This window comes from Dendrobates tinctorius, unplaced genomic scaffold (assembly GCF_039654945.1).
Source record: "Dendrobates tinctorius isolate UK_male_01 unplaced genomic scaffold, ASM3965494v1 ptg000059l, whole genome shotgun sequence".
NCBI lineage: Eukaryota > Metazoa > Chordata > Amphibia > Anura > Dendrobatidae > Dendrobates > Dendrobates tinctorius.
In genome coordinates this window covers 10,032,120-10,104,208 of record NW_027361727.1, presented here as the reverse complement: position 1 = coordinate 10,104,208, position 72,089 = coordinate 10,032,120, and the positions used below count along the sequence as shown (strand labels likewise).

At 44.5% G+C, this 72,089-nt stretch overlaps 1 long non-coding RNA gene across 2 annotated transcripts; it reads right to left on the bottom strand.

The window, feature by feature from the left end:
• Window positions 1–14,243: 14,243 nt before the first annotated feature.
• Window positions 14,244–52,044, bottom strand: LOC141092329 (uncharacterized). 2 transcript variants are annotated; one of them, XR_012232768.1, is made up of 4 exons: window positions 49,426–52,044; window positions 15,523–15,547; window positions 14,769–14,837; window positions 14,244–14,554 (listed from the first exon to the last, which is right to left on the bottom strand). It is a non-coding gene; the product is annotated as an uncharacterized lncRNA (long non-coding RNA). The 2 variants fall into 2 exon arrangements; XR_012232769.1 differs by lacking the exon at window positions 49,426–52,044 and adding an exon at window positions 23,709–23,865.
• Between the last annotated feature and the right edge of the window lie 20,045 nt (window positions 52,045–72,089).

Genomic DNA, 72,089 nt, shown 5'->3' with positions numbered 1-72,089 from the left:
AACACAAAAGAGAATGAAGCAAAAAACAAAACATTGATCATTTCACACAAAACTCCAAAAATGGGCCAGACAAAAGTATTGGCACCCTCAGCCTAATACTTGGTTGCACAACCTTTAGCCGAAATAACTGCGACCAACCGCTTCCGGTAACCATCAATGAGTTTCTTACAATGCTCTGCTGGAATTTTAGACCATTCTTCTTTGGCAAACTGCTCCAGGTCCCTGATATTAGAAGGGTGCCTTCTCCAAACTGCCATTTTTAGATCTCTCCACAGGTGTTCTATGGGTTCAGGTCTGGACTCATTGCTGGCCACCTTAGGCTGGTTTCACATTAGCGCTTTTTAAGCGCACGCACGGCCGGGGGTAGCTCCGTCCCCGAGTCGGCTCTCTGCCCGGCGTGCCCGCCCCTTGCTTGTAGCGCCGCCTCCTAGCGCACAGCGGCGCCTGCGATCGGCGCACCCTATCTTTAGCATAGGGTGCGCAGATCGTGCGCAGGCAGTGCGCTAGTTGCGCTTTGACCTGCGCTGCGCACTTTTGACGGTGCGCCGAGCACGCCGAAATCCGAAAAGTTTGATTTTGGCGCGCACGGCGCACCGTCAAAAGTGCGCAGCGCAGGTCAAAGCGCAACTAGCGCACGGCCTGCGCACGATCTGCGCACCCTATGCTAAAGATAGGGTGCGCCGATCGCAGGCGCCGCTGTGCGCTAGGAGGCGGCGCTACAAGCAAGGGGCGGGCACGCCGGGCAGAGAGCCGGCTCGGGGGCGGAGCTACCCCCAGCCGTGCGTGCGCTTAAAAAGCGCTAATGTGAAACCAGCCTTAGAAGTCTCCAGTGCTTTCTCTCAAACCATTTTCTAGCGCTTTTTGAAGTGTGTTTTGGGTCATTATCCTGCTGGAAGACCCATGACCTCTGAGGGAGACCCAGCTTTCTCACACTGGGCCCTACATTATGCTGCAAAATTTGTTGGTAGTCTTCAGACTTCATAATGCCATGCACACGGTCAAGCAGTCCACTGCCAGAGGCAGCAAAGCAACCACAAAACATCAGGGAGCCTCCACCATGTTTGACTGTAGGGACCGTGTTTTTTTTCTTTGAATGCCTCTTTTTTTCTCCTGTAAAATCTATGTTGATGCCTTTGCCCAAAAAGCTCTACTTTTGTCTCATCTGACCAGAGAACATTCTTCCAAAACGTTTTAGGCTTTTTCAGGTAAGTTTTGGCAAACTCCAGCCTGGCTTTTTTATGTCTCGGGGTAAGAAGTGGGGTCTTCCTGGGTCTCCTACCATACAGTCCCTTTTCATTCAGACGCTGACGGATAGTACGGGTTGACACTGTTGTACCCTCGGACTGCAGGGCAGCTTGAACTTGTTTGGATGTTAGTCGAGGTTCTTTATCCGACATCCGCACAATCTTGCGTTGAAATCTCTTGTCAATTTTTCTTTTCCGTCCACATCTAGGGAGGTTAGCCACAGTGCCATGGGCTTTAAACTTCTTGATGACACTGCGCACAGTAGACACAGGAACATTCATGTCTTTGGAGATGGACTTGTAGCCTTGAGATTGCTCATGCTTCCTCACAATTTGGTTTCTCAAGTCCTCAGACAGTTCTTTGGTCTTCTTTCTTTTCTCCATGCTCAATGTGGTACACACAAGGACACAGGACAGAGGTTGAGTCGACTTTAATCCATGTCAACTGGCTGCAAGTGTGATTTACTTATTGCCAACACCTGTTAGGTGCCACAGGTAAGTTACAGGTGCTGTTAATTACACAAATTAGAGAAGCATCAAATGATTTTTCGAACAGTGCCAATACTTTTGTCCACCCTCTTTTTTATGTTTGGTGTGGAATTATATCCAAATTGGCTTTAGGACAATTCTTTTTGTGTTTTTTCATTTAAGACAAATTAAATGATGATAATAATACCAAAGAATTTGTGTTTGCAATCATTTTCAGGAAGAAACTGAGTATTATCTGACAAAATTGCAGGGGTGTCAGTACTTTTGGCCACAACTGTATTTGTGAATCGGTCGTTTCTTTGAAACAGTCGTTCAAGCAATTTCCTACAGATTAAAAAAAAAGCAATCAAATTACCCATCTTCTTACAAAGAAATGACATCTTAGGCTGGTTTCACACTTGCGTTTTTTTGCGCTGTGTTTTAGCGCTAAAAAAACGCATGCATTTTTTCCCTATATTTTGCATGGGATGCGCTTATGTGCGCATACACATGCGTTTATATGCGTTTTTACGCACATGCGTTTTTTTGTGGTGTGCGCTCGGGCGCACAAAATGCATCCTGTTGCATTTTTTGGGCGTCCGACTTGCCTCAAAAAAACGCATGCGCGCGCAATGCGTTTTTTTACAGCAATACACCCATTATAAGTCTATGGGTGCACATATGTGCGCATTGGCATGCTCATGTATGCGTTTTTTTGTGCATGCGTTTTTTTGTTGACCATTAGTTAGACAATGGAATTTAGGGGTTTGGGTTAGAGTTAGGGTTAGTTAAGGGGGTTTAGGGTTAGGGTTTGGGTTAGGGTTAGTATGGTTTGGTTAAGGGTTAGGGTTTAGGGTTAGTTAGGGTTTAGGGTTACGGTTTGGGTAGGGTTTGGTTAAGGGTTAGGGTTAGTATGGTTTGGTTAAGGGTCAGGGTTAGGGTTAGGGTTAGTGTATGGTTTGGTTAAGGGTTAGGGTCAGGGTTAGGGTTTTGGTTAGTAAAGTCATGGTTTGGGTTAGTGTGAGGTGCCAACTAATGTTGGAAGGAAAAAACGCAAACGTGGTAAAAACGCACTAAAAACGCATACAAACGCATAAAAATGCTGCGTTTTTTTCATGCATGCTCATAAAAATGCTTGAAAAAAACGTAGCATTTGTATGCGTTTTTTCTATGTGTTTTTTTGCGGGAAAAATGCGCTGCAAAACAAAGCAAGTGTGAAAGTAGCCTAAGCTCTATGTTCTCACTTTCAGCTGCTGTGCTGTATATTTCATATTAATATTTAGCAATTAATATTAATATTTAATGATAATGCATTGTTATCAGCCTTTTCAAACCAGTTAAAAATTGCATCTCTTTTTCTGTCACTGGTTATTATTTTCTCCGTATTGAAGTGTTTGGGATTTTCTCTATGAGCTAAATTCTATGGCTACAGCTAGTGAGGCTTGCAGTTATACGTAGCATAAGCCAACTGGTTTCAGTAGCCTCTAAACTTAGTATTCATAAAAATACAAAAAAGTAAAATATGTATATCTTATAGCGGCGCAAGTGTGTATATATATATATATATATATATATATATATATATATATATATATATATATATATATATATATATATATATGTGCTGGATCAGCTGCAAGTACAAGGGCTCCCACCACAAAGAGAGAAAACAGATAATGAAATGTATATAAAACGTATATAAAATGTACTCGCGCCATGATTCAGACATATGAACACAAATGCTGATCAATGAAAAATACCTTTAGTGGTGTGGTAGGCTTTCATACGAGGTGTCAGTACATGAGTCAGACGCAATCTCAATATGGCGAACTAAATTAGAGGGATAAAGTAATTAAAAACTACTGCTAGAAAATGGGGTATTCAATAATAAAGTATATATTATAAATAAGGAATGACACAATATAGTCACTGACAATGTGCCTTTATAACTGTGCAAATGGGCAAGTGAGCAGGATAATAGCCCAGGAGTGCAACAAGGTGCTAGGTGCGTTCAGTTATTATTGCCTGAAGAAAGTGCAGGGAATTTAAATCCAAGAACCACGCTAGGATGTCAAAATAATATGAGATATAAAGGGGGCTGCAAATCTGCAGAGCTATGCAGCTAAACATGTGATACTAGCGCCAAGGTGCTAATAGTGCCAGGTGCAACTGGAGGAATAGGTGAGCGGTTGCTGGCAAATAGTTTAGCGAGTCCGATACCTGCAATTAAAAGTGTGGAGTGAAAAAGGTCCGTTGGTTAGAATATTTAGTACCAGTACTTAGCTTGAGTCTTTTAGATGCTTTTCCAGTAATAGATCCTAGAGCGCCACCCCGGCCGGTGGCGGGCGCTCGCTGAGCTGGACGCTGGAGAGCGGGTACCCGCGATGAACGCTGGCAGGACCTGCGTGACGTATTCGGGTCACATGACTCACGCGGTCACGTGGTGCCCAGAGATCAGCTACGGTGTGCAACAGGAGCCAAAAAACCTACGCGTTTCGGAATTCTGCGGATTCCTTCGTCAGGGATGGCTCCTCTTGCGTTAGATGGCTTTAAATACCATTGGCTCATTAAGTAATAATTCAAAGATCAATCAAAAGCGAACAGTTCGACTTCATTATTCAATCCTTTTGGTTTCAGTGTATCTAATTCAAATATCCATCGTGTCTCCTCTCTTGACTTCTGTCTTATAAAGTCTCCTTTTCGCCAATCTTTTTTGACTATTTTAATTCCCATTATTTTCACACCTTTTGTGGATCCTTTATGGAATAGTTTAAAATGCCTGGATAGAGGGTGATTATCCACATTATTCCTTATATTTCGAAGGTGTTCCCCAATTCTTTTGCAAAGGGGGCATATGGTTCGTCCCACATATAGTTTGTGGCACGGGCATTCTATAGTATAAATTACCCCTGCTGTGCTACAGGTTTTAAAATTCTTAATCTGAAATTGTGTTCCACTTGAGGAAGTCACTGATTTCTGTTTAGTAAGATGTAGTGTCTTACACATTTTACATCTCTGGCAAGGATAAAAGACTATCATTTGAGTTTTGAAAGGGCCAGCAGAAGTTAGTATGCACAGGGTTCCGCACCGTAGGGGCAATAATATGGCCCAAATTTCTTGCTTTCCTAAAAATGAATCTTGGACATTCAGTTATTTTATCACCAATTACCTTATCCTCCTTCAGGAGTTCCCAGTGTTTCCTGACTATTTTCTTTAGGAGGTGGGTATTAGAATTGTACTGTGTGATAATGGGGATAGATATAGGATTTGAAGTCTCAGATTGGTGTTCTTCATTTAATTTGTTAGTACAGAGGAGTTCCTCTCTGGGGATATTATTAACATTATCTTTAATTGTTAGTAAAAATTCACGTTCATAGCCTTTACTTAAAAATTTATTAACGAGTGTGTCAGCTTCTTCATCATAGTGGGACGGATTTGAGCAATTGCGGTGTAATCTCATAAATTGGCTTTGTGGGATGTTTAGTAGCCATCTAAGTAGATGGCAGCTACTCATAGAGATATAGCTGTTGGAGTCCGTTGGCTTCATATAAGTGCGTGGATGAATCTTCTCCTGGCTAATAAATATATCTAAATCTAAAAAATGAATTCTTTCTTTACTGGTGGTAGCATTGAACTTCAGATAAAAATCATTTTTATTTATATCATTTAAAAATTGATTAAAAGATTCTTCCCCCCCCTTTCCCTATAAAGATTACATCATCTATAAAACGAAGCCATAGGGCCAGATCCGCGCGCAGCACACCCCCTCAAAGATGTGGAGGGCCTCCAACCTACCCACATATAGGTTAGCGTAACTGGGCGCGAATCTGGTCCCCATGGCTGTACCCCACTGCTGGGTGTGGTAGTTCTTCTCATGTTAAAAGAATTGTGCGTTAAAATAAAAATGGCACATTCCTTAATAAAATCTATCATAGCTGGGGAAAAGGTTTGCGATTGATTTAAAAAATAGCTAAGAGCTGCAGCGCCCTTGTCATGTTGAATGACTGTGTATAAGGATGTGATATCCAATGTTCCTAGAATAAAGCTATTATCCCATTGTAGTTTATTTAAAACCTGTAAAATATGTTTGCTGTCCTGCAAGTAGGCCGGTAGATTGGGTACTATTTTTTCAAGATGACAGTCAACAAAATGAGATAAATTTGAAGTTAAATTTCCAATGCCTGAGATAATAGGGCGGCCTGGTGGGTTTTCTAGATCTTTATGGATCTTTGGTAAATGATAGAATATTGCAGTTCTAGGATGCGGTGTATCAATATATTTGAATTCTTGCTTACTTATTAGTCCATTATTCAATCCTTTAGTAATCAAATTCTTCAACTCAACTATATATCTATCCATAGGGTCACTATTCAACTTCTTATATCTTACTGAATCACTTAGGATCCGTTGTGACTCTCTTTCATAATGAGAGTAGTCTTTTGTGAGTTCATTTTCCCCTTCACCGTTGATGTCTGATGAACTCCCTCTGCTGGTGAAGAGTGGTAGTGAAATTGATTGGGTTGGGAAGAACCTGTCATCTGAACAGGTGGAGCCTGATTGGACACCCGGAATCACTGAGTGGATATAAGGCAGCCGACGCCCTGCAGGGGTGCTGGTGATCCTTTCTGCCCTGAGCTCTTGCAAACCAGTTCAGTTCCTGTCTTCTGAAAGCTAAGTTTTTGCTCTCTTATTTTTCCATGAGATTGTGTCTGTTTACTTAGTGTTTGTGTTCTGCCTGCCCTTGTGGGACAGGCTGAGCTCCATTTTTGTCTCTGACAAGTTGATCTTTTGCTCAGTCTTCAGAATATACCTGAGTGCTGATATAGTGTTTTTGAAGTCTAGTGACTTCAGGGCCTTTTTCTATCAGACGTGTTGGAATTTTTGCGGATTGCAGCCAGCATCTTTTCTGTCCTTTCCTATTTAGTTAGTTGGGCCCCATCGTTTGCTCAACCTGTCTTTCTGTCTGTGTTTGTGTTTTCATCTGCTTTTCACCGACAATACATGTTGGGGGCTGTCTATTGCTTTGGGGTCTGCTCTGGGGCAGTTTAGATTTCCCCTTTCTTCCTTAGGCTTATTTAGTTCTCTGGCTGTGAACGAGGGGTCTAGGGCACCGTAGGAACCCCCACGGCTACTGTTAGTTGTGGTGAATAGGATCAGGGGTCTGCAATCCGATAGCTACCAACCTCTCCGGTTTTCTGGACTTAGCTTGTATTTTTGTTTTTTCCTCCTTCGGTGACTCATTCATAACAGTAGTCCATAATCACTATGCCCTCGCCTTTGTCTGCTGGACGGATCACGATGTCTTTTTTCTGTTGTAATTCTCTGATTGCATTTTGCTCTTTCTTGGTGAGGTTGTATTTTAGTTGGTAGCATTTTTTGTCACTAGTTATATTTAAGTCAGAAATCACGTTCTTTTGGAAAGATTCAAATGCCTCTGAGTACTCATTTATTGGGTTGAATTTTGATTTAGCTCTTAGATTGGTAGAATTAGGTAATACCTCTTTATTTTGCTGTATTATTTTTCTTCAGGCAATAATAACTGAACGGCACATAGCACCTTGTTGCACTCCTGGGCTATTATCCTGCTCACTTGCCCATTTGCAAAGTTATAAAGGCACATTGTCAGTGGCTATATCGTGTTATTCCTTATTTATAGTATATGTTTTATTATTGAATACCCCATTTTCTAGCAGTAGTTTTTAATTACTTTATCCCTCTAATTTAATTCGCCATATTGAGATTGCGTCTGACTCATGAACTGACACCTCGTATGAAAGCCTACCACACCACTAAAGGTATTTTTCATTGATCAGTATTTGTGTTCATATGTCTGAATCATGGCGCGAGTACATTTTATATACGTTTTATATACATTTCATTATTCATAAAACTAGAAATCAAGACTTAAATATGTGTAGGGTCCTTTCATAGTTAATCAGGGTTGTCAATTTTTATTTTTATTTTTTCAGGACAGCTTATCAAAATTCACGGACAGACAATATTTTTTACTTACACATTGGAAAACGATAATAAATCATTAGGATTACAAATGATACATGCCTAGTGCCCATAATTCTGAAATGAAGACATTAGCTGCATTCACTGTAAACTCCAAAATAATGATAATTACAGTCAAAAAATATTGTATACGTTTCTTCAGCCTCAAAAAAATTACGGATGCTTCATTTTTTTGTATGATCAGGGGAAAAATTGCCCTGTTTATACAGACTGTCCAGAAATTTCTGGACAGTTGGTAACCTGGTACTTAATATGTGAGAGGGGTATCAAAACTATTGGTAGAACCCTAATATTAACTCTTGTAAATTTCACTCCGTTACTTGAGCAGGTGGAGTAATACTCATGGGCTGATGTACCTGTCACAGGTGTGTCAGAAGCTGCAGACAGTCGCACTGCATCTAGCTGCAGAAGACCTCTGCGTTTAGCTTTGCAGACACCTTCTTAACCCTTCTGACTCTTTGACCCAGTGGCAACCTTTCTCCAACTTTAACTGACACACCTAGACAGGGTGTTTATAGACTCCCAGCCTGCTGCTAGGAGTTTCCGGTGATATTTCCAATTATTGCTGTTGAGTAGAGATGAGCGACTTTGCCTTTTTTCGGGTCGAGTCGGGTTTCATGAAACCCGACTTTCTAAAAAGTCGGGTCGAACGAAATCGGCCGACTATAGGGATAAGTCGGGGTCCGACTGAAACATGAAACCCAATGCAAGTCAATGGGGAAGCAAAGTCGGCAGGGAGTGGAGGACAGTAAACACACCTACAGCGCCCATTTCAATGCCAACGACATCAATTCTTATTACTTAAGCTTGGCAACCTTAATTTACTTTATAATAATAGTCTACGCATTGAAAACTGGAAGTTATTTGGCTAAAGTTGTGGGGGGGGTAGGGCTGGCACCAGGCTTTCGTGTGCCCTGGGCCAAAGAGTGTCAGTACGCCCTTTTAACACATACCACAATTCATAATGCTCCGATACGGCATAGAAATATAGGTATAGTACAATGAAAAATACTTCACTGCTTACATGACTGATATCTAGTTTAAATTCTACAATAGCTCAAAAAACGGACAGTATATTACTCCATACAGTATTATGGTCACCACCTAGTGCGCCATACAGAATGAGTCCCATATATTTGTCTATACAGATTAATGGGTCACATATAATGTTCCATACAGTATATGATGAGCTCCACATAATGCTACAGTATATGTTGGTCTCCATGGATGATGCTCCAGTGTGTTATGGGCCCAAATAATGCTCCATACATAATGGGCCCTATTTCTAATGCTCCAGTGTATAATGGGCCCCGTAAATGCTGCTACAGTGTCTGATGTCCCCCATTTGGAATGCTCCAGTATATGTTGGTCCCCATGGACGATGCTCCAGTGTGTTATGGGCCCAAATTATGCTCCATATATAATGGGCCCCATTTCTAATCATCCAGTGTATTATGGGCCCCGTAAATGCTGCTCCAGTGTCTGATGTCCCCCATTTGGAATGCTCCAGTATATGATGGGTCAAATGGATGATGCTCCAGTGTATGATGGGCCCCATATATCATTCTCCAGTGTACATTGCTCCCCAAAAAATGCTCCCAACATTTTAAAAAATTAAATACCTCTCCTCGCTGGGCACTGCTCTACTCTGGACTCCTGAGCATTGCCATTTTAAAGCTCTCTGCACTTGCACTGTTTGGGTAGAGGGCATACAGACGTGATGTTATCGCGCTCTGTAACCTGAATGTCACTGTCAGGAAAGGCGGAAGACGTCACGGCGGTGGAGCAGGGAGAGGTAAGTGTGATGGTGTGATATGTTATGTGGATGTCATTTTTTGTATATTCCTATTTTTAACAATTCCAGTTATTTTCATAGTGTTTTTCTTATTACATTGTAAGCCTACAGCCTCACTGTATCTGTCTCTTGATGACCCCCTGTAGTGCATTAATCCCTAAGGCCTTTTGTTCTCCTCTGGGAGGTAACTTGTTTGACTACCCCTGGACAAGGAAGGTGGTGGGGGGAAGAACGGCAGCTGGACAAGTCAGTTCCGGTAGAGACAAGATGGTGAAAATGCTGCATTTCAGAGCGAAGAACCCATTTTTATCCTCTGGTGCTAGAGTGTTTTGGAATCAACGTTTTCCTGGACATTTTATCCTGATACTGGACTGCATTCTTATTCTGGACTATCTTATCCTTTGTGTGGTGGACTGAATATGGACCTTTTCGTATTTTTGCCTGAATAAAGGTCTTGGAATTGTTCACTCTTCGCTTGCTCTGTTAATTGTGTGATACCAGAGAAGGACCCCGTGACAGCAAGTATTGCAAGTGCTGTGGCCCTGAGCAAGCAGGGGGGACCCACTCATGGGCGCCGGTACTGGCACAGGGCCCCTCATAGTACGCCAGTGTGTCTGACGGCGAGTGGGCCCCCCGCCGTCAGAGACACTTTATTGTACTATGAGAGGCCCTGTGCCAGTCCCGTCGCCCAAGGGTGGGGCCACACACCTGTTCAGGGCAACAGCACTTGCCCGGGTGCGGCAGGTGTTGACCCTGGGCCTGGGGTTGGGGGGGCAGCCCATTTCAGGTGGTTTAAAAAATGGCATATGTTGATGTGTAGGCTGGACTTTCAGCTGCTGCAAATGGAGGAATTGGAGAAGTCAGAGGAAGTGGAGGACAAAAGCGAGCCTTTTTTCTGGCAACCTACCGTATATACTCGAGTATAAGCCGACCCGAGTATAAGCCAACCCCCCTAATTTTGCCACAAAAAACTGGGAAAACTTATTGACTCGGGTATAAGCCGAGGGTGCACAGTGAGTGGCCTCAGTTATCTGCAGTGTGTGGCCCCAGTTATGATGCACAGTGAGTGGCCCCAGTTATGATGCACAGTGAGTGGCCCCAGTTATGCACAGTGAGTGGCCCCAGCTTTGCTGCACAGTAAGTGGCCCCAGCTTTTCTGCACAGTGAGTGGCCCCAGCTTTGCTGCACAGTGAGTGGCCCCAGCTTTTCTGCACAGTGAGTGGCCCCAGCTTTTCTGCACAGTGAGTGGCCCCAGCTTTTCTGCACAGTGAGTGGCCCCAGCTTTTCTGCACAGTGAGTGGCCCCAGCTTTGCTGCACAGTGAGTGGCCCCAGATTTTCTGCACAGTGAGTGGCCCCAGCTTTTCTGCACAGTGAGTGGCCCCAGCTTTTCTGCACAGTGAGTGGCCCCAGCTTTGCTGCACAGTGAGTGGCCCCAGATTTTCTGCACAGTGAGTGGCCCCAGCTTTGCTGCACAGTGAGTGGCCCCAGCTTTGCTGCACAGTGAGTGGCCCCAGCTTTTCTGCACAGTGAGTGGCCCCAGTTTTCTGCACAGTGAGTGGCCCCAGCTTTGCTGCACAGTGAGTGGCCCCAGCTTTGCTGCACAGTGAGTGGCCCCAGCTTTTCTGCACAGTGAGTGGCCCCAGCTTTTCTGCACAGTGAGTGGCCCCAGCTTTTCTGCACAGTGAGTGGCCCCAGCTTTTCTGCACAGTGAGTGGCCCCAGCTTTGCTGCACAGTGAGTGGCCCCAGCTTTGCTGCACAGTGAGTGGCCCCAGCTTTGCTGCACAGTGAGTGGCCCCAGCTTTTCTGCACAGTGAGTGGCTCCAGTTATCTGCACAGTGAGTGGCCCCATCATGTTGCTGCTGCCGCTGCCTCCCTTACAAAAAAAAACAAAAACCTGCATACTCACCTCAGTCGCTGCCCCCTGCTCATCAGCGTTGCGCTCTGCAGTGACTGTGCAGGCATAGAGCGCGATAGCGCCCTCTGACCTGAATGTCACTGCAGAGGACGCAAGACAGCAGAGCGCAGGGACAGGTGAATATGCCCCCCCCCGTTCATACTCACCGGGTCCTGGCGCTTGTCTCTGCAGCTCCCCTGCTTGTTCCATGTTGTCGGCGCTGCTCTCTTCCTGGTTCAGCGGTCACGTGGTACCCGCTCATTAAATATACGTGGGTACCATTTGACAGCTGAAGCAGGAAGAGAGCAGCGCCGACAACATGGAACAAGCAGGGGAGCTGCAGAGAAGGGTGAGTATGATCTGACACCCCCGCTCCCCCTCCCCTGCCGATCCCCCCCGGTTTATGACTCGTGTATAAGCCGAGAGGGGGACTTTCAGCCCAAAAAAATGGGCTGAAAATCTCGGCTTATACACGAGTATATACGGTATGTGTTATCAGGGGAGAGTGGGACAAAATCTTTTGAAACCCATGCATAGTTCATTTTAATGAAGGTTAGATCATCAACATTTTGGGTCGACAGGCGGGTCCTTTTTTCTGTCAGGATTGATCCAGCAGCACTGAAGACTCTTTCAGATAACACACTGCCAGCAGGGCAAGCGAGCTCCTGTAAGGCATATTGTGCCAATTCAGGCCATGTGTTCAGTTTTGAGGCCCAATAATCAAAAGGGAATGACCTGTGAGGGAGAACCTCGATATGGGAGGCAAAGTAATTTGTAACCATAGTTGACAACTGCTGTCTCCTGTCACTTGCAATCGATTCTGTATTAGCTGTCGTGTTCACGGGACTTGAGAAATCAGACCACAACATGGTCAGGAAACCCCTGTCTCCAACACCAGTTCAGCTGTGTGTACCACGAACACCTCTACCATTTTGCCCACTACGGCTTGTGGGAGCTGTGCTGGGAATGCCTCAAACAATCTGTTTACCAGAGTTGCTTGTTTGTTAGCCAATATTAGCTCTAGGTTCTCCTGTGGCATAATGTTGTGTAATTTGCCTTTATAGCGTGGATCGAGGATGCTGGCCAACCAGTAGTCGTCATCCCTCATCATTTTGGCAATGTGGGGGTCCCTTTTTAGGATCCGCAAGGCATAGTCACACATGTGGGCCAATGTTCCAGGTGTCAATGCTGCACTGCCAGTGGTGGGTGGAGGAGCACTTTCTGGCAAATCCACATCCCTCCAGTCACGCACAAACCCTGTACCTGACCTTGGCACGCCCACATGTTCTCTTGCCCCTGAGAAGCATCCTCCTCCCCAAAATAATCATCCCCCTCATCCTCCTCCTCATCTTCCTCTTCTTCCTCCACCTCATCCACGCCAGTTCCCTCACTAGACAATGGCTGACTATCATCAAGGCTTCCCTCCTCCTCCTGTTGCTCCTCAGCTGCAGACGGCTGATCCTTGATGTGCGTCCAAGTTTGCATGAGCAGAAGCATAAGTGGTATGCTCATGCTTATGATGGTGTCGTCTGCGCTTACCAACCGTGTGCATTCCTCAAAACACTGAAGGACTTTACAGAGGTCTTTCAGCTTTAACCACTGCACACCCGACAATTCCATGTCTGCCCTCAAACTGCCTGCCCGTGTATCCTCCCACAAATGCATAACAGCCTGCCTCTGTTCACACAGCCTCTCAACCATGTGCATGGAGGAATTCCATCTTTTAACAACGTCTATGAATAGGCGGCGCTTGGGGAGGTTGAGTGATCGCTGCAGCTTTAGCATACGACTGGAGTGGACGTTTGAACGATGGATGTGCGAGCACAGTCTTTGCACCTTATGGAGCAGGGCTGTTAACTCCGAATAATTATTTAGGAAGCACTGCACCACCAGGTTCAAGGTGTGAGCCAGGTAAGGTAAGTGTGTGAGTTTTGAAAGGGCTATGGCTGCCACAAAATTCCACCCATTATCACTGACTACCTTGCCTGGCTCAAGATGTAGACTGCCCAGCCATGACTCAGTTTGTCGATGCAAGTAGTCGGCCAGTACCTCCGCGGTGTGTCTACTGTCGCCCAAAGACATCATTTTTAAAACAGCCTGCTGCCGCTTACCACTAGCTGTTCGATAGTGGGACACCTCATGTGCAACACTGACAGATGTGGATGGAGTGCTCGTGCGACTGCGCTCTGTCGACAAGCTTTCGCTTCTGGAGGAGGAGGAGGGTCGAATGCCTACAGCCAACTGTTTCCTATACCGTGGGCTAGGCAGCACTGTTCCACCACCGCTGTCCCCTGTGGAGCCTGCATCCACCACATTAACCCAGTGTGCAGTGATGGACACGTAATGCCCCTGGCCATGCATACTGGTCCATGCATCTGTTGTGAGGTGCACCTTTCCACTCACTGATTGTTTTAGTGCATGGACAATGCGGTCTTTCACATGCCGGTGGAGGGCAGGGATGGCTTTTCGAGAAAAGAAGTGCCGACTGGATAGGTCATAGCGTGGGACAGCGTAGGCCATGAGCTCTCGGAAAGCTTTGCTTTCTACCAAACGGAAGGGCATCATCTCTAATGAGATCAGTTTGGCAATGTAGGTGTTCAAAGCCAGTGTACGCAGATGAGAGGATGAGTACTTTCTTGTCCTACTCAGAGTGTCTGGTAGGGTGAGCTGGACTTGAGAGCTGCATATGGGGGAACTAGCATAGGACATGACGGACTGAGAAGGGGTTGGTGATGGTGAGGGTGGTGATGGCCTAGATTCAGTGTTTCCTCGCAAAAATATTGTGATTGCCTGACTGGTTTGGCCTAGCGACAACACCTCAACATTTCTTGATGGTGGTGTGCTTAGCGGTGGCATTATAGTGGGGGAAGCAATGGAGCGTTGCTGGATAACTTTAGTCGGAGCAGGTGCAGATGTGCTACCTGAGCTTTTGTAGTCCGTCCACGCTTGCATGTTCATGTTGGTTAAATAATAATCTAATTCACCGCACACTCAGAGGGGTTTTATGCAAACAAGTGCTCATTTTATTATATACAAAACATGTGGGAGCCAAACAAGAATATATAGCACGAAGTAGAAGCGATATAATTAATACGACGTTTCGGCTCAGTCCGAGCCTTTATCACTTTTATCGCTGTAAATGAAAAGAAATACATCAGAAAATATAAGAATAAAGAGAGAGAAAATTACAATACCATACAAAATCCAAAATAATCTCAATAACAGTAGTAAAAAATATAAACAAGATATATACAAATATACATTATGATAGTACATGGAAAACATACAAGAGAAGAGGGCTCAGTAAACTAGCACCATCTTAGGTAGAATAGGAGAAAAGGGATTACCTGAATTGAAATTCGGATCTTTGAATAAAGAGGAATAGAACTCCCAAGAGAATAGCCCAAGAAAGATGGCTGAAAGGAATTGTCAAAATCATGGTTAGTAGATTCATATGTGTAAACACCCTACTGTCTCTAGAAGGTCATACAACAGGCCATCTGCATAAGGGGAATATAATATGTTGCTATAATACAAATGTGCTTAATGTAAGCACTGCGCATGTCTAAGGACTGTACCCTTGAGCTGTATGTACACAGCGGTTGCCCTGGTGATAGGCAAATGAGCGACTCTTTAGTTTTTCAGAAAAAAGCGGGGTAATGCTATCATTATGTGCAGGGTTTAGACTAGGTGGATATAATATTAATCAAGATGCGGTAATAAGTAAAAAATGCATGAGTGTAATTAATGAGGCATCTGGACACATAATGAATCCTATGAAAAAAGGAAAAAACAAAAAATAAAAAAATAATGATAATAAAATAATAATAAAATAAAAAATAAAAATAAAAAATAAGAAATAAAGGATGGTAAATGAACGAAAAGTAAGCAAAACACTATAAGCTCATATAAGATTCCTTATGCATGTATTTGTATAGACACATATACATACTGTGTGTGTGTATATATATATATATATATATATATATATATATATATAAAAAAATACATACATATATATATATGGTGGGTAGATGGAGCTCTAAAGGGAGTATAAATAACTCAATTTAAGACAGAGTCCAGTGGGCGGAGCAAACTCACCTAAGGTTATAGTGTACTAATGAGTCTGGAAAATAACAGAAAAAAGGTTATTAGTCATTATATAAGCCAGTCTATTTCTCTATTCAGCCGTTTGGGGGCTAAAGTGTCCAGCTTATGTATCCAGTATGTTTCCCTCTCTCTTAATAATTTAACATGATCACCACCCCTCCTTGGACGGGGCACATGCTCAATCACCTGATATTTCAACTGTGCAACTGAATGTCGGTATTGAGTGAAGTGTTCAGGCAAGGGTAACCAGTTTTTTTGACATCTAATCGTTGACTTATGGCTGGCAATACGGTCTTTAACATGTTGGGTTGTTTCTCCTACATAGAGGAGGCCACATGGGCATTTCACCAAGTAAACCACGAAGTTCGAATCACACGTATAGTAGCCACGTATCGGGAAAGACTTGCCTGTCCTTGGATGAGTGATATTGTCTGACCTGATCACATTCGAACAGGCTGCACAGTTAAGGCAGGGAAATGTGCCACAGCGGCGAGGGGCGAGTAACCTCTGGGTAGTAGTAGAAACTTTACTGCCTATGTCAGCCCTTACCACCTTGACATTGGTGGGACGTTTTGTACAAATTAATATCGGGGCCTCAAAGGAACTGATGTCCGGGTAAGCCTTAAAAAGGAGAGGCCAGTGTTTCTTGATGATAGAGTATACTTTAGGCATCAGTGGGTGAAAGGTGTCAACAAATGGAATCCTTTCTCTAGGGTATGTTGTGGGTGGAGGGGATGGAGGAGTTAGTACCCGTTGTTTTTCAACCTCAAGCAATTTTGATGGATACTGTCTGTCCTTAAATTTCTTAGCCATTGTATCAAGTCTCTCATTGTGGACGTCCTGATCTGATACAATACGTGCTACCCTGTTGAACTGTGAACATGGTAGACTGTTCTTAGTGGCCCTTGGGTGACAACTCAAGTAATGTAAAAGACTGTTGCTATCAGTAGGTTTACAATATAGGTCCGTTGAGAGAGTACCCTCGCTATCCTGTAAAACTCTTGTATCTAAAAAAGGAACTGATTCCATACTGAAATGTAGCGTGAATTGTAGTTCTGGATAAATGGAGTTGAGATATAGATAGAAATCCTACAATGATGATGTCGTTCCTGTCCAGACGAAGAAGATATCATCGATATAGCGGTGATATTCTGTAGCATATTGTAAGAAAAGAGTATTGCAGAAAACATGATTAACCCCTTCACCCCCAAGGGTGGTTTGCACGTTCATGACCGGGCCAATTTTTACAATTCTGACCACTGTACCTTTATGAGGTCATAACTCTGGAACGCTTCTATGGATCCCGGTGATTCTGACATTGTTTTCTCGTGACATATTGTACTTCATGTTAGTGGTAAAATTTCATTCAAATAACTTGCGTTTATTTGTGAAAAAAACGGAAATTTGGCAAAAATTTTGAAAATTTCGCAATTTTCCAACTTTGAATTTTTATGCCCTTAAATCACAGAGATACGGCACAAAAAAAACTTGATAACTAACATTTCCCACATGTTTACTTTACATCAGCACAATTTTGGAACCAAAATTTTTTTTTGTTAGGAAGTTATAAGGGTTAAAAGTTGACCAGCGATTTCTCATTTTTACAACACCATTTTATTTTTAGGACCACATCACATTTGAAGCCACTTTGAGGGGTCTATATGACAGAAAATACCCAAAAGTGACACCATTCTAAAAACTGCACCCCTTAAGGTGCTCAAAACCACATTCAAGAAGTTTATTATCCCTTTAGGTGCGTCACAGGAATTTTTTTGAATATTTAAAAAAAAATGAACATCTAACTTTTTTTCACAAAAAAAATACTTCAGGTTCAATTTTTTTTTATTTTACCAAGGGTAACAGGAGAAATTGGACTGCAAAAGTTATTGTGCAATTTGTCCTGAGTATGCTGATACCTGATTTGTGGGGGGGAACGACTGTTTCGGCGCATGGCAGAGCTCAGAATGGAAGGAGCGCCGTTTGACTTTTTCAATGCAAAATTGGCTGGAATTCAGATCGGACGCCATGTCACGTTTGGAGAGTCCCTGATGTACCTAAACAGTGGAAACCCCCTACAAGTGACCCCATTTTGGAAACTAGACCCCCCAAGGAACTTATCTAGATATGTGGTGAGAACTTTGAACCCACATGGGCTTTACAGAAGTTTATAACGTACAGCGGTACAATTAAAAAAATCATATTTTTTCCACAAAAATGATCTTTTCACCCCAATTTTTATTTTCCCAAGGGTAACAGGACCCTAAAAGTTATTGTGCAATTTGTCCTGAGTATGCTGATACCCCATATGTGGGGGTAAACCACTATTTGGGCGCATGGCAGAGCTCGGAAGGGAAGCAGCGCCATTTGATGTTTTTGGCTGGAATTGAGATCGGACATCATGTCGCGATTGGAAAACCCCTGATGTACCAAAACAGTGGAAACCCCCCACAAATGATGCCATTTTGGAAACTAGACCCCCTAAGGAACTTATCTAGATGTGTGGTGAGAACTTTGAACCCCCAAGGGCTTCACAGAAGTTTATAACATAAAGCCGTACAATTAAAAAATCATATTTTTTCCACAAAAATGATCTTTTCACCCTCAATTCTTATTTTTCCAAGGGTAACAGCACCCTAAAAGTTATTGTGCAATTTGTCCTGAGTACGCTGATACCCCATATGTGGGGGTAAACCACTATTTGGGCGCATGGCAGAGCTCGGAAGGGAAGCAGCGCCATTTGACGTTTTTGGCTGGAATTGAGATCGGACACCATGTCGCGATTGGAAAACCCCTGATGTACCTAAACAGTGGAAACCCCCCACAAATGACACCATTTTGGAAACTAGACCCCCCAAGGAACTTATCTAGATGTGTGGTGAGCACTTTGAACCCCCCAGTGCTTCACAGAAGTTTATAACGCCCGGGCGTGAAAATAAAAAATTCGTATTTTTTCCACAAACATGATCTTTTAGTCACCATTTTTTTTATTTTCCCAAGGGTAACAGGAGAAATTGGACCCCAAAAGTTGTTGTCCAATTTGTCCTGAGTATGCTGATACCCCATATGTGGGAGAAAACTACTGTATGGGCACACGTCGGGGATCGGAAGGGAAGTAGTGACGTTTTGGAATGCAGACATTGATGGAATGGTCTGCGGGTGTCATGTTGCCTTTGGAGAGCCCCTAATGTACCTAAACAGTGGAAACCCCCCACAAATGACCCCATTTTGAAAACTAGACCCCCTAAGGAACTTATCTAGATGTGAGGTGAGCACTTTGAACCCCCAAGGGCTTCACAGAAGTTTATAATGCCAGGGCATGAAAATAAAAAGAATGTATTTTTTCCACAAACATGATCAATTATTCCCCAATTTTTTTATTTTCCCAAGGGTAACAGGAGAAATTGAACCCCAAAAGTTGTTGTCCAATTTGTCCTGAGTAAGCTGACACCCCATATGTGGGAGAAAACTACTGTATGGACACACGTCAGGGCTCGGAAGGGAAGTAGTGACGTTTTGGAATGCAGACATTGATGGAATGGTCTGCAGGTGTCATGTTGCCTTTGGAGAGCCCCTAATGTACCTAAACAGTGGAAACCCCCCACAAATGACCCCATTTTGAAAACTAGACCCCCTAAGGAACTTATCTAGATGTGAGGTGAGCACTTTGAACCCCCAAGGGCTTCACAGAAGTTTATAATGCCCGGGCATGAAAATAAAAAAATCGTATTTTTTCCACAAACATGATCAATTACTCCCCAATTTTTTCATTTTCCCAAGGGTAACAGGAGAAATTGGACCGCAAAAGTTGTTGTCCAATTTGTCATGAGTACGCTGACACCCCATATGTGGCAGAAAACTACTGTATGGACACACGTCGGGGCTCGGAAGGGAAGCAGTGCCATTTTGGAATGCAGACTTTGATGGAATGGTCTGCGGGTGTCATGTGCGTTTGGAGAGCCCCTGATGTACCTAAACTATTGAAACTCCCCACAAGTGACCCCATTTTGGACACTAGACCCCCCCATGGAACTTATCTAGATGTGTTGGTGAGCACTTTGAACCCCCAAGTGCTTCACAGAAGTTTATAACGCTCGGACGTGAAAATAAAAAAAATCATTTTTTTCCACAAAAATGATATTTTTGCCCCCAATTTTTTATTTTCCTAAGGGTAACAGGAGAAATTGGACCCCAAAAATTGTTTTGCAATTTGTCCTGAGTAGGCTGATACCCTACATGTGGGGGTAAAACACTGTTTGGGCGCATGGCAGAGCTTGGAAGGGAAGGAGCACCATATGACTTTTTCAACTCAGAATTGGCTGGAATTGAGATCAGACGCAATGTTGCATTTGGAGAGCCCCTGATGTGCCCAAACAGTGGAAACCCCCAATTCTAACTCCAACCCGAACCCCAACACACCCCTAACCCTAATCTCAGCCCTAACCCTAACCCTAGCCCTAACCCTAGCCCTAACCCTAACCCTAACCCTAATGGAAAAATGGAAATAAATACATTTTTTTAATTTGATTATTTTTCCCTAACTAAGGGGGTGATAACGGGGGGTTTGATTTACTATTTATGGCGGTTTTTATGTTTGGCGGCTGTCGCACGCTAAAAGACGCTTTTTATTGTAAAAATAATTTTTGCATCACCACATATTGAGAGCTATAATTTTTCCGTATTTTGACCCACCGAGTCATGTGAGGTCTTATTTTTTGCGGGACGAGTTGACGTTTTTATTGGTACCATTTTCGGGCACGTGACATTTTTTGATCGCTTTTTATTCCAATTTTTGGGACGCAGAATGAACAAAAACCAGCGTTTCATGAATTTCTTTTGGGGGAGTGCGTTTACACCGTTACGCATGCGGTAAAATTGATAAAGCGGTTTTATTCTTCGGGTCAGTACGGTTACAGCGATACCTCATTTAGGTCGTTTTTTTATGTTTTGTCGGTTTTATGCAATGAAAACTATTTTATATAAAAAATAATTATTTTTGCATCGCTTTATTCTGCGAGCTATAACTTTTTATTTTTTCGCTGATGATGCTGTGTGGTGGCTCGTTTTTTGCGGGACAAGATGACGTTTTCAGCGGTACCATGGATATTTATATGCGTCTTTTTGATCGCGCGTTATTACACTTTTTGTTTGGCGGTATGATAATAAATCATTATTTTTTGCTTCGTTTTTTATTTTTTAAGGGGTTCGCTAAAGGGGTTAACTAATGGGACAGTTTTATAGGGCGGGTCGTTACGGACGCGGCGATACCCAATATGTGTACTTTTATTGTTTTGGGTTTTTTTTATTTTCAAAAAATGAATTTATTGGGGAATTTTTTTTTTTTTTTACTAATTTATTTGGCGATTTTTTTTAAAATTATTTTTACACTTTTTTTTAATTTTTTTTTTACTTTATTACATAGTTCCAGGTGGGACATCACTGTCCTGTGACAGATCGCTGATCTGTCACATCACAGATCACTGTGACAGATCAGCAATCTGTCACAGGCATTGAAGAAGACTTCCTCTTGCCTGCGCTTTGCAGGCACTGAGGAAGCCAGCTTCCTGCAGGCCCCCGAAGGCCCCCGTTGCCATCTTGGATTCGGGGGCCTGGAGGAAAGGAGTCCCCCGCAGCAGCGCTGCATATTGCGCTGCCGTGGGGGGCTCAGGGAAGTAAGGAGGGAGCCCCCTCCCTTCCAATGCTTCCCTTTAACTCCCGGTACACCGCGATCATGTTTGATCGCGGTGTGCAAGGGGTTAACGTGTCGGGGGCAGTCCTTGACCGCCCCTGACACATTGTGCCGGGTGTCAGCTGTGATAATCAGCTGACACCCGGCCGCGATCAGCGGCGCTCACCACGTGGGCGCCGCTGATCGCAGTAGACGTACTATCCCGTCCATGGGCATAGGGGCCCGGGTCCCATGGATGGGATAGTACGTCGGATGTCAGGAAGGGGTTAATCCCAAAATGGTTCATATAAGCGTTAGCATAAGCCGGCGCTATGTTCGCGCCCATTGCAGTCCCGCACCTCTGTATATAGTAGGTGTCCTCATATAAGAAGTAGTTTTCATGTAATACTAGTTTAAGTAGGTCTATACAAAACTGTATGGAATCTGTGGACAAGTCTGAGGAATTAAGTAAAAATCTTGCGGCTTCAATTCCTTTATCATGGGTGATCGAGGTGTATAGGCTATTGACATCAAGGGTGGTAAGGATACTACCCGGGGGTATTTTGCCCAATTTTTGAATGATTTTCAAAAAATGTCCCGTGTCTAAGAGGAAAGACCTTGTCTGTTTGACTAGAGGTGTGAATATTTTCTCAAGAAAAATGGATAGTGGAGATAGAACCGAATCCGTACATGCAACAATCGGTCTGCCTGGTGGATTTTGTAAAGACTTATGTATCTTAGGTAGTACATAAAAAACTGGTGTAATTGGATGAGGGTTTATTCATGTTTGTTAAATGTCTAAGCATGCAACTGGTATTCAAATTTCTTAGATTTTTCCCTCTGCTAAAGGTCCTTCGGCACTTCTTACAGATAACCTTTGCGTCATCAGTAGGATTTTGTTCAAAAAAGTGCCACACTGCACGCTTCCTACTATGGTACAAATTTTCAAGGCTTGCACGCTGTGCTAATTTGATCATCTGGCCAAGCTGTCCTGCAACTCTTTTTTAGTTTTCTTGCCAAGTTTTTTGACAGCTACGGGCCTGCCGGATAACTGATGCTGCGATGACGATGCCTGCTGCGGATCCTTCTCCTGTTCTGACTTATTGTCCCCAGCACCCTCTTCCCCCAATGGATGCCAATCCGGGTCAACAACTGGGTCATCCATGACCTCGTCTTCAATGTCATCTGCACCTTCCTCTGTACCTTCCTCTGTGTCACCGTGTAAGGTGGTATAGTATGCAGGAAGGGGCACCTAAGTTTCATCAGGGTTTGATTCGGGCTCAGTAGACTGCAAGGGCAATGTAGTACTGTGGGTGAATGTACCAGCAGATTCATCTAGCAGTGGTTGTGCATCAGTGCACTCCATGTCAGATTCATCTTGGACTGGGGAATTCAGGATTTGACTTGATAACCCAGGAATGGTATGTGAAAAGAGCTCCATGGAGTAATCTGAAATGTGTGCTGCAACTTTTTTCACTTTAGGTGTGGGTGAAGGACACAACGAAAGGTGTTGTTCCTGACCAGAGGCCTGCACTGATGACTCTGTGCTTGCAGTTTTTGTAACTTCAGAAGAGGAGGCAATAGAGCTGGAGGCTGTTTCGGCAATGTAAGCCAAAACCCAGGGCTGCCACTAGGAATTTCGGGGCCCCATACTGGCAAAATTTTCGGGGCCCCCTTTAGACTCCGCCCAGGCTCCACCCCAGCCCCGCCTCCACTCCTCAAACTGTCCACAGTCCCACCGCTGTCTTGGAAAAACTCCACTTCTCACCAATCACACATTAACAGCTCCCATCACCGGATCACAAATATAGCCAGCAGCTCTTGTTTTGGCCAAAAGATTTTTTAAGCCGCCATCACAACACTGTAGACTCTTTTGGCCGAGCCCTACTCTACTGTAACTTATTAAATATTTGTTAAAATATGCAATACAATTTAGATACAGTATATTTTTATTTATTTTTCAAATTTTAAAATGACCAATAATATCACATACAAGGGACAAATACCATCGCATCATGACCAGACCACATATTACCACCACATAGTGACCTATAATACCACATACAAGGAACAAATACCGCCACCCCATTACCAGACCACTTATTACTACCATAGTGACCGAATAATATCACATACATGGAACAAATACCACCGCACCATGACCAGACCATATTACCACCACAAAGTGACCAAATAATAGCACATACAAGGGACAAATACCACAACACCATGTCCAGACCACATATTAAGACCATGTAGTGACTGAATACTACAATGCTGATCAGTAATAAAAAAACACAATACCATCACCATAAGTGCCATTATACACAGGAGATCTGTACTTAGTATGCAGTGTCTGTGTACAGATAAGACAGTGATCAATGACATTATACACAGGAGCTCTGTATATAATGTACAGATAATACAGTGATCACTGGTGACATTATACACAGGACCTCTGTATATAGTATACAGTATATAGTGTCAGTGTATAGGTAGCACACTATCTCACCAGTGATGTATCAAGGTGAAGTCCTTCATCTTTGCTTTTCATCTTTCATCCAGCACAGACCGCCATCACGTCTTCCAGCCAGGACTCGTCTCTGCAGGAAATAACACAGTTATCTAGAGCTCCGCTTGCAGAACACATTATTTTTTCCCAACTTCTACATTACATCACATGAAGAAAAAAAGGCGACATAGTGTCACTCTACACAGTAACAGGACCATCCCCCCATTTTAAACAGTATACTCAAAAAATAAAATAAAGACATTACTGCAGTAATAATATCCCTTAATTAACCCCTATGGTAATAATATTCCCCATCCTGGCTCCCGTGTGTCTCATTCCTGGCTTCAGCCATATGTTCCTCCCATCCCACCCTCATGAGTATCCATTATGCCCCATATGATTTCCCCATCTGTCTCCATTGTATCCATCCTGCCCCATGATCCTGCACCCTTCCTGTGACTTACTGCCACATTCTGCCCCCTCCAGTGTCTTACTGCCACATTCTGCCCCAGTGCCTCACATTCTGCCACCTCCTGTCTCACTGTCACATTCTGCCCTGTGTCCATTCTGCCCCCTCCTGTGTCTCCCTGTCACATTCTGCCCCCATCATGTCTTGCATTCTGCCCCCATCATGTCTTGCATTCTGCCCCATCATGTCTTGCATTCTGCCCCCATCATGTCCAGCATTCTGCCCCCATCATGTCCAGCATTCTGCCCCCATCATATCCAGCATTCTGCCCCATCATGTCCAGCAATCTGCCCCCATCATGTCCAGCAATCTGCCCCCATCATGTCCAGCAATCTGCCCCATCATGTCCAGCGTTCTGCCCCATTATGTCCAGCAATCTGCCCCATCATATCCAGCAATCTGCCCCATCATGTCCCGCAATCTGCCCCATCATGTCCCGCAATCTGCCCCATCATGTCCAGCATTCTGCCCCCTCATGTCCAGCATTCTGCCCCATCATGTCCAGCATTCTGCCCCATCATGTCCAGCATTCTGCCCCAGTCTCCAGCATTCTGCCCCATGTCCAGCATTCTGCCCCTTTCCAACATTCTGCCCCAGTCTCCAGCATTCTGCCCCATGTCCAGCATTCTGCCCCAGTCCAGCATTCTCCCTCATCTCTAGCATTCTGCCCCCGGGTCGTCGCTGTCAAAAAAAACCAACAAGTTCTAATATTTACATTGCCGCGCTCCAGCGACTGCGACGCTCACGCTCCCTCCACGCTGCAGCGTGCTCTGCCGGCAACTGACACTGACGTCAGACGCTGGCGAGGTGCGCGCGACGGCTGACGTCAGCTGCCAGCCTCCGATTGGCTGGCGGCTGCAGTGGCTGTTAACTATTGATGTGCGGGCCGCCGGGCCCGCATGTCAATAGCGTTTAACTGCCGCAGCGCCGAGGGCCCAGTTTAGCTGCCGGTAGGGGCCCGGTGAGCAGATGAGACCAGGCCCAATGCGGGCCTCCTCTGCCCACCGGGCCCCATACGCCAGTCAGGGCAGTAATGCCCTGATGGTGGCCCTGCCAAAACCTGTTCCTGATGCTCCGGCTTTAAAAGCGGTTTACGTACTCCCAGAAAAGGGAACCTTAAAGGCCTTCTCGTGCCAGACAATGACGCAGGCTCAACACCTCCTGCCTTAGCTGCTATTGTGCTTTTGCCAGAATCAGCCGATGCACCACCACCATGAGTACCAGCTGCGCCCCCCCTGCCCAAGTCCGCAGCCTCTTCCACTATACTTCCTCATATTTGGGAAAATGTACTAAAAATACCAGAAGAGAGATGGTATTGTATGAGGAGCGTACAGCTGTGTAAGGTGTATTAAAAAAATTAAATCTCTGTATATATTTTGTTAGTCACAGACGCTCTACCAGTATGTATTTGACCATAATCCAACAAGCAGATATATGGTACTGTATCAGAAGTGTACAGCTATATACGTTTTTAGTGAAACTAACAATCTCCGTATATGTATTTACGGAGTGTCACACACACATGCTGACTCTGTATAGATGTGACTGCAATGCGAACAGCAGATATACAATACTGTTTGAGAATCAGACAGCTCAATACGGTGTATGGAGAAATGGAAATGTCTGTATATGTATTTACGGAGTGTCACACACACACGCTGACTCTGTATAGATGTGACCGTAATGTGAACGGCAGATATACAATACTGTTTGAGAATTGGACAGCTCTATACGGTGTATGTATGGAAAATTGTAAATCTTCGTCTATTTTTATACGGAATGACACACGCTGTCTCTGTATAGATTTGACTGTAATCAAACAGCAGATATACAATACTGTTTGAAAAGCGGACAGCTCTATACGGTGTATGTCTGGAAAAATGGAAAATCTCCTCTTTTTTTTCCAGAGTCACACACACGCTGTCTCTGTATAGATTTGACCGTAATCAAACAGAAAATATACGATACTGTTTGAAAAGCGGACAGCTCTATACAGTGTAGGTCTGGAAAAATGGAAAATCTCCTCTTGTTTTTTCCAGAGTCACACACAGCTTGTATTTGTCCGTGATACCAGCTGGTACACGGTAGTATGTGAGGAGCATACACCGCTATACGGTGTGTGAAAAAATGAATGCTCGGTAACTGAGCAGAGCAAAATAATAAAAGTTGGAGTGCCTTGAAAAAAGCAGTTTGAACAGCAGTGTGCACACAGCAATGCAGCTATCAGGTAGCCTTAAAAGGCAGCCTAATCACCACCAGTGCTGCTGCACACAACAAAATCCTCCCCTTTCAGTGCACACTAACTGTACAGTGAAAAGCGCTATCAGCAGAAGCTATTTTTTTTCTTCTTCCCTGCCTAACGCTCTCCCTATTCACAATCAGCAGCAGCACCTCTCCCTATTCTAAGATCGGCAGACGTAAGATGGCGGTCGGCGGTCACGGCCTTTTATAGGCACTGTGACGCCACACAAAGCCAGCCAATCACTTGCATGCCCTTCTCTTACATGGTGGGGGCCGCTGCCCACAGTGTGCGTCTTTGATGATTGGCAGAGAAAAGGCACTGGAAGCATTATTTGAAACGCGACTTTGGCGCTCAAGTCGGCGACCTCATGGCCGACCTCACGCTATGGTCGGGTTTCGATCAGCGAAACCCGACTTTAGCAAAAGTCGGCGGATTATGAATTTGGCTAACCCGTTTCGCTCAACTCTACTGTTGAGGCTTGGACCTATAGCAGTCAGCTATCTTCCTTTTTGGTGTTGCTGGAGGACATCTTTGTTACATCTCTGAGTCTACTCAAGATAAGTGTTCCCCTTGTTCATCTATCTACATGTGTCTTTAGTTGTAGTGAGGATTGACTAGTACTCATCCCATACCTCCTTAAGTAGGGCTTATCACCAAGGTAGGGCAGGGATTAGGTTCCTGATCGGCGATAGGTGCACAACCTATATAGGGTTGTTTAGAGCGGACAGGGTGACATTAAATCTGCCTAGGGGTCCCCATTTTCCCCTTCCCTAGTGTTGCACTTAGACTTTCCCACACTGTGCGTGACGGTTCCATTGGCGCAACCAGTGCAGGCACACAGAGGTCCAAAAGGTAAGGAGGGCCTACTTCTATCTCAAAACCAGCAGTTTCTGACACAATCGCATAAAGGGGAGCTATTGTACTGCACAGTACTTGAAATAGACCTCTTTTCCCCATCTGTCCACTCACTCTTTACAGTTATGAGGATTTGCCTTGACGTTGGTACCAAGACCCCTACCAAGGATGGGTTACAACAGCTGACATCAGGCCTGTTGTGTCTACAGCAACAGCAAATCTCCCTAGAAGTAGAATGTTTCCTACTTCCTCCTTCCTGCCCAGTGATTAGTTCCTTCCTCCCTGGTTATGCTATAGCGCAGCACTCTGTGCCATAACACCATTCGTCTCAAGCATTGTATTGGCCCATGCTGACACTGGACGTCTCCTTCTGGAAACTCTCTTTCATAGAAACCACTAATGCAGCCTTTTAGCTAGTTAACTTCTCTTTCTTCCCTTCTTGCTTTTCTGCCCTTTTATGCCTGGGGAGATGAGTGGCATCTATGCAAAGCTGCTCATCTGTACATAGTCCCTCTATATAATCCTTGCATTCATTTGCCAGTAGATTATAGATTATTTACAGACAATGGAAATTTTCCCTTAGATTTAATATATTAAAGTGCCAAGTTTTTTTTCTTTTTTCAGCGATTGAGTGATGCTATCAATCTAAGTTCCTTGACCCTAGTATTATACTTATCACCCGTCGTCTTCAGTTGTTCCTGGTGCCGCTCCAGTCCCGCATTGTCATCTTGTGACTGCAACTTCTGACTGACCAGAAGTCATAGGTAAGGGCCACAAGTAGGGGTGAGCGGATCGGTGGACTTCGGACTCTGGAACCCGACCTGAACTTTATTCCAAAGTTTGTTTGGTTCGGGTACCAGAACTGTTTGTGACCTTGAACCAAAACGCAAGTCTTATTGAAAATAATTGATACCCTAACTTTGTAGCCGAAAAAAAAAAATCCCTTTCTTTCTACTTTCCTTAGAACACCGACCATTGCAACGGACTTCCATGAGAAGTCCGTGTTCGGTGTTTAATGCCAAACACTAACTGTCTGGTACAAACCCCAAACTTTTACATTTTGGTCCGCTCATCTTTAGTCACAAGTTCTCAGTGTAAGCCTATGGGAGACTCGTACTGGCCTCGTTCTGGCTCTCGTAACCTTGCATTGAGTTGTGACTTCTGGCTCGCACAGCAGACACTGAAGTGATGTGGCAGATCACAAACTGTTGGAGAACGACGGGAGCAGTGTCAATGAAAGATGATGTCAGCAACTGGTAATTATGATACTAGAGGGGTAGGAATCCTAGATTAGTGGCACCACTCCAGTGCTGTAATAAAACAAAAAAACGAAGGGTGCTCAGCTTTAACTACTTGTAAAGAAGTCTTCTCACTGGCAATCGCTCAGATACATCTTTTTTCCCATCCTCGGCAATCATCGCAGCATGACTCGCACCTAGATGTTCCCAAACAGATTTATTAATGTCTCCTTTTCACTGAGATGTTATCTGCTCCATATTTAATCATCGCACTCGGCTCTGACAATGGTGTTTTTGTTGTCTGACGGATCCTGAGAGCTTGTGAAATTCGCCAAGGTAAAAGAGTCGATTGAAACATTTATAAGGTTCCTGTCTTTTAGTTCATCATTTATTAGCTTGTTGTGCTTGTCACCATCACTGTTCATCATATCCAGCTACGCCTGGCACTTATAGGTCCTCTTATTTTTACCATACAAGTTTAATTTCCTCCAGTGGGAGCTGTGAACAAATTCTTTTTGACAGAGGGAGGACAAGAAGATTTGCTGGTGGGACACATACTGCCATGTCGGTGGTGATATCTCCTGAAATTAAACGTATATGTGATCCATCAAGATGAATATTTTATAAGGTTCTTCTAACAAGGACCAGGCTCTGAACACTGAGGGGGTCGCTTGAGGACTACGTCTTTCCAATGAAGGTGCTGACTCTAATACCAGAGTCACAGTGGTCCCTCTCTTCTCTGAGATGTCCACTCAAAATTACATTGAAAGATCTTTTTCTAGAGTAATGGTCTCCAAAGAAGATGGACAATACATTACAGATTATAAGAAATCCCTTTGACAACTAGAAATTAGATTTATAAACTCAATATTGACAAGGTATCGAGAAAAGGTCCCAAGATTACATAAAGGAAACAATACAGAACATTGGCATAGATTTTGATGTTCTTGTTCCATGTATGGTGCCAGGATTGGAGCCAGCAGATCGGAGACTCCATAGTGGAAGATGGCATATATTTGGTCTTAGTAATTGCTGCAGATAGTGAATAGGGGGAATCAGGACATAGGTTTAGGGGCAGAGGTTCAGAGCTTAAAAATACCTCTGACACTTTAGAAGACACCTGTATTGTAACATAATAGTTCAGGAACCTGTTGTAATAATTTGGAGAGATATTGAGAAGGCAGGAGACAGGATAAGCTGTGGATAATGGGATTCAAAGTATTGAGACCATATGGGAAAGGAAAAAAGACAAGTGTCAGAATGTAGACTATTATAACTGTAGCCTCCACTTCCTGATACTACTCATGTAACAAGGCAATATGTCTTGTTACCCCCTGGTGCTACATACAGAATCTTCCAAGCATAATAATATCTAAAAAATGTAAAAGAAAAAAACAAACATTTGCGTTTTACATATTTACAAACATTTTGGCCCAATGCTGAGCTTTTGGCAAATTGTAATAAAGCTCATTTGTTGAATTTTTGGATGCCGCTTCTCATTTCCTGATACGTATAAATGGAACTTTTGGAGCAGATTCTGGTGCAGCTTTTAAACAGACTCTATCACCAGGTTTTTCCTACCTCATCTGAGAGCTGTATGATGTGGGAGCAGAGACAATGAATCCAGCTATGTTTCACTAAATTTAATGATTTCTGCAGTTTTGATAAAAATCACTTTAATTGTCACCCACACCACTGATTGACAGCTTTCTGTGTGCACTGTGAATAGCAATTAGGCATAAGCTGCCAATCAGTGGTGGGGGTAAGGTGGGTCAGTGGGCTTATTAGTCTTCGAGTGATAATTTCCTGCTGATAAAACAGTGATTTTATCAAAATTACAGCAAACAGCCCAGTAAGTGACACATAATCCTGGCGACAGATACCCATTGATTTCTTGCAGAGTGTTTTAGCTATTCCGAGCTGTAGAAGAAAGACAGGAGTTCTCTATGAGAAATGTAAAATGTGTCACAACATACAAAGTGTCACAATGTACAACGTTTCACAACATACAATGTATCACAATAAACTATGTGTCATGACATACAATGTGTCACAACATACTATGTATCACGACATACTATCTGTCAAGACATACAATGTGTCACAATGTACAATGTGTCACGACATACTATGTGTCACAACATACAATGTGTCACAACGTACAGTGTGTCAGGACGTACAATGTGTCATGACATACAATGTGTCACAGGTGATGTCACATTATTGATTTATTTATAGAAAAGAGGGCTCCAAAGTATGATCAAGATGGGCCACCTAACCAAATTTAGACCTGGGACTTTCCAAACTTTTTGAAGACTCCATGGTGGTTTGTCCCTTCATTATTGGTTGAAGTTACAGTTTATGTGGAAAAGAGAGTTCCTTTATAGGTTCATAGGGTCCATAGATATTTGAAATAATCTCAAATGAGCTGCGTGAACTGAACCCGCACACTTACATAGGCAGCGTGACAATGACACGGTGAAATTTAATGGCATGTTTTGCCTTGCAATATGGCACCTCCTATCTTCCAGCCAGGCTATGAGGACTCCTTTCCACTTCAAAGTCATGCGTGGGTGGAAATAAGTTTTCTTGGGTACAGTCATGACACCCCCTTTCCTCCTTGGGCACTTTTTTCTCAATATGTTATTAATGCATTTATCTCCTATATGTCCAAATTCTCCTTCGAGTTTTTTTTATATTAAGCGCGTCCGGTATTCTCGACTTATTGGCAACATTGCCTTCTGTTCCTTACTTTCTGTTCATTACCATAACTTAGCAATATCATATTTTATTTCACATCCATGCACAGCACAATGGCGTGGATTTCCTCTCCAATCCCAAATATTCATTGTCACCATGAGGCTGTAAATCTCCCTCCTGACACTGTTCTATTTCCTCCACCGGTTATTTATGAAGGCTGATGTTTTATGACCTGTAAAACGTTTTTTTTCTTTTCTTTTAGGAAGGGACTTATTGGCCTTGTCACCCATCCGACTGATCTTTGTGCACTAAGATTGGTTTAACTCTTTCTGGACTGCTGCTTGTTTCAGTGTTATAATCGCATTGTGTTATATGCTAGGTTATTAGATTTATTACTCCTAGTAGTACGGAGGATACTAGCGATGACTCAAGAAGATATATCTTCTCCCATGTGCTTCCTTCAAGGAATATATATAAGATATATCTTCTCCCATGTGCTTCATTCAAGGAATATATATATAAGACCTGGTATGCTCAAGCATGAATTTTTTGGAACAGAATTTTACACCCAATTTTTTTATTTTAATTGTGTCCCATTTCTTGCTGATGTTCTCTAAATCTTTCCCATCCTGGGTGAAACTCAGTTGTCACATTACCAATAGACACTAGTTGTTACACTGTGGAAACCAGATTGTAACATTGATGACAGAGTACAATGCCTTTACAATGGGGTATAGGGTACTTATTACTTAATTGATGCAGTAGAGAGAGGAAAATTTCATTTTTGAGATACCGAGGATAATGGTTTCCACAATTTAAGGATATGTTATTTGTATTGTTGGTTAAAGGAATATTCGAGTAAGAAGGAACTATTGCCTATTCACAGGATAGATGATAATAATGGCTTAATCATGGGGGTCCTACTACTGAGCCAGAAAAGGGCACTTCTATCACATTCATTCTTCAGAGTTGCAGTTAGTCCCATAGAGAATAAATGGAGCTGCTGTCATGAAGCCAGAATTCTGGAAAATTGATGAGGGGGCTCAGTGGTTATGACCCTACCGATCTAAACATTGGCACCTATTCTGTGGAAAAGTGACAGCTTGTCCTTACCAGAATACCTCTTTAAGTTAGTTAGTCACTACTATAGAATTCTCAATAATAAGACTAAAGTAAATTTAATGTGACTAGTAGATAAGAAATAGGCAAGGAAATCCATTTTGGGCCAGACCTTTTCAGGGGTGCTCCACTTTTGACAATCCCTTGACAATAAGCTGATCACAATAGTGTGTCCTTTCCTGTTGGGATCCCTATTGACCTTGGGGGAATCCTGGCAGTAGGTCCACTATCTCCCTGCTGAAGCATTACAATGACAGCACTCATTCACATCAATGGCTTGTCTGTGTAATGCAGGACTAGACAGATGCTGCTGGAGCCCCGCCAGGGCCGTGGGGAGACTCGGTACAGAGCCAGTTCTTAAGGGGATGTGTCACGGCAGCAGTGACCCGGTCCGTGGACCTGGGCGTCCAATGAAAAATATTGAGTAAAGGGGAAATAAAGTTTGTAAGAGATGATCCGTGACGCCACCTGTGGTACTCGGCCAAGGGTGGCTGACGCTGCTTAAAGAGACTGCTGGGGCTGATGGTGATACAGCAGAGTTGATACAGCTCTCCACAGGTAGAGCTTAGTCCCTGGGCAATTATATTGTTAAATATGGTAATAATGGATGTAGTGCAGGGTGGATGGTGCAGTAAATAACTATGAGAACACATCAGGGTGCAGTTTCCACACTTTCACACACGGTTTGAAGTGCAGACCAAGGCACTAGTTACAGATGACAATAATGGTCCGGGGAGCCTGGAAGCAACTTAGGATCCACTAAGCCAGATGGGTTTTGAGGCCTCCTTACTGCGCTCTCCTCTGATGTTCTTACTGCCTAAAGCGATGCTCAGTCCTCTGCTCCTTATTGTTCTGAAGTACTTGCCCGTATGGCAGGCAGCTTGAGCCTATTGCAGGTGTCACTCCTTTGTGCTGGCTCCGGGCTCCGGTCTGCTGCTGTGCCTTTGGATGTTTGCTGGGCCAGGAGACCTGCAATCCCCTGCCCTCCGGATTTAGCTGCTGGGACTGTTGTACCCGTCAGCCATGGACTCCGGCGTCCAGCTTCTAATGCTCTACTCTGGGGTGAGCTTGGTCACAGCTCCACTCCCCAGGTTTTCTGTCAATTCTTCTCTCTCCTCTTTTCAATCAGACTCTGTCTCTCTCTGTTCCAGACACTGACTGACTGACCCCACCTCTAGGCCAGAACTCATAGAGAAGCTCCCCTGACACCGGGTTTAGAGCTCCCTCTTCTGGTCTGGATTCAGGAAAAGTGTTGGATGTACACTACCGTTCAAAAGTTTGGGGTCACCCAGACAATTTTGTGTTTTCCATGAAAACTCATACTTTATGTAAGGTACACCTGGGGTGGACCCGCTAGACCGTGGCAACGAACCTCCCGGGGGCGAGCTGACCAGGTGGACCACCCCCTATACAGGGAGCGTTTGGGGCAAGCCCGCGGGTAACTATTACCACGGCAGCTGGTACCCTGGGAGGTAACGACAGACAGACTGCTAGAGCCGAGTTGGGGATACAGGACTGACGGTACCGGCTGGGAACCACAGGACAGACAGCCACGGCTTAGAGACACGAGACAGGTGGATACGGCCTGGGAGACACAGAACTGGCGGCACGGCTAGGAGACACAGGATAGGCGGGCACGGCTGGGAGACACAGGATAGGCGGGCACGGCTGGAAGACACAGGACCTAGGAGAGAGGAAAATGGAGAGGTGAACGAGCAACGGATGGACAGGGCGCGAAGGCGTGCAAAGAGGACGGCCAGAATCACTAGGAAAGAACAGTGATACTCAGGCACCGCTGGCAGGGAGAGGCGGCCAGATATAGGGACTGGTAGGAGGACTTCCGGGTCGTGACCTAAAGGAGAGAGAGCAGGCACGCGTCCTCAGTAGGAGGAGGAGGGGGAGGCGCGCGCGTGCCCAGGCACAGTATGTGCGCGCGCCCGCCGAGCAGGAGGGGCGGGGGCGTGCACCCGGCGCGGTCCGGAAGACCGGACGAAGGGGACCGCCGGACGGAGAAGAGGAGTCGGGGAGGACCGTGGAGAAGACCGCGGACGCCGGCGCAGAGGGAAGCAGGATGCCGGAGGAAGGGTAAGCTGCGGCCGGGAGGAGGCAGAGAGAGGAGCGCGCGGCAGCCGCCGCGTGACAGTACCCCCCTCCTTACGTGCCCCCCTCCGCAGTCCGGAAAAGAATTTGGCCAAGATTCGAGGGGCCTGGATGTTCTCTTGGGGCTCCCAGGACCTCTCCTCGGGACCAAAGCCCTTCCAATCAACCAAGAAAAAGGTTCTCCCCTTTTGCTTCCTCATGGCCAAAATATCTTTAACCTCAAATACATCGTCTGCGGAGACAGGCGGAGGTGAGTGAGGGGCCTTAGAAAGGAAACGATTGAAGACGACTGGTTTTAGCAAGGACACATGAAAGGCATTAGGGATACGGAGAGAGGCAGGAAGCCGTAGTTTATAGGAGACATCATTAATACGGGACAAGATCTCAAAAGGTCCAATATAACGGGGACCCAGTTTATGGGAAGGGATCTTGAGGCGAATAAACTTGGAGGCCAGCCAAACTTTATCACCAGGGTGATATGGCGGAGCATCCAGGCGTCTTTTGTCGGCGTGTCTCTTAACTCTGTTACGTACCAACTCGAGAGCGGCCTTGGTCTCCTGCCAGATCCTGGAGAATTCCCCGGTCAGAAGGTCAGCCGCCGGTACACCCGAGGCAGGAGGAACCGGTAGAGGTACACCAGGATGTTGCCCATAGACGATAAAGAAAGGGGACTTGCCTGAAGACTCGCTGGCGTGGTTATTATAGGCGAACTCAGCCCACGGGAGAAGTTCAGCCCAGTCGTTCTGGTGGACATTGGAAAAATGCCGGAGGTAGTTCACCAAGCACTGATTTGTCCGTTCGGCCTGACCGTTGGACTGGGGGTGGTAAGATGAGGAGAAGTCGAGAGTGACATCCATTGATCTGCATAGGGCTCTCCAGAAGCGAGAGGTAAATTGGACTCCTCTGTCAGAAACAATATGTTGGGGCAGTCCATGAAGACGGAAGATGTGCTGAACAAAGATCTTCGCCAAGGCTGGGGCCGATGGCAAGCCGGAAAGGGGAACGAAGTGTGCCATCTTAGAAAACCTATCAACCACCACTAGGACGACTGTACAGTTGGCAGAGTGGGGTAGGTCCGTAATAAAGTCCATGGCAATGTGTTGCCAGGGGGACGAGGGTATAGGAAGCGGGTGTAGAAGCCCAGAAGGCAGCTGCCTAGGCACCTTGATCTTGGCACAGGAGAGACAGGAGGCGACGAAATCCCGGACATCCTGGGGAAGAGCCGGCCACCAGTAGTAGCGGGATACCAGGTGAAGTGTCTTCTTAAGCCCGAGATGGCCAGCCAGCTTGGAAGCATGTCCCCAGTGGAGGATTCGTCCTCGGTCCTTCTCCGGCACAAAAGTCTTGCCAGGTGGAGGTGAGAGAAGAGAAAGTGGTGCCACCGTGATGAGCCGGGATGGATCCAAGATATGCGTGGGTTCTTCTTCGACATCTGCGGGAAGGAAGGACCTGGACAAGGCGTCAGCTTTGAAATTCTTGTTGCCTGGGCGAAAATGTAGATCAAAATCGAACCGAGCGAAGAACAGAGACCACCTGGCCTGGCGTGGGTTGAGTCTCTGCGCAGACCGAAGATAAGCTAGATTCTTATGATCTGTGAAGATTGTGAAGGGATGTGCGGCGCCCTCCAATAAGTATCTCCACTCTTCTAGAGCTAACTTGATGGCCAGCAGTTCTCGGTCCCCTATGGAATAATTCCGCTCTGGGGTGGAAAAGGACTTGGAAAAGAAGCCGCACGTGACGAGTTTACCGGAAGAAGATTTTTGAGACAAAACCGCTCCGGCTCCAGTTGCTGATGCATCCACTTCGAGGACGAACGGTTTGTTGACCTCAGGACGATGGAGTACGGGAGCCGTGGTAAAAGCTCGTTTTAGAGATAGGAAGGCCTCCTCTGCTTCAGGGGTCCAGACGTGCGGGTTGGCTCCTTTACGAATCAAAGATGAGATAGAGCCGGCCAATGAGGAAAAATGAGGGATGAACTGCCGATAATAATTTGCGAAGCCGAGAAATCGCTGAACGGCTTTCACCCCTTGGGGACGTGGCCAGTTGAGCACGGCAGACACCTTCACCGGATCCATACGCAGGCCGAAGTCGGAGATGATATATCCCAAAAATGGAAGGGAGGACTGTTCAAAGACGCACTTCTCCAATTTGGCGTACAGGCGATTCTCCCTCAATCGGAACAGCACTCGGCGGACATCTCTTCTGTGGGTGGACAGATCGGGAGAGAAGATCAGGATATCGTCAAGGTATACAACCACACTGGAGTACAGAAGGTCTCGGAAGATGTCGTTCACGAATTCTTGAAAAACTGCGGGAGCGTTGCACAACCCGAAGGGCATGACGAGGTACTCGTAGTGTCCATCCCTGGTGTTGAAGGCGGTCTTCCATTCATCTCCGGAGCGAATACGGACAAGATTATAGGCTCCACGGAGATCCAATTTAGAGAAGATTCGAGCACCTTGCAGCCGGTCGAACAGCTCGGGGATGAGAGGCAGAGGATATCTGTTCTTGATGGTAATCTGGTTAAGACCTCGATAGTCAATACAGGGGCGGAGAGACCCGTCCTTTTTCTTAACAAAAAAGAAGCCAGCCCCAGCGGGAGAAGAAGACTTTCGGATGAAGCCTTTGGCCAAATTCTCTTGTACATATTCAGACATGGCCTGGGACTCGAGTGGACTCAACGGATAGATTCGCCCCCGGGGCGGAGTCGAGCCGGGTACAAGCTCGATGGGGCAATCATATTGCCGGTGCGGTGGAAGAGCCTCTGCCTCTTTCTTATCAAAGACATCTGAAAAAGCCCAATAGGCCGAGGGCAAATCCGCAGGACCCGAGACAGGAGACGAGCATTTGAGGGGTTGTACTGGACGAAGACATCTAGTCTGGCAAACGCAGCCCCAGCGAAGGATGTCTCCGGTCCGCCAATCCAGGACAGGTTCATGCATCCTCAACCACGGAAGGCCCAAGAGCAAGGTGTGGGATAGAGACGGCAGCACGAAGAAGGTTATTCTCTCACGGTGCAGGACCCCGATCTGTAATTCCAGCTCTTCAGTGACCAACGTTACGGTCTCGCGCAAGGGAATCCCGTCGACTGAGGCTAACTGCCGGGGAACCTCCAAGGACCTAACAGGTATCCCCAATCTCTTCACCGCCTCGATTTGGATGAAATTACCAGCAGCCGTGTCAATATAGGCTAGCTCCGAGAAACGTTTGGATCCCTGGATAAACAAAACAGGAAGGGTCAAAGGTAGAGAGGTGTCGAAGGCACCTAGGGAGGCCTCTCTTACCTGTCCTAGGCGGAGGAGTTTCCCGGCCTCACAGGGCAGGAACGTAGAAGGTGGGAGGCACTGCCACAATAGAGACAGAGACCATGAGTGAGTCTCTCCTGGCGGCGTAGCTCTGCGGGCCTGAGTCGGTCAACCTGCATGGGTTCAGGGGCTGACGCCGAGGTGGAAGGCCGAGCGCGGGGAGGACTGCGCATCGGAGGAGAGAACCGAGTGGGTCTTCTCTCCCTGACGGCCTCGCGGGAACGCTCCCGGAAACGCAGGTCAATTCGCGTTGCCAGCGAGATGAGATCTTCCAAAGACGTAGGTGTATCCCTGCCTGCCAACTCATCTTTGATTCGGGGCGACAAGCCACGTCAAAAAGCCCCTACTAAAGCCTCATTGTTCCATCCTAGTTCAGAAGACAACGTACGGAACTGGATGGCGTACTGTCCCACAGAGAGAGCACCCTGGCGAAGGCAAAATAAGGACTCGGTAGCGGAGACCAGACGCCCGGGCTCATCAAAGACCTTGCGGAATGTCTCCAAGAAGGTTGCGAGCTGGGAGACTATCGGGTCTTCTCGCTCCCACAAAGGATTCACCCAAGCCAATGCCTCACCCTCTAAGTGGGAAATCATAAAGGCCACCTTGGCCCGGTCGGAGGGATACTGCAGGGATGCCAGCTCGAAGTGCAACTGACACTGGTTAATGAACCCCCGACAGAGCTTGGGATCCCCACTATAGCATGGGGGTTTAGCCAAGCGGGGCGAGGACTGGGAAGCTGCCGCAGGCGCAGGGACAGCGGCCGCCGTCTGTAGAGCTAGAAGGCGGTTATCTACAGAGGCTATGTAGTTTAAAATATGGGCCTGGGTGTCGCGCTGCTGAGCAAGCTCCTGCTGTAAGCCGGAGATTTGGGAGGCAATCCCCGGATCGGAGGTTTGTAGAGATGAAAGTCTGGACTCCATTGACTTGAGGAACGACATGATCCTCGCCTGATTCTCACGAAGGAACAAAAGTTCCTTTTGGGTCGGGGTCGGGGTACCAGCGGAATCCATGGCCTGAGTATTCTGTAAGGTACACCTGGGGTGGACCCGCTAGACCGTGGCAACGAACCTCCCGGGGGCGAGCTGACCAGGTGGACCACCCCCTATACAGGGAGCGTTTGGGGCAAGCCCGCGGGTAACTATTACCACGGCAGCTGGTACCCTGGGAGGTAACGACAGACAGACTGCTAGAGCCGAGTTGGGGATACAGGACTGACGGTACCAGCTGGGAACCACAGGACAGACAGCCACGGCTTAGAGACACGAGACAGGTGGATACGGCCTGGGAGAGACAGAACTGGCGGCACGGCTAGGAGACACAGGATAGGCGGGCACGGCTGGGAGACACAGGATAGGCGGGCACGGCTGGAAGACACAGGACCTAGGAGAGAGGAAAATGGAGAGGTGAACGAGCAACGGATGGACAGGGCGCGAAGGCGTGCAAAGAGGATGGCCAGAATCACTAGGAAAGAACAGTGATACTCAGGCACCGCTGGCAGGGAGAGGCGGCCAGATATAGGGACTGGTAGGAGGACTTCCGGGTCGTGACCTAAAGGAGAGAGAGCAGGCGCGCGTCCTCAGTAGGAGGAGGAGGGGGAGGCGCGCGCGTGCCCAGGCACAGTATGTGCGCGCGCCCGCCGAGCAGGAGGGGCGGGGGCGTGCACCCGGCGCGGTCCGGAAGACCGGACGAAGGGGACCGCCGGACGGAGAAGAGGAGCTGGGGAGGACCGTGGAGAAGACCGCGGACGCCGGCGCAGAGGGAAGCAGGATGCAGAGAGAGGAGCGCGCGGCAGCCGCCGCGTGACACTTTAATTAATCAAATGAGTTGCCAAATGAATTTAAATTGTACTCCAGACATTGACAAGGTTCGAAAAAAAGATTTTTATTTGAAATAATAATTTTCTCTTCAAACTTTGCTTTCGTCATAGAATGCTCCATTTGCAGCAATTCCAGCATTGCAGACCTTTGACATTCTAGCAGTTAATTTTCTGAGGTAATCTGGAAAAATTTAACCCCATGATTCCAGAAGCCCCTCCCACAAGTTGGCATGACTTAATGGGCACTTTTTGCGTACCATACGGTCAAGCTTCTCCCACAACAGCTCAATGGGGTTGAGATCTGGTGACTGTGTTGGCCACTCCATTACACATAGAATACCAGCTGCCTGCTTCTTCCCTAAATAGTTCTTGCATAATTTGGAGCAGGGGCGTAACTAGAACTGATTGGGCCCCATAGCAAACTTTTAAACCGAGCCCCCTCAAAGACACACCCCCTCAAAGACACACCCCCTTCTAGACACACCCCCATCAAGACGCACCCTCTTACTGATAATACATACTAGAGTTGGCTGAGTGGCTGGCCTGGCATTAATTAAGCTGAGACAGTGAGTGAGGGCTGCCTGCCTTCCTCCGTGCAAACCGACCTCCAGGAACTACATTTCCCAGAGGTCCATGCGGCAGGCAGCTCTGCATAGAGCTAATAGACAGCGAGGGCTCAGGGAAGGGGCGGGACTGAACTAGTCTGAAGCAATACACTGGCTGCAGGCAGGGAGGTGGGCCCAATATGTGCTTCGCTCCGCACAGCAGGCACAGAAATGCAGCATAGGCTGCGAAATCATAGTGTACATTTTTTTCCACCAGGGCCCCGGATCCCCTACACTACATGCACCGGGCCGGCGGGCCCCCAAGACAGTGTTGGCCACAGCACCCGCCAGAGCGCCGCAGTAATGTGCCGTATATGCTCGTGTATAAGCCGACCCCCTAATTTTATCACAAAAAACTGGGAAAACTTACTGACTCGCGTATAAGCCTAGGGTGTAAAATGCCAAAGCTACTGGTAAATTTCAAAAATAAAATGGGCCCCATAAGATGCTCCATAAAGTTCATGATGGGTTTCATAAGATGCTCCATACAAAAATATGCCTAATAATGCTGCACAGTGAATAATGGTGGCCCTATAACATGCTCCATAATAACATATGCCCCATATAATGCTGCAGTGATTGGTGGCCCCTTATAATGCTGCACAGTGATTGGTGGCCCCTTGTAATGCTGCACAGTGATTAGTGGCCCCTTGTAATGCTGCAGTGATTGGTGGCCCCTTGTAATGCTGCACAGTGATTAGTGGCCCCTTATAATGCTGCACAGTGATTAGTGGCCCCTTGTAATGCTGCACAGTGATTAGTGGCCCCTTGTAATGCTGCAGTGATTAGTGGCCCCTTGTAATGCTGCACAGTGATTGGTGGCCCCTTGTAATGCTGCAGTGATTAGTGGCCCCTTGTAATGCTGCAGTAATTAGTGGCCCCTTGTAATGCTGCACAGTGATTATTGGCCCCTTGTAATGCTGCAGTGATTGGTGGCCCCTTGTAATGCTGCACAGTGATTATTGGCCCCTTGTAATGCTGCAGTGATTGGTGGCCCCTTGTAATGCTGCACAGTGATTGGTGGCCCCTTGTAATGCTGCAGTGATTAGTGCCCCTTGTAATGCTGCACAGTGATTATTGGCCCCTTGTAATGCTGCACAGTGATTATTGGCCCCTTGTAATGCTGCACAGTGATTGGTGGCCCCTTGTAATGCTGCAGTGATTAGTGGCCCCTTGTAAAGCTGCACAGTGATTAGTGGCCCCTTGTAATGCTGCACAATGATTGGTGGCCCCTTGTAATGCTGCACAGTGATTACTGGCCCCTTGTAATGCTGCACAGTGATTACTGGCCCCTTGTAATGCTGCACAGTGATTACTGGCCCCTTGTAATGCTGCACAGTGATTAGTGGCCCCTTGTAATGCTGCAGTGATTAGTGGCCCCTTGTAATGCTGCAGTGATTGGTGGACCCTTATAATGCTGCACAGTGATTAGTGGCCCCTTGTAATGCTGCACAGTGATTAGTGGCCCCTTGTAATGCTGCACAGTGATTGGTGGCCCCTTGTAATGCTGCACAGTGATTATTGGCCCCTTGTAATGCTGCAGTGATTAGTAGCCCCTTGTAATGCTGCACAGTGATTAGTGGCCCCTTGTAATTCTGCACAGTGATTAGTGGCCCCTTGTAATGCTGCAGTGATTACTGGCCCCTTGTAATTCTGCACAGTGATTAGTGGCCCCTTGTAATGCTGCACAGTGATTAGTGGCCCCTTGTAATGCTGCACAGTGATTATTGGCCCCTTATAATGCTGCACAGTGATTATTGGCCCCTTATAATGCTGCACAGTGATTAGTGGCCCCTTGTAATGCTGCACAGTGATTAGTGGCCCCTTGTAATGCTGCACAGTGATTAGTGGCCCCTTGTAATGCTACACAGTGATTATTGGCCCCTTGTAATGCTGCAGTGATTAGTGGCCCCTTGTAATGCTGCCCAGTGATTGGTGGCCCCTTGTAATGCTGCACAGTGATTGGTGGCCCCTTGTGATGCTGCACAGTGATTATTGGCCCCTTGTAATGCTGCAGTGATTAGTGGCCCCTTGTAATGCTGCACAGTGATTAGTGGCCCCTTGTAATGCTGCACAGTGATTAGTGGCCTCTTGTAATGCTGCACAGTGATTAGTGGCCCCTTGTAATGCTGCACAGTGATTAGTGGCCCCTTACAATGCTGCACGGTCATTAGTGGCCCCTTACAATGCTGCTGCCGCTGCCTCAATTACAGAAAAAAAAACCTATATACTCACCTCATCTCTGCAGCTGCTGCTCCTCAGCGTTGCCGGCCCCGCACAGTGACTGTTCAGGCAGAGGGCACCTGCTAACTACGTCATGGCGCCCTCTGACCTGAACGTCACTGCCAGAGGAAGCAAGACAGCAGAGCGATGCGCAGCGGTGGAACGGGGGACAGGTGAATATGGCTCCCTCTGTTATACTCACCTCTCTTAGCATGTGTCTTGCAGCCCCCCGTGCTTATTCCATCTCAGTGCTGCTCTTCCTGCTTTCAGTGTCCACGTGGTGCCGCTCATTACATATGCACATATGTAATGAGCCACTCATTACATATGCGCATATGTAATGAGCTGCCGCTGAAAGCAGGAAGAACAGTGCTGATAAGATGGAATAAGCAGGGGGGTGCTGCAAGAGACAAGCAGGAGAGGTGAGTATGTACTTAATTGCACTACCCGGGTAGCGCCGATCGGAGCCAGGGACCCGGGCCCCTATATAGGCCGGGCCCCAAAGCAATCGCTTCGGCTGCTACCCCCATAGTTATGCCAGTGATTTGGAGGTGTGTTTTGGGTCATTGTCTTGTTGTAGGATGAAATTGGCTCCAATCAAGCGCTGTCCACAGGGTATGGCATGGCGTTGCAAAATGGAGTGATAGCCTTCCTTATTCAAAATCCCTTTTACCTTGTACAAATCTCTCCCACTTTACCAGCACCAAGGCAATCCCTGACCATCACATTACCTCCACCATGCTTGACAGATGGCGTCAGGCACTCTTCCAGCATCTTTTCAGTTGTTCTTTGTCACACAAATGTTCTTCTGTGTGATCCAAACACCTCAAACTTGGATTTGTCTGTCCATAACACTTTTTACCAATCTTCCTCTGTTCAATGTCTGTGTTCTTTTGCTCATATTAATCTTTTCCTTTTATTAACCAGTCTCAGATATAGTTTTTTCGTTGCCTCTCTGCCCTGAAGGCCAGCATCCCTGAGTTGCCTCTTCACTGTAGATGTTGACACTGGCGTTTTTTTAGTGTACTATTTAATGAAGCTGCCAGTTGAGGACCTGTGAGGCGTCAATTTCTCAAAATACAGACTCTAATGTACTTGTCTTGCTCAGTTGTGCAGAAGGGCCTCCCACTTCTCTTTCTACTCTGGTTAGAGCCTGTTTGTGCTCTACGCTGAATGAAGTAGTACACACCGTTGTAGGAAATCTTCAGTTTCTTGGCAATCTCTCGCATGGAATAGCCTTCATTTCGAAGAACAAGAATAGACTGTTGAGTTTAAAATGGAGGTTCTTTTTTTCTGGCCATTTTGAGAGTTTAATGGAACCAACAAATGTAATGCTCCAGATTCTCAACTAGCTCAAAGGCAGGTCAGATTTATAGCTTTATTTATATTATATTATATGATATTTATGGGCAGCACGGTGGCTCAGTGGTTAGCGCTGCAGCCTTGCAGCGCTGGGGTCCTGGGTTCGTATCCCACCAAGGACAACATCTGCAAGGAGTTTGTATGTTCTCCCCGTGTTTGCGTGGGTTTCCTCCGGGCACTCCGGTTTCCTCCCACACTCCAAAGACATACTGAAAGGGAATTTAGATTGTGAGCCCCATCGGGGACAGTGATGAAAAATGTGTGCAAACTGTAAAGCGCTGCGGAATATGTTAGCGCTATACAAAAAATAAAGATTATAGCTTCTGTAATCAGCCAAACTGTTTTCAACTGTGCTAACATACTTGCTCAAAGGTTTTAAAGGGTATTCTAACCATCCATTAGCCTTCTTACACAGTTAGCAAACACAAAGTACCATAAAAACACTGGAGTGATGGTTGTTGGAAATGGGCCTCTATACACCTATGAAGATATTGCATTACAAACCAGACGTTTGCAGCTAGAATAGACATTTACCACATTAATAATGTATAGAGTGTATTTCTGAATCATCTAATGTTTCATTGGAAAAAACTGTGCTTTACTTTAAAAAATAAGGAAATTTCTAAGTCACCCCCTCCTTGCTTCCAGGCATGTCATCACCCCCCTGTGAGGGAGGCAATGCCACTGTGGCAACCGGACTCTTGGGGTGCCACATTGTTCTCCATTGAGGTGAATTGCTGACATCAGCGAGTGATGTAGAACTGTGTTAATCACCTGTCCTGGCTCCAGTGCCAGATCTTGCATCCTTCCCTTCTGGCCAGCTCCTTCACTGCTATTCCGCCCAAATTATTGTGGGAACTTGGCAAACACCTCTCTGACTTCTTCACCCAAGTCCTCTCAAGGTTTGCTCAGACGGCCGTGTGCTGTCTGAGTATTCAGTATACAAAAGTACTGTAATTCAAAGTAGCTTTTACGTCCCCATTTTCCTCTTTGTTACTCATCAGCAAGGGGTGACAAGCAGTGCAGGAGAAAGCTCCCCCAATACTAAAAAGTAATATTTAGTACAATGTATTTTAAAATCCTGTCACTTCGGAGTGATTGCTGTTTTTATTCGGTCAATATCAAATCTTATGATACCTAGAGACTTTATCTGTGCAGTTGGAGGGGCCTTTGTTATCTATCATTGAGTATATAGTTTAAATGTTTTTTTTTTTCACAAATTTCCACATTAATCCTTGTGTTGATGCAGAGTGTCTGCATACCTCTAATGGAACTCTCCCTCTCCTCACCAAACCAACTGGTAGTTTTGTTTTCCTGCCCGGGTGGTGGAGTTTATCTGCTGATGACATGTTTTAGAAAATATACTGAGACCGTTAAATTGTTCTGCAACTTTGTCAGTGCCCCAGTGCATGAAAGCCTCCATTATAGCAAGCGTTTGTGCGATGCGCCTTCTGCGGTCTGGAGAGCGCCGGTGTTACATTCCTCTGAGGGATCTCCCACTGGCTTTATAATATTGGCTTTAAATAATTCATGCTTTCATTCATGTCGTACCCGGTGGTTAGAGCTTTCTTTGGCTTTGCTGACATTTGGGTGAAGTATATATTAATTCTTCCGCTTATTCAGAGTGCCTGTCACACTAAGCGGCGTAATTATGGGCTGTGCAGAAATGCTTGATAAGAAAATGGAAAATATATGTCACCGAGATCAAAGGAACACCTGACGTTAATTATGAATTACCATGAACTTATAATAGGAGCTAGGAAAAATCGAAAAACTCTGCCAGCAGAGGAAAACTATGCTAGCTCTATGTGGATGTAAATAGAATTATTTAAAGGGCAGAAAGAAATCACAATGCAGTTTTTTCTATGTGTCAGAGGAGACAGCAGGCACAGTGTCTCCCCCTCCAGTGCATGTAAAACAATAGACTTGGGAAAAGGAGAGGGATTTAGACAGATTTGCTTGTAGCTGGGGGGATATCTTGCTATGTCAAAAACCTATTCTACATTATCTTCTATGCAATTGGAGACTAGTTAAAAAAGTTGCCCAGGACTATTTATTGTTTATTTACCATGGGCCTAAGAAGTAACAGGCAGGTAGATGCTAACAGAGGCAACTACCTGCCTGGTGGCATAACTACAAAGTTATGGGCCCTGGTGCGAAGTTTCAAATGGGCCCCACCCCACCCCGGGCTGCCACAAGGAATTTCGGGGCCCCATACTGGCAAAATTTTGGGGGCCTCCTTGAGTCTAGCCCTGGCTCCATCCCTCGAACTGTCCAGAGGCCCACCGCTCCCATAACTCCACCCCCACATAGAGAATGAATGGAGCGGAGGGCAGGTGTCTGACTTGCTACACCATAGAATATAATGTCCCCCCCATATTATATAACACAGCTTCCCTCATAGAATATAATGTACCCCCCATGGTATATAACACAGCCGCACAGTATATAGCACAGCACCACATGGTATATAGCACAGCATCACATGGTATATAGCACAGCATCACATGGTATACAGCACAGCACCGCATGGTATACAGCCCCCCATGGTATACAGCACAGCACCCCCCATGGAATACAGCACTGCATGGTATGCAGCCCCCATGGTATACATCACAGCATCCCCCGTGGTATACAGCATTGCATAGTATTCAGCCCCCCATGGTATACAGCACAGCACCCCCCATGGTATACAGCACAGCACCCCCCATGATATACAGCACCGCATGGTATACAGCACCCCCGATGGTATACAGCACCATGGTATACAGCCCCCCCTGAGAATGGCCCCACAGTCCTGGCTGTACTGTTGCATAACTAAAAAAAACACGCTCCTCACCTCCTCATGCCTTTGCTGCTCCTGCTCTGCCTGATACACAGTGAGTGCGCGATGACATCATCGCGCACCCGCTGTGTGTCAGAGGCAGAGAGGGGAATGATGGGAGAGGGAGCGTCAGCTGATGCTCTCTCCTCCATCATTGCAGTTCAGTGTGGCGGCGGGGGGAGTCGGCGCTGACATGGTGCCTCTCTGACCCCCCTCCCGCCCAGCCTGCCCCGCCGCTGGGGCCCAATGCGGGCCCCTCTCTGCTCATTGGGCTCCATACGCCAGTCAGGGCATTAATGCTCAGCTCAGATCGGTCACAGACCACGTCTGGTGGCAATTTAGCTGTTCCATGTCTCCTACTTCTGGGCTGCTCTATTGATGGGGCGTGACTGTTGACATCATGCTGATTGACAACTGGCTCCCCACAAGTATGCAGCGGGGAGCCAGCAATCAAATGACGTTGTTAGCCATGCCCCATCAATGGATCACAGAGGATGAAAAGCCACTGTTCTACTGATGTGCCGTCAGCAAAAGCTGCTGAATCACTGGCAGGGGCGGTATGTGCCAGCAGACAAAGGGTACCGTTACACTTAGCGACGCACCAGCAATCCTGACAACGACACAACCTGGTAAGGATCGCTGATGCGTCACTTAATGGTCGCTAGTGAGCTGTCAAACAGACAGATATACTCACCGACGCAGCAGCGATCCAGCGATCCATACAACGACCTTGACGGTCGTTGGTATCTTGTCACACAGCAGGGATTCTGATGACTCACGCCTGCATCCATGTGTTCTGCGTCGCCAACGAGGTCGCTCGTTGGCGTCAAACACTGTGATGCTTGCTGGCCAGCGGGACACCAACGATGAAAAAATGGCCCAGGCCATTAGAGCGCAATCAGCGAGATCGCAGCGGGGGTCTGGTCGCCGCTGCATGTCACATGTAGCGAGATTGCTGGCGAGATCGCTGTTACGTCACAAAATTGGTGACACTTCAGCGATCTCGCTAGCGATCTCGCTATATGAGAAAGGGCCTATAGGCGTCGGGCACAACAGGCAGTTATTTAGCAACTGCCTGCCTGTTAGTTCTTAGCCCCATAGTAAAAAAATTATATAATCCTGGATAACCCTTTTAAAGAGTTACACACACCTTTAGTATAGTCCTAACATGGGATAAAAATATATCAAGATAAGAGTCAGGTCGATTAATTTTACCCATGTGGATGCAGGAACAGGCAAAGTCTAATATACTCTTTAAGTGCAATCAGGCCAATACAAAGAAATTTGGTGTTGACGGCAGATAAGGCAATCGGCGCCCCCCCATGAAAATGGCTTTGTAGATCAAGTCAGGTAACAGTCTGTCCACATATGGATTAAAGAGCATTTAGACAGGGTGAAAATTGGTAAAATAGCTTGTACGAATATGCTGGCAATCGTCTGTTGAATCCAAAAAATTTTTAAAAAGTTTTACTTATTTATTACGAGATCAGAATTTCATGGTCGCTTTAAATGGGTTGATCATGGAGGTTAAAGGGGTTTTACAGTCCAAATCAATAAGTCTGCAGGCACTCCGTGTCACTGCAGACTAATGAATCCCCCAGAGGACGCACTGTGATTTGCAGGGATTCGCAAGTTTCTGACCCAGGACCGAAGGGTATGTATGAGTTATATATATTCCTGGCCAGAAGGCATGTCGTAGACCTAGCTCCATACAAGTGTATGGAGAGCAAGGCTGCTCCCACTGGCCGGGAGTATGTATAACTCATACATACCCTCTGGTTGTGAACTTAGTGCGCGCACTGGGGGGATTCATAAGCCTGTAATCATACATAGTGACTGTAGACTTATTAATTTGGACCGGATAACCCCTTTAAATGATGCTGCTTGTTTACTGGTCTCTTTACACAGACCGATGATCGTTCTGCGTGCACAGAACGAGGGTTCATATGATTGTTGTGTTCTCCTAGAATATCAAGTTATGGACAGCACACACTCCGCTTACACAGGCAATGTGCTGCCATCAACAAGGATTTTTAGACTGTCATAATAATCATCGCACTCAATGAACGAGGGTTTTGCTCATTGGTCAGGTGTTTGCTGGACTGTTTAGATAGACTGATAGTTAGAATTGAGTGCTCCGTGATCTAGAGGGACCAATATACTGACAAAAAAGTAATTGTTATTGTCAGCACACCGTCCTGTGTTAACAGGTGATGACGGACTACTAATAACAGTATGCAGAATGGAGACCGAACCATCGTATTAACAATCATTCTGCTAAACACTCATTAGCTTGTGAGAACAATACCAGGTAGCATGATATTATCAGAGGCACAAAGTGCACAGTGGCACAGAAGAATTATTTAGAAAAAAGAAAAGCTCAAGCTCCATGAACGAATGAAAAATAGGAGGGCAAAGGAGCATATGAAATAGCAAAAATTTATTAACATCATACGTATTACAGCATATATAAAGGGTGAAAAAATTTCATAGAAAAATTGACACAATATAAGATGCACATAGGGGTGGAGGAAAAATGGAGGTTGGTCACAGTATACATGAAAATATAATGAATATTCAGGCGTATATGGACCCCGTACAATATATATAACTATAAATAGTATGCTAGTTGCCCTGAAGCAAACAGAGTGTGTGTACAATCTCAAAATTGGGGGCCAGAATAGCCTTTATAAAAACGTCAATACTGCGCCCAGGATTAAAACCATAAAGAAAAATCCCCATCACTGCGGTGAGCCATACTGATAGTATGTGAAAGACAGTCTCAGCAGTGAGCCGCCCAGAAAAAGTTACATGCTACCCATGTGGGATCAAAAAACAATATACCAGAACAGCTCTTACCAGTAAAGGCCAGATGGGACACCTAATGTGGATCTGTAGAGGACCCCCAACACGCGTTTCACCCAGCGTCAGATAGCTTTCTCCCCTTGGAGTCCCAAATAGTATGTCACATTTCCAAGGTCCTTAGTCTCGAAGTGCTGGTTGAGACTTTCACCTAGCTTTGCAATTTCCTTTTCATCTTGATGACACATGATTACATCATCTACATGTAAGAGAACATACATCCACTCCTTCGCTACATTTTTTGTATACAAACATAGATCAGCTTGAGATCTTTTAAATCCTTCATCCATCAAAACTTTGTTCATTTTCAAATTCCAAGCTCTTGCCGACTGCTTAAGTCCATAGAGAGATTTTTGCATTTTACAAACAAGGTGCTCTTCACCTTTTTTAATATATCCCTCGGGTTGACTCATGTACAACTCTTCTTCAATGTCACCATGTAGGAAAGCTGTTTTGATGTCAAAATGTCTCACTGTCATCTGTTGAACTGCAGCTACAGCTATGGACATTAAAGTTTTGAATGTGGTTTGCTTCGCAACTGGAGAAACTGTAGCATCTTAATCTTCACCATACTTTTGTGACCAATCTTGCTTTAAACCAGTGAACTTTACCTTCTGAGTCATATTTGTTTTTGAAGACCCACTTACATTCGATAGCTCTTTTTCCTTGTTGTAGCTCAGCAAGCTCCCATGTCTTGTTGGTGAAGGGGCTCTATCTCTTCATTAGCAGCATTTATCCACTTCTGCTTCTCGTGGGCAGGCAGTTTTTGCATCTCTTGCCATGACTGTAGCTCTGGTTCAGGAAGTGTTCTGACAATATAGGAAAGGCGTCTAGCTGGGGTACCTTTGTTTGGCCTTTCTGATCTACTGACTGGAGGTTGACTTGGTTCTTCTGTGTCTTCCTTGGTGGCTTCAGAGCTTAGCCACGCTTCAGTGTTTTCCGTTTCGGTGTCTGGGTTTGGTGATTGAGATTCTTGTTCTTGCTTCTTAGGTTGAATAACTGGTATAACTTCATGGAATTTGAGCGATACAGAGTTTTCATCAATCACTACATCTCTGCTGATTGTTACTGTGTTGGTCTCTGGGTTCAGGATTCTGTATCCCTTTTGAGTTTCGCTATAGCCCACCAGGACTCCTTGCTTTATGTGTGATTCCCACTTGGAACGTTTTTCTTTGGGAACATACATAAATGTTTTGCTTCCAAATATCGTGAGGTGCTTCAGGTTAGGTTTCTCGCAGTTCAATATCTCATATGGAGATTAATTTGTGGCTTTACCTGGCACTCTGTTTTGAAGATAGCAAGCTGTCATGATGGCTTCTGCCCAATGCTTTGTAGGTAGATTGGAATCAAACAACTTACTTTTTCCACTTTCATAGAGAGTCCGGTTCTTTCTCTCTGCAAAGCCATTTTGTTCTGGGTTGTATGGAATGGTAGTCTGGAACGTGGTTCCATCCTTTTTCAAAATGGTTTGCACCTTACCACTTGTATATTCAGTTCCATTATCTGCACACAGGGCTTCTGGCATTCTTCCAAATTTGTTAAACAATACAGCATATTCTTCAAGTTTCTGTGGAACTTCATCCTTACTGTGAAGCAGGAAGGCAACTGTATATCTGGAGTAGTCATCAATAAATGTGAGAAAATATCTCTTCTTGCTAGGAGTTTGAGGACTCATTGGAAAACATAAATCTGTATGTGTCAGATCCAGAGGCTGTGCAGATCTAGTGGTGCTTATTTTAGGAAAGTATTTTCTGGACATTTTCCCTACAGACAAAATATTCAAGAGTTTCTTTTAGATTGCTCATATATTTAGGGAAATCCTGTGTCTTTAATGCTGCTTCAGCTCTGGATTCATTACTGCTGCGTTTTCCTCTTGAATTCATACACAAGTTTACCTTTAAGATACTCTAGTGTCAGCTCATCATCTGGCCGTGCATCTAGTGCAATCATGAGTGTGTCATAACTTTCTGGAAGACCACTTAATAAAAGTGCAGCAACATGAGAATCTTAAAGTTCTTCTCCAATACCCCTGAGACGCTCCACAATCTCTAGGTTATTTCTTATATAGTCTTGCATATTCTGTCCATCACTTAGCTTAGACTGATACAGCTTTCTCATGAGCTAAAGATTATTGCTAAGATTTGATCTTTCATGCACTTTCTGTAACTCATCCCACATCTCCTTTGCAGTTGCACACTTGCATATATGCATAATCTGATTATCATCTACACTGGGGAGATAGTGCTTTGTGCTTTATGATCCTTCTCTAGCCAATAATTTGGTAATGGATGAGGCACTTGTTCCTGAGTATATTTCCATGTACCTTCTCTTATGAGCAGCATCTTCACCCTGAATTTCCATGACTGGTAGTTCTGGTTAGTGAGGCTTGGCACTGAGAACTTGACAGGATTGCTGCCAGTGGATATCTTCTCTGTTGCTCTCTGCTGCTTTTGCTCTGGGCTTATGTTGCTGTGTTACTCTGGGATGCTGTGTCACTCTGGGCCATAACCTGTTGGGAGCAGATTATTCAGGATACTCTCCAAGCGTGTGACAATAGAGCTTCTTTATTCAGGAACAAACAGGAACAATATGCTTAATAGATCAGGAATGAATCATTTGTGTGTCTCTATCTGTGCAGCATCTACAGAAGGTTGCTTCTCTCATACACAGACACAGGAAAAACAGGAAATACAGTCTCATGCTCTTCCTGTGTGAGCCTCTGGGAGTTTTTTTTGTTCCAACTTTATAAACCGCATACAAATCTAGCATCTAAACACTCATAGACCGGAATGGAGTTGTTGCACCAAACATATTCCAACATTTTTTTTTCACAAATTACCTTTTCCTAAATTTATAATGAGGTAGCACCCTAAGCAGTCTCCTACCTCTGCCTATCTTCCGTCCCGGCCCTGAGTTAAATCAGATATGTTCACACTACCGTTGACCATGTTATTAGTATTTTTCCATAATGTCTTCACTTGGCAACTTTATAGTCTTCATTATTACTGAAGTTTTGCCATCCTCCTCATTCACTATCGTGCTGGTCTCTGTTTTACATCATCATCACCACAGCCTTTAATTCTGCTACTTCTGTGTTTTCTCCGTCAACTCTGATGGAGTCTGTCATAACAAACTGTAATGTATGATTAGAAAAAACTCAAACATTTAATTACAATGTCCTTATAACACAAAACACTACAGATACTCAGACACTCAGTGTGTGGAAAATCAAGTTTCATCATTACATATTAGTAGGAGTTATACACATGTACATATGAGCAGTATTATAGTAGTTATATTCTTGTAAACAGGGGCAGTATTATAGTAATTATATTATTGTGCATAGGGGGCAGTATTATAGTAGTTATATTCTTGTACATAGGAGGCAGTATTATAGTAGTTATATTCTTGTACATAGGAGCAGTATTATAGTAGTTATATTCTTGTACATAGGGGGCAGTATTATAGTAGTTATATTCTTGTACATAGGAGCAGTATTATAGTAGTTATATTCTTGTATATAGGGAGCAGTATTATAGTAGTTATATTCTTGTACATAGGGGGCAGTATTATAGTAGTTATATTCTTGTATATAGGGAGCAGTATTATAGTAGTTATATTCTTGTACATAGGAGACAGTATTATAGTAGTTATATTCTTGTACATAGGAGCAGTATTATAGTAGTTATATTCTTGTACATAGGGGGCAGTATTATAGTAGTTATATTCTTGCACATAGGAGCAGTATTATAGTAGTTATATTCTTGTATATAGGGAGCAGTATTATAGTAGTTATATTCTTGTACATAGGGGGCAGTATTATAGTAGTTATATTCTTGTACATAGGGGCAGTATTATAGTAGTTATATTCTTGTACATAGGAGCAGTATTATAGTAGTTATATTCTTGTACATAGGAGCAGTATTATAGTAATTATATACATGTACATGGGGCAGTATTATAGTAGTTATATACATGTACATAGGAGCAGAATTATAGTAGTTATATTCTTGTAAATAGGGGCAGTATTATAGTAGTTATATTCTTGTACATAAGAGCAGTACTATAGTAGTTATATTCTTGTAGATAGGGAGCAGTATTACAGTAGTTATATTCTTGTACATAGGGGCGGTATTATAGTAGTTATATCCTTGTACATAGGGGGCAGTATTAAAGTAGTTATTTTCTTGTACATAGGGGCAGTATTATAGTAGTTATATTCTTGTACATAGGGGACAGTATTATAGTAGATATATTCTTGTACATAGGGACAGTATTATAGTAGTTATATTCTTGTACATAGGGGGCAGTATTATAGTAGTTATATTCTTGTAGATAGGAGCAGTATTATAGTAGTTATATTCTTGTACATAGGAGCAGTATTATAGTAGATATATTCTTGTACATAGGGGCAGTATATAGTAGTTATATTCTTGTACATAGAAGCAGTATTATAGTAATTATATACATGTACATGGGGCAGCATTAGAGTAGTTATATACATGTACATAGGAGCAGTATTATAGTAGTTATATTCTTGTAAATAGGGGCAGTATTATAGTAGTTATATTCTTGTACATAGGAGCAGTACTATAGTAGTTATATTCTTGTACTAGGGGCGGTATTATAGTAGTTATATCCTTGTACATAGGGGGCAGCATTATAGTAGTTATATTCTTGTACATAGGAGCAGTATTGTAGTAGTTATATTCTTGTACATAGGGGTAGTATTATAGTAGTTATATTCTTGTACATAGAGGGAAGTATTATAGTAGTTATATTCTTGTACATAGGAGGCAGTATTATAGTTGTTATATTCTTGTACATAGGGGGCAGTATTATAGTAGTTATATTCTTGTACATAGGAGCAGTATTGTAGTAGTTATATTCTTGTACATAGGGGTAGTATTATAGTAGTTATATTCTTGTACATAGAGGGCAGTATTATAGTAGTTATATTCTTGTACATAGGAGCAGTATTATAGTAGTTATATTCTTGTACATAGGAGCAGTATTGTAGTAGTTATATTCTTGTACATAGGGGTAGTATTATAGTAGTTATATTCTTGTACATAGAGGGCAGTATTATAGGAGTTATATTCTTGTACATAGGAGCAGTATTATAGTAGTTATATTCTTGTACATAGGGAGCAGTATTATAGTAGTTATATTCTTGTACATAGGGGGCAGTATTATAGTAGTTATATTCTTGCACATAGGAGCAGTATTATAGTAGTTATATTCTTGTACATAGGGGCAGTATTATTGTAGTTATATTCTTGTACATAGGGGGCAGCATTATAGTAGTTATATTCTTGTACATAGGAGCAGTATTGTAGTAGTTATATTCTTGTACATAGGGGTAGTATTATAGTAGTTATATTATTGTACATAGAGGGCAGTATTATAGTAGTTATATTCTTGTACATAGGGGCAGTATTATAGTTGTTATATTCTTGTACATAGGGGGCAGTATTATAGTAGTTATATTCTTGTACATAGGGGCTGTATTAGAGTAGTTATATTCTTGTACATAGGAGGCAGTATTATAGTAGTTATATTCTTGTACATAGGGAGCAGTATTATAGTAGTTATATTCTTGTACATAGGAGTAGTATTATAGTCGTTATATTCTTGTACATAGGAGCAGCATTATAGTAGTTATATTCTTGTACATAGGAGCAGTATTATAGTAGTTATATTCTTGTACATAGAGCAGTATTATAGTAATTATATACATGTACATGGGGCAGTATTATAGTAGTTATATTCATGTACTTAGGAGCAGTATTATAGTAGTTATATTCTTGTAAATAGGGGCAATATTATAGTAGTTATATTCTTGTACATAGGAGCAGTACTATAGTAGTTATATTCTTGTAGATAGGGAGCAGTATTACAGTAGTTATATTCTTGTACATAGAGGCGGTATTATAGTAGTTATATCCTTGTACATAGGGGGCAGTATTATAGTAGTTATATTCTTGTACATAGGAGCAGTATTATAGTAGTTATATTCCCGTACATAGGGGCAGTATTATAGTAGTTATATTCTTGTACATGGAGGGCAGTATTATAGTATTTATATTCTTGTACATAGGGGGCAGTATTATAGTAGTTATATTCTTGTACATAGGAGCAGTATTATAGTAGTTATATTCTTGTACATAGGAGCAGTACTATAGTAGTTATATTCTTGTAGATAGGGAGCAACATTACAGTAGTTATATTATTGTACATAGAGGTGGTATTATAGTAGTTATATCCTTGTACATAGGGGGCAGTATTATAGTAGTTATATACATGTACATAGGAGCAGTATTATAGTAGTTATATTCTTGTAAATAGGGGCAATATTATAGTAGTTATATTCTTGTACATAGGAGCAGTACTATAGTAGTTATATTCTTGTAGATAGGGAGCAGTATTACAGTAGTTATATTCTTCTACATAGAGGCGGTATTATAGTAGTTATATCCTTGTACATAGGGGGCAGTATTATAGTAGTTATATTCTTGTACATAGGAGCAGTATTATAGTAGTTATATTCTTGTACATAGGGGCAGTATTATAGTAGTTATATTCTGGTACATAGGGGCAGTATTATAGTAGTTATATTCTTGTACATAGGGGCTGTATTAGAGTAGTTATATTCTTGTACATAGGAGGCAGTATTATAATAGTTATATTCTTGTACATAGGGGGCAGTATTATAGTAGTTATATTCTTGCACATAGGAGCAGTATTATAGTAGTTATATTCTTGTACATAGGAGCAGTATTATAGTAGTTATATTCTTGTACATAGAGCAGTATTATAGTAATTATATACATGTACATGGGGCAGTATTATAGTAGTTATATACATGTACATAGGGGGCAGTATTATAGTAGTTATATTTTTGTACATAGGGGCAGTATTATAGTAGTTATATTCTTGTACATAGGGGCAGTATTATAGTAGTTATATTCTTGTACATAGGGGACAGTATTATAGTAGATATATTCTTGTACATAGGGACAGTATTATAGTAGTTATATTCTTGTACATAGGGGGCAGAATTATAGTAGTTATGTTCTTGTACATGGGGGCAGTATTATAGTAGTTATATTTTTGTACATAGGGGCAGTATTATAGTAGTTATACTTTTGTACATAGGGGCAGTATTATTGTAGTTATATTCTTGTACATAGGGGGCAGTATTATAGTAGTTATATTCTTGTACATAGGAGCAGTATTATAGTAGTTATATTTTTGTACATCAGGAGCAGTATTATAGTAGTTATACTTTTGTACATAGGGGCAGTATTATAGTAGTTATATTCTTGTACATAGGGGGCAATTTTTATTGTATAAAACCCACAAATACAATTAAAATAAACAGAATTCTTCCTAAATACAAAACATAAATTCTCATGAATGCATCAGACAATAATTACAGAACTAAATTAATACATTAGGAATAAAGGTAACTTAGAGTTCACTCCGGTGGAAGGAAGAATATGAAATAAACACTTTTAGTAACACGATCATGTTATTATCCCAAAGACACATTCCTCCATAGTTTCTCATTACTCTGACTTTTCTTTATCTCTATCGCTCTTATCCATCTGAGCTCTGACAGTATCTTTTTGGCTGCGGTGACGGGATGGAAGGGCTCGCTGTGGAGGGACACTCGGGTTCTCATGTGCCAGTGGTAATACTTAATGGTGGTAATGATCAGGTACATTGTCCCCCTGTCGATGTTACCATCAGTGGATGGGACACCGTAGATAATGTCAGGGTAATTCAGGGACAGCAGTCTGGGGATTTTCAGCTTGGTCGATACTTCCGTCCATATTTCCCTACTTCTCCAGCAATCACAAATAAAATGCTCCATGGTTTCCTCTTGCTGACAACCAAGGGGACAGTTCCGATCCAAAACACTTAAATATTTTAAGTTCCCCCTCACAAAGAGCTTCCCATGTAGCGACAGCCAAGCAATGTCAAAAAACTTTGCTGGAAGTCGCCTCCCATTGAGGAATCGGAGACTGTCCTGAAGAGTCCTGGTGGCACAATCCCTTAGGGCTAGTGGAGAGTGGAAGAAAGTCCTACATATATGAGCACACAGATCTTTCCTCGTATTACTCTCAATGTAGGACTTCTCCAGTCCCCACTTCCTGACACACTTCAGACCATATTCCAGATACTGGGGGAGGTGGTCACCTGTCCATCTCCTCCTCTTGAGACTGCCGCCTCGCACCCAAGATTCCGCAAAAGGCAATATCCAATACCTGATATTATTCGCCCACAGGGAGCTACTGTTTGAATCCATGCTCCCAAAATTTACTTTCAGAAACAAGGAGTCAAAGAAAACCCTTGGATTCAACATATCCAGCCCGCCCTCACTCCGCCGTAGGTACGTTATTCCCCTCTTTATCAGGTTCATCCTGTTCCCCCACAAGAGCTGGAAGAACAGGCTGAGGAGCCTCGCCGAGAAGGATTCTGGCAAAGGAAAAACGACAGAGACATACAAGAAGACGGGGACCAGGTAAGTCTTCAGCATAGCAACCCTTTCTCTGTAAGTCAGCCTCCAGTTCTTCCATCGCTGAACCTTTGCATTTCCGGTCTCCAATTTCTCCTCCCAATTTAGGCTGGCATTATCTTCCCTCCCAAATTTAACCCCTAAGATCTTAATATGGGTGGAGGCCGTAACAAACTGCGGCAGATCAAAGTCTGGGTCAGATTGCAATGTCCACAGAGCTTGACTCTTCTCAAGGTTGACCAGAGATCCGGAGGCCTCTGAGTAACTTCTGATGGCCGCACACAACATCTGCACCTCATGAGGATTAGATATCACCAGCGTCACATCATCTGCGTAGGCAACCACCTTCAGAGGCAAGCAGTGGGGGACCGGCACCCCCCAAAAGTTACACTCCTGCAGTGACCTCAAAAACGGGTCTATGGCAAAAACATACAGGAGTGGACTCAGCGGGCAGCCCTGTCTCACCCCCGCCTCAACTCCAAAAGTGCCACCTTGCCAACCATTAATCAGAGGAAAGCTCACCGCCTCTCTGTACAAAATCTTCAGCCAATCCACAAATTGTCCTGGAATACCATACTTTGACAAAGTGGCCCACAGATAATCATGATCAACTCTGTCAAAGGCTTTAGCCTGGTCCAGACTGACAACATATCTCCCACACCGCAGAGCTTTACATCTCTCAAACATCTCCCGTATCGAGATGACCGCTCCAGAGATGTTCCGCCCTTTTACCGTGCCAAACTGAGAGCCTACCAACAGTGCCGAGGACAAACAGACTAACCTAGAAAACAGGATCTTTGCCAGATTCTTCCTGTCAACATTCAAGAGGGCAATTGGCCTCCAGTTCTTGATGTCGCTCGGCTCCTTACCTTTAGACAGCAGAATTAATGAGGACACTCATGGATGGGGGCATCAGGTGATTTTCTAGACAATTTTTGTAAACATTCACAAGAATTGGAGCCAGGAGGTCTCTGAATTTCTTATAAAATTCTGCTGTTATACCATCCGGACCTGGTGCCTTCTTCAGATGTAACTTATCAATGGCCTCCTTAACCTCCTCCACCGTTAATTCTGCTGTCAAAGGAGAAAAGTCCAGATCATTAGTATCAGGCGTTGGAGTTGCCTCTAAGAACTGAGTCATTTTATGTTTATCCAAAGCCTTCCTCTGAAACAAGTCAGTATAATAAGATTTCACAACCCCCAGGATACCCTCCCGAGATTCCTGCAATACACCCTGGGAGTCAATGAGACCTGTGACCAATTTATTGGCCACCCGCTCCCGGCAATTCTCAAAGGGATCAGGTGCCCCTAAGACCCCATAATCCCGTTCAAGAACCAAGGAGGTATACCTGCTGTACTGATACTGCCTTATCTCCGATTTCAGCTGGTCGATCTTCTCTTGGTTACCCCCGCCCTCCGACTACAGTGACTCCAATTCTTTGCGCAGCCTTAGGTACTGGCTATACTTACTCCTGCCTTTCTTAACTGACAGTCTCTTCAAGAGGTATCTGATATCATCCTTGACGTCCTCCCACCAGTCGGCCATGTTGTCATAGAAGTCCACTCTCTGCAGATGACCCTGCAAAAGGGAGTGGAGACAACTCTGGACAGAGACATCATGGAGGAGGCTAGAATTGAGTCTCCATAACCCCCTACCAACATCAGCTCGCTTAGCGGCCCCTAGGCAGAAATATAGGGCAAGATGGTCTGAGTATGGGACGACTCTCTCACTCATGGCACCAATGACTTCCATGGGACTTACAAAAGCCAGATCTATTCTACTGCCTCTATTGGAGCAGGAATAGATTAATTTTGGCTTTCGTCCTCCCCGTTTAAAGACGTCCCCTAAACCGGCTTGCAGGACTATGTTATTCAAGATCCTACCATCCCTCGTCACGGTTCTACCTGAGGAGCTGTCACCTGATGTCAGTATTGCATTAAAGTCCCCCACCATTATCACTGGAAGAGAGGTGAACAGATAAGGCTTGACATCATTAAATAACTGTATCCTGTCAGTCACCGTCTGTGGCCCATAGATGTTAATAAGCCGGAGTCGCCTCCCATGGACAGTGACTTCCAGGACCAGACACCTTCCCATAACCACCTCCGTCAACCTATGTACTGTCACATCCCTGGTGTTAAACAGAATGGCGACCCCGGCGTATGGCTCCACAGCCAGTGACCAAAAAGAGGGACCAGACCGCCATTCCCTCTCAGCCTCCCTCATGAGCCCCTGAGTCGTCAGCCGCGTCTCCTGCAGAAAGATGACATCTGCGTCCAGGTATCGGAGATGGTCATAGACAGCGTGCCTCGTCCTCCTCACCTTAATGCTGTTCACATTACTAGATGTTACTTTTAATGAGAAATCCGCCATCACAATACCACAACAGAGGAGCAGAGATGTAAAAGCCGCCATCATAAGTCTGGGTCACAGATGTTCTGACTACCACCGGTCTCCATGTCAGACTGTATCTCATTGTCAGCAGGTACGGGCTTCCGTTTTGTAGGGGGATGGTCCGCTACGTCCCTGTCATACTCAGTCTCTATTCTTTTTATCTCTTCCTCCAAGTCCCCATCAGACTCAGACAAAACATCAAACTTATTGGACATGACCATCACACCTGCTGAACTCTGGACTTTTTTCCTGCCACCCTGGCTAGTGACATACTCCTCCTCAGGTTTACGGGAGGCCTTGTCCTTTTTTTTCCTTTTTACCTGATTACAGCCACTTTCTTCAGCTAGAGATGGTGATACTGAAGAGGTGGCTACATGTGGCTGCTGGACCTGAGGGACGACCTCCATGCTCCCCTCTGTACCAAGCTGCTCTGATGTTACCTGAGCGGACCCCTGGTGGACCTCTGACCTGGTCAGTATTGTCCCTGACATTAAAGCCTCCTCCTCCTGAGCCTCTGTCCCTGTCACTAACTCCTCATCAGGAAGGAGCTTGCATATATTGTGCCAGGCATCTGGACAGTCCCTGTGAGGGTGGCCGATCTCCCCACAGAGATTGCACTTGATGTTCTGGCAATCTGCCGCTAAGTGGCCGACTTCCCCGCACAGGCTGCACTTTACCACGGTACAGGTGTTTGCCAGGTCACCCACTTTACCACACTTAAAACACTTTCGTGGCTGCCCAGGGTAGAAGCAAACCCCCTTCTCCCTCCCGATAAAGAAGGAGTTGGGTAAGTGAGCCGTGATGTTGTTGTGCTGGCACAGTTTCACCAGCACCTTCCATCCACCGGTCCATATACCGTCCTCATCCCTGTTTTTGGTGAGGTCGGAGACAAGGTCACAATGCCTCCGGAGCCACACCACAATGTCCTGCGGGGGAACAGCCTCATTCCAAAAGATGATGTTAACCGTGGCGGTATCCGGCTTAGATATTGGAATGAAGCTGAACTTATTCCAGCCATCAGCGTCCCTGAACTTGGGGAAATTGGCCCAGAATCTGTCCAGATCAGACAAAGCTTAAAGCTGATATCATAGCCCTGTCTGTCTGGCAGATTGATGACCGCCAAGATATTAACCGGCGCAAACCCCATCTGGCGGCACAGAAGCTCCCTGACCACCAGCCTCCTCTCTGGCAGATCCTCCTTGGCACCTCTGTGCCTGAACCGCACCACATTCCTCCTTTTGAAAGCCTGCCCGGTGTAATTGGCGCCGGAGGTAAAGGACGGAGCGCCGCGGCTCCAAACATTACTGGGAGGGACCTGTGTGGCCGCACTGGGCTGACTGACAGGGCGAGGGTCTGCAGTGGAGGGGCCTGTTGCACCTTGTGTGCTGGAAACCAAAGGGGGAAATCACAAACATTTTGCACATTAATATCAACATCATCATCATCAATCTCAATAGCGTCATCAGGATGCGCAATGTCCACCACAGTCTCTGTACCCCCTTCAGCCCCCAACCCCACATGAACAGTATCAATATCCCCAGAATTAGTGCTCTCCTGGACACCAACAGTAGATGCAGTCTCATGTCCACTGTCTTGCTGTTGTGCTGGGCATGCTGGGACTTGTGGTACCGCTGGGATCTAAGCCTCTTGCTCCTGCTTGGGGTCTGCCGCAGGTACTTGCGGCTGCTGGTGCAGTATCTGACCCTCCTTAAAACAGAAGCTGGCGGGCTGCAGCACCGGCCGTACCTGCTGCCGGGTCCCCCCTGGGACAATGTCTGTGCGGGAACCAGCAGAGTCCTGCGCGCAGGACCTAAACTGCTCCTGGTTCCTATATGTCTCTGCCAGGGGCCCCATCCTCGCCAGCACACAGTCTATGTCCCGCACCACAGTCGCCAGCTCTACCCCCAGTGCATTCAGTCTCTGGTCATATACAGAGTGATCCCCAGGATTAGCAGCCTTCACCTTGTAAATGCAGTCAATTTCTATTTGCAGAAGATTCCTCTGCTGCTGCAACTCACCCATCCTCCTGACCAGTCCTGGTATCTCCTCTGCCAGCTGTAGCTCTGGGGCACGCGGCGGCTCCTTCTGGGGTCTTGCTTTAGGGGTTGACACGTTGGTTTTTAATGTCGCTGATTTTGTGGCTCCAGCCTCTGCAACACTTTTACCGCTGCCACCAACCTGCAACCTCGTGCGTCCAGAGCTCGCCATGCTGGTCACCACATGTCCCAGCTGAAGGTTCTCCTGGAGTGTTTGCTTCTCCAGAGATGTCCGTCTCTGTCTGCCTGGAGTGAGCTGCACACCTTAAGCTGATGATGGACTCTGCCTCACCTTCTGTGCAGCCACCTGCCCTCCAGCACTCAGGTTCTCAGCAGAAGATGCCTTCTGGGATTTCCTTCCAGGCTCTGGACACTGTTTGCCTTGACTGGCCGACTGTTTAACAGAAACATCCTTGCACACAGACAAAGCTTTCTCTTGTTTCTTTCCCGTACTGAGCTTCAACACAGGATCTTTATCCATGCTGTTGGGACTTCCATTCTGAGGTTCAATTTGCACAGAGGCAACTCTGGGATTTCCATCCACATGAGAAGGTTGGGAGTTTCCTCCCAGTTTAGGCCTGGAAGCCAGGGCCTTGCTTGGGGTGCTTCCCCGCCCAGGGTGGCCCCTCCCTGGGCTTGCTCCAGACATGAGGAGAACCACAGACACACAACCTCACAGCTAGGAGGCAGTATTATAGTAGTTATATTCTTGTACATAAGAGCAGTATTATAGTAGTTATATTCTTGTACATAGGAGCAGTATTATAGTAGTTATATTTTTGTACATCGGGAGCAGTATTATAGTAGTTATATTTTTGTACATAGGGGCAGTATTATAGTAGTTATACTTTTGTACATAGGGGCAGTATTATAGTAGTTATATTCTTGTACATAGGGGGCAGTATTATAGTAGTTATATTCCCGTACATAGGGGCAGTATTATAGTAGTTATATTCTTGTACATGGAGGGCAGTATTATAGTAGTTATATTCTTGTACATAGGGAGCAGTATTATAGTAGTTATATTCTTGTACATAGGAGCAGTATTATAGTAGTTATATTCTTGTACATAGGGGCTGTATTAGAGTAGTTATATTCTTGTACATAGGAGGCAGTATTATAATAGTTATATTCTTGTACATAGGGGGCAGTATTATAGTAGTTATATTCTTGTACATAGGAGCAGTATTATAGTAGTTATATTCTTATACATAGGAGCATTATTATAGTAGTTATATTCTTGTACATGGGGGCAGTATTATAGTAGTTATATTCTTGTATATAGGGGCAGTATTATAGTAGTTATACTCTTGTACATAGGGGCAGTATTATTGTAGTTATATTCTTGTACATAGGGGGCAGTATTATAGTAGTTATATTCTTGCACATAGGAGCAGTATTATAGTAGTTATATTCTTGTACATAGGGGCAGTATTATAGTAGTTATATTCTTGTACATAGGGGCAGTATTATAGTAGTTATATTCTTGTACATAGGGGCAGTATTATAGTAGTTATATTCTTGTACATAGGGGATAGTATTATAGTAGATATATTCTTGTACATAGGGACAGTATTATAGTAGTTATATTCTTGTACATAGGGGGCAGAATTATAGTAGTTATGTTCTTGTACATGGGGGCAGTATTATAGTAGTTATATTCTTGTACATAGGGGCAGTATTATAGTAGTTATACTTTTGTACATAGGGGCAGTATTATTGTAGTTATATTCTTGTACATAGGGGGCAGTATTATAGTAGTTATATTCTTGTACATAGGAGCAGTATTATAGTAGTTATATTTTTGTACATAGGGAGCAGTATTATAGTAGTTATATTTTTGTACATAGGGGCAGTATTATAGTAGTTATACTTTTATACATAGGGGCAGTATTATTGTAGTTATATTCTTGTACATAGGGGCAGTATTATAGTAGTTATATTCTTGTACATAGGAGCAGTATTATAGTAGTTATATTCTTGTACATAGGGGGCAGTATTATAGTAGTTATATTCTTGTACATAGTGGATAGTATTAGACTTAGTGTACATTAAGAAACTTTGACCTTTTCATACTATTATAATCACTCAGTTATTCTGTGTGGTTTTACATACTGTTTACTGATGAAGCCTTTTAATAAGAGATGGTTGGTTGTTGTATGTGGCTGGTACGAGAACCAACAGTTGATATTTTGATTGCCCTCTGTGATGTTTTTTTGTAAATGATCAGGATGACCAGATATATTTGCTAAATGTCCTCTAGCAGATCAGAATACTTCTGCAGGCTGTCATTTGATTTCAGGTAATGGAACATTACTTGGATGTTTTGATGATACAGTTGGTGATATCTTCCTCCGGTGTACTATATGTGGGAATCCCTCATCAATAAAACAGACTATGCATTCAGTGTTTCCATGGAGATAGGAGCATATTCAATAATGGTGTAAGTAACTACATGAATTTAGATGAATGTTTATCGCTGGTACAGAAGGCATTGCAAACTCTAAGAGTTGAAAATTGGTATCAAAAGTGAGACTAGAGTGGAGGAAGAATAATACCAGAAGTTAGAACCTGGGTACGATTTGTATTAATCACCAAAATTAAAGGGGTATTTACCAGTTTATGTAAATATAGCGTAAAAGTTTTGGAAACCTTTGACATGGAAAAAAACTATTTCTACATTTATTAGTTGTTATCTTTAATTAACAAAATTGTAGTAAGTTTGAGTCTGCAATCTTCACTCTTTAGTTCACTCTAACCCCCTGATATGCATTTTTCAGCTTGAACTAAGTTTCAGATTTTTCTCTTTTTGGTTATCCCAAAATATATTAAGTAATATAGGCTGGACATGAGCTGTGTGGACACACGTGGTCAAAATTGTTGGTACCGCTCATGTAATGACAGAAAAACCCACAATGGTCACAGAAGTAACTTGAATCTGACAAAAGTAAAAATAAATAAAAAATCTCTGAAAATGAACAAATGAAAGTCAGACATTGTTTTTCAGCCATGCTGCCACAGAATTTTTAAAAATATAAAACTCATGAAATAGGCCTGGACATAAATGATGGTACCCCTGAAGATAATGTGACAAAAGGGACATGTTAAATCGCGGTGTGTCCACTAATTAGCATCACAGGTGTCTAAAATCTTGGAATCAGTGAGTGGCCTGTATAGAGGGCTACAGATACTCACTGTGCTGTTTGGTGACATGGTGTGTATCACACTCAACATGGACCAGAGGAAGCGAAGGAAAGAGTTGTCTCAGGAAATTAGAAAGAAAATTATAGACAAACATGTTAAAGGTAAAAGTTATAAATCCATGTCCAAGCAGCTTGATGCTCCTGTGACAACATTTGCACATATTATTCAGAAATTTAAGCTCCATGGGACTGTAGCCAACCTCCCTGGACGTGGCTGCAGGAGGAAAATTGATGACAAATCAAAGAGTCAGCTAATACGAATGGTAACAAAAGAGCCCAGAAAAACTTCTACACAGATTAAAGGTGAACTTCAAGTTCAAGGAACAGCAGTGTGAGATCGAACCATCCGTCGTAGTATGAGCCAAAGTGGACTTCATGAGAGACGATCAAGGAGGACACCATTGTTGAAAAAAAATCATAAAAAAGCCAGACTGGAATTTGCCAAACTACATGTTGACAAGACACAAAACTTCTTGGAGAATGTCCTATGGACAGATGAGACAAAAATGGAACTTTTTGGCAAGGCTCATCAGCTCTATGTTCACAGACGGAAAAATGAAGCATATCAAGAAAAGAACACTGTCCCTACTATAAAACATGGAGGAGGCTCTGTTATGTTCTGGGTCTGTTTTGCTAAATCTGGCACAGGGTGTCTAGAATCTGTGCAGGCTATAATGAAATCTCAAGACTATCAAGGGATTCTAGAGAGAAATGTACTGCTCAGTGTCATAAAGCTTGGTCTCAGTCTCAGGTCATGGGTCTTGCAACAAGGCAATGACCCAAAACACACAGTTAAAAACACCCAAGAATGGCTAAGAGGAAAACCTTGGACTATTCTGTAGTGGTCTTCTTTGAGCCCTGACCTAAATCCTATTGAGCATCTTTGGATAGAGCTGAAATATGCCATCTGGAAAAGGCAACCTTCACACACGAGACAACTGAACCAGTTTACTCTTGAGGAGTGGGCTATAATACTGTCATGATAGTGACTGACCAGGTATGAAACGACCCACCAGTAGGTCGGTCACCAACAACACAACAAACAAGGGAACATCGGGGACACAATTACAACAGTGAGCCCTGTGATAGGGAACGGGGGAATGGACACCTCCTGCACTTTCCTAAGGATGTGCCCTGGTCTTCCTGATGTCCCAAAACGGCGTATTTCAAAACCGTCGCCGAGCAGGATACCTTAGCCCTCATTTGCCCTGTACTTATCCATAAGTAGGGAATTGGCAAGTGCGAACACTGGTCCCACCGCTGCATTAATACTACACCAAGGGTAGATATGACAGACAAGGTAAAGACAAACAACACTTAGCTTGCTGATGCAAAGCACCACACAGCAGGATCACACCAGATACACCATAGACAGCTGAGGCACCACCGCTCCCAGCAAGCTCCTCCTCAGCGTGGTCGCTGCAGAATGACCTCTAACACCGACGGTCAGCTGATGCATCAGGTGACCCTTTGAAGGCAGGTAGGAGTGGTCACCACCTGCATCAGCAAACTCAACAGCCATGTAATTACACCAGCGGCCACCGGGGGAAAAAACTGACATTATTCCCCGATAGCCTGAAAGGAAAAAAGTTTATATGTGAGAATCCAGATCCGTCACAGATCCAAGGATGGATCGTGACAAATACCTGTCGAGAGGTGCAGAAGTCTCATTGACAGTTACAGGAATTGTCTGATTGCAGTGATTGCCTCAAAAGGTTGTGCAACAAAATATTAAGTTAAGGGAACCATCATTATTGTCCAGGCCTATTTTTTCCAATTGTGACAATTTGAAACAATAGCAGATTTTTGATTCTGACATCTGTGTGAAAGATTTTAGCAGTACAAAAATGTGGAGAAGTTTATAAATGTCTCATTTCATAAATGTGTGGAAAGCATTTGTGCCATGTAAACTATGCTACACCAAAATAGGCCACACCACCGCAAATAAGTAAAAATCTGGCACAAAGTAATTCTTCATTTGATAAACCCAATGATTGCCAAGAAATTGGTACATATTAAGCCAAGTAAGAGGCTAAACTGGTTGATGAATCAGCTCCTTTGTATTTCAATTCGTCATCATTTTCAAGATCTTTGCTATCAGTGAATGAGAAGCCCATTTATATTATATTTAGGGGAAGCAAGTCTGTCTGTATACACTTAGCTGAAACTTATTGCAGCACAAAGACCCGCTGGCTCCCTGCAATGCAATACACGCTGCTGACCAATCAGAGGCTGTCAGCAGACGTCGACTTGTCCATGAGGGGGGCAGCGCATGGCAATGATGTCATGCACTGTCCACGCCGGCTCACCATAGTCAGCTGCTGGCTTCTGTGCTAGCCATAGAGGAGGATGTTGCATGTCGTGTTAGTGGGGGAAGTCAGGATAATTGCTTGTTTCTTTTTAAGGAAATGTGCTGGAGAAGAATAAAAGAGACCAAGGATGGTGTGCATTATACCAGGAAGGGGCCCTGCATGGGAGGCATAATATCAGGAAGGAGCTCAGAATGGTGGACATTGTACCAGGATGGGAGAAATTATACCAGGAACAGGCTCAGGATGGTGAAAATTACAACAGGAAGAGGCCCAGTATGGGGGACATTGTACCAGGATGGGGGACATTATACCAGGAAGGGGCTCAGGATGGTGAAAATTATACCAGGAAGGGGCCCAGTACAGGGGACATTATACCAGGAAGTGGCTCAGGATAGTTAAAATTATACCAGGAAGATGCCCAGGATGGGGGACATTATACCAGGAAGGGGCTCAGGATAGTTAAAATTATACCAGGAAGATGCCCAGGATGGGGAACATTATACCAGGAAGGTGCTCAGGATGGGGGACATTACAGTAAGGGGTTAGTACGATGGAGATTACTACTAGGAAAGGGCCAGGGTGGGGGGATTATTACAGGAAGTAGCTATGAAGGGGGACATTATTACATGAGGGGCAAACACGTATGTCGTTATATAATCTAGAACGTTCCAAAGGCCCATACATGCGGGTGGAGGCCCAGGTCCAAATTGTGTATCAGTACCTGTTGGACTCAAGGTACGCCACTACGGATAATCTAGTAGATATCTGAAATAAGAGAGAATGCCGAAGCATCTGGAGATAATCCTGCTCTTCCTCACGTCCAGGATAGCAGAAGAGAGGCCAACCATGGTAAATCAGTGTTATTTCATCAATGTAAGTTTCAGAAACATCTTCTGCATCCCTCATGAGCCCCTTCTCTCACTGATATCTGCCACAGAAAAAAGCTTTGTTTAGTTATAGCACCAAATAAAATGTCTGAAAATATATCTGGATATTGAACATTTCTTGTAGCATCTGTCGAGTTTGAATCCATTTTATTTTATCACTTTCCACTGAGTCAGAAATGAAATTTCAGATTCTAAAATGAAAAATAAAAAAGGGGGAGACAGAAGCGCACAATAGGGTCTTATCCAATGATATAAACGTTTCAACAGATATGGATCCACTCACCTGGTTCAGTTGTGTGGAACACAACAACCATAAGCACAAATGGGTAGGATCCGATGAACTGCAGCAATCAGCCGGTCACTAGAATTGCATATATAGGAAGGAGAGTAGTCCGGCTTTCAGGATCGCGCTGTTCTAGTCCAAAGTTCACAAGGAGTTAATCCAAGGACCAAGCAGTGATTATAACTTTCTTTTTATTCCAAAAACTCCACGCGTTTCGTGTACACACTGTACACTTCCTCGGTAACTTTGCTCCTGAGGAAGTGTACAGTGTGTACACGAAACGCGTAGAGTTTTTGGAATAAAAAGAAAGTTATAATCACTGCTTGGTCCTTGGATTAACTCCTTGTGAACTTTGGACTGGAACAGCGCGATCCTGAAAGCCGGACTTCTCTCCTTCCTATATATGCAGATTCTAAAATGGAAAGTTATTCGCCATCAATTGGCGCCATAATGTCAGTGCGGAATGAACTCGCTGATATTATATTTTGATATTCATTCTATTTCTTTCTGTGACAGGATGAGCAATCTTGTCCCGTTAAAATAAATCCATCTTTTTCACTTCTATTTTCATTTATGTAGTTTATTCGATCTCTGAATGTGTGGCAGAATGGGAAGAACTGAGGTGAGGAAACAGACCGTAACTGGCATTTACCTAGCAAATAGTTTATACATTTCAGGCAGTAACATATCTTTTCAGAATTTTCTAAATGGGTAACAAATGGGCCGTAACCACTAATGGTCACTATTACAGTGCCCATAGGGGCTGTCGACCACTAACACATATAAGGCATAGTAACCTGGATTCAGGATATTTCTTGCTGAAAGTACTTTCTTGATAAAACAGTGCACTCCTTATGTCTCTTGCAAAGAAAAGAATTGAAAACTCCATCTGTCCCGCTCCATTTCCTCCTTTATTGATCATCTCCTGAAGTTCATGTTCAATGAGAGATTTATATTTTGTCCAGAGGAACAAAATTGTATAACTTGAATTAATTACCCCATGTGCATTTCTGGAGGAGTTTCCTTCAAAAAACCTTGAAGATTTAAATGTTTTCTCTCCACGGAAGAAAGCAATACATAGTCTTAAACAGAAATACTAAGCAACAGTTTTATATTCCTCCAGAACTGCATGACACACTGGAGAAGCATCTAGCTGAAAATGGTGTAGGCACAGATAATACTGCCGCCCTCTCCTCTGTATATGATGCAGGCACAGATAATACTGCCTCCCTCTCCTTCCTTGTATATGATGCAGGCACAGGAAGTACTATCGCCCTGTCTTTCTCTGTAAATGATACAGGCACAGATAATACTGCCTCCCTCTCCTCCTCTGTATATGATGCAGGCACAGATAATACTGCCTCCCTCTCCTCTGTATATGATGCAGGCACAGATAATACTGCCTCCCTCTCCTTCTCTGTATATGATGCAGGCACAGATAATACTGCCTCCCTCTCCTTCTCTGTATATGATGCAGGCACAGATAATACTGCCTCCCTCTCCTTCTCTGTATATGATGCAGGCACAGATAATACTGCCTCCCTCTCCTTCTCTGTAAATGATGCAGGCACAGATAATACTGCCTCCCTCTCCTTCTCTGTATATGATGCAGGCACAGATAATACTGCCGCCCTCTCCTTCTCTGTAAATGATGCAGGCACAGATAATACTGCCTCCCTCTCCTCTGTAAATGATGCAGGCACAGATAATACTGCCTCCCTCTCCTTCTCTGTATATGATGCAGGCACAGATAATACTGCCGCCCTCTCCTTCTCTGTAAATGATGCAGGCACAGATAATACTGCCTCCCTCTCCTTCTCTGTAAATGATGCAGGCATAGATAATACTGCCTCCCTCTCCTTCCCTGTATATGATGCAGGCACAGATAATACTGCCTCCCTCTCCTTCTCTGTAAATGATGCAGGCACAGATAATACTGCCTCCCTCTCCTTCTCTGTAAATGATGCAGGCATAGATAATACTGCCTCCCTCTCCTTCCCTGTATATGATGCAGGCACAGATAATACTGCCTCCCTCTCCTTCTCTGTAAATGATGCATGCACAGATAATACTGCCTCCCTCTCCTTCTCTGTATATGATGATATGATGCAGGCACAGATAATACTGCCGCCCTCTCCTCTGTATATGATGCAGGCACAGATAATACTGCCTCCCTCTCCTTCTCTGTAAATGATGCAGGCACAGATAATACTGCCTCCCTCTCCTTCTCTGTAAATGATGCAGGCACAGATAATACTGCCTCCCTCTCCTTCTCTGTAAATGATGCAGGCACAGAAAATACTGCCTCCCTCTCCTTCCCTGTAAATGATGTAGGCACAGATAATACTGCCTCCCTCTCCTTCCCTGTAAATGATGTAGGCACAGATAATACTGCCTCCCTCTCCTTCTCTGTAAATGATGCAGGCACAGATAATACTGCCTCCCTCTCCTTCCTTGTATATGATGCAGGCACAGATAATACCGCCTCCCTCTCCTTCCCTGTAAATGATGTAGGCACAGATAATACTGCCTCCCTCTCCTTCTCTGTAAATGATGCAGGCACAGATAATACTGCCGCCCTCTCCTCTGTATATGATGTAGGCACAGATAATACTGCCTCCCTCTCCTTCTCTGTAAATGATGCAGGCACAGATAATACTGCCTCCCTCTCCTTCTCTGTAAATGATGCAGGCACAGATAATACTGGCTCCCTCTCCTCTGTATATGATGTAGGCACAGATAATACTGCCTCCCTCTCCTCTGTAAATGATGCAGGCACAGATAATACTGCCTCCCTCTCCTTCTCTGTAAATGATGCAGGCACAGAAAATACTGCCTCCCTCTCCTTCCTTGTATATGATGCAGGCACAGATAATACTGCCTCCCTCTCCTCCTCTGTAAATGATGCAGGCACAGATAATACTGCCTCCCTCTCCTCCTCTGTAAATGATGTAGGCACAGATAATACTGCCTCCCTCTCCTTCTCTGTAAATGATGCAGGCACAGATAATACTGCCTCCC